Source organism: Martes martes, assembly GCF_963455335.1.
Source record: "Martes martes genome assembly, chromosome: 8".
In the NCBI taxonomy this organism is placed as follows: domain Eukaryota; kingdom Metazoa; phylum Chordata; class Mammalia; order Carnivora; family Mustelidae; genus Martes; species Martes martes.
The window spans coordinates 100,429,057-100,501,145 of NC_137895.1; the positions used below are offsets into that span (position 1 = coordinate 100,429,057).

Sequence of the window (72,089 nt, forward strand, 5' to 3'; positions counted from 1 at the left end):
TCCAATCCAACATAATATTGGAAGTCTTAGCTAGAGCAATCCAAGCAAGGAAAGGATATAAAAGATATCCAAATCTGAAAGGAAAAAAATTTAATTATCTTTTTGCAGATGACATGATTTTTATAAAGAAAATCCTAAAGACTTAATTGAAAAATGGTTCCATCTAATCAATGAGTTCAGCAAAGTTGTAATATCCAAAATTAACATGCAAAAACTCATAATCCCTATACACTAACAGTAAGTTTCTTAAAAAATAAAGAAAAATGGATTCTATTTATTTTCTGTTTCTGTTCTATTCTATTTTTCTCTTCTCTACTCTGAAAACTACAGGACATTGATAAAAGAAATGAAGAAAACACAAACAAGTGAAAAGATCTGTGATCATGGATTGGAAGAATTAATATTAAAATATTCATACTACTCAAAGCCATCTTTCCATTAAACACAATCCTTATCAAAATCCCAATGGCATATTCACAGAAATAGAAAAAACAATCCTAAGATTCATGTGAAACCACAAAAGACCCCAATAGACAAAACAATTATGAGAAAGAACAAAGCACATTACAGTTCCTTATTTCAAACTATGTTACAATGCTATAGTAATGCTATAGTAATTTAAACAGTAGGGTACTGTTATAAAAATAGACACAAGGGGCACCTAGGTGATTCAGTAAATTAAGCGTCTGCCTTCAGCTCAGGTCATGATTCCAGGGTCCTACTCAGCATGGAGTCTGCTTTTCCTTCTCCCTCTGCTGCCCCCCGCCCTTGTGCACACTCTCTTTCTCTCTCTCTATCTCTATCTCTCTGGCTCAAGTTCTCTCTCTCTCTCTCTCTCAAATAAATAAAGAAAATATTTGAAAAAAATAGACACACAGACCAATGGAACAGAATATAGATCCCAGAAATATATTTCTACATACATGGGCAACTAATATTTGACAAGAGAGCTAAGAACACTCAATGGGGAAAGGATCGCCTCTTCCACAGTGGTGCTGGGAATGCTGGATACATGCAGAAAAGTGAATTTGGACCTCTGTCTTATATCAATCAAAAATTAACTCAAAATAAATTAAAAATTTTGACACAAGGCTGATAGAGTGAAACTCCTGGGGAGGTGGGGGAATGGGAAAGAAGTTCCTTGACATTGATCTTGGCAATGAATGATTTTTTAAAAATATGACATCAAGGGACGCCTGGGTGGCTCAGTTGGTTGAGCAGCTGCCTTCGGCTCAGGTCATGATCCCAGCGTCCTGGGATCGAGTCCCACATCGGGCTCCTTGCTCGGCAGGGAGCCTGCTTCTCCCTCTGCCTCTGCCTGCCACTCTGTCTACTTGTGCTCACTCTCACTCCTCTCTCTCTCTGACAAATAAATAAAAATAAATAAATAAATAAAATTAAAAAAAAGTAAAAATAAAAATATGACATCAAAAGCAAAAATCAACAAGTGAAACTACATGGTAAGAAAGCATTATGCTAAATGAGATAAGTCAGAGAGAAAGACAAATATTGCATGATATCACTTTATGTGGAGTTTAAAAAAAAAAAGCAAATTCCTATAAGCAGAGAATACAGTGGTGCCTATCAGAGTCTGTGAGTTGGGAGAATTGGGAAGATGTAATTTAAAGGTATAAACTTGCAACCAGCAGGTAAACCCTGGAGAACTCGTGCACAGCATAGTGGTTATAGATAACAATACTGTGTTATAAACTTCAAAATTGCTAAGGATTAGATCTTAATTGTTTCCACCGTAAAAAAGAAATGAAAATTGGGGCGCCTGGGTGGCTCAGAGGGTTAAGCCTCTGCCTTCGGCTCGGGTCGTGATCTCAGGGTCCTGGGAACGAGCCCCGCATCAGACTCTCTGCTCAGCGGGGAGCTTGCTCCCCCTCCCCACCTGCCTCTCTGCCTACTTGTGATCTCTCTCTCTGTGTCAGATAAATAAATAAAATCTTTAAAAAAAAAAAAAGAAATGAAAATTATGTGATATGACAGAGATGTCACCTAATGTTAAGATAGTGATCCTATTGCAATATATAAATGTATCAGATCAACACATTGTGTGTTAAATGTACACAATATTATATTGCAATTATATCTCAAAAAATAACTTTAAAAAAAATGAAAGCATGGTGAGTTCTTGTTTTGTTGATAGCAAGGGTGTAATAAGCAAGTTGTATAAAACTGACTTCATTTCCAAACACCATAATGACAGCCCTCTGATTTATATGCTCAGAGACCTGGAAAGAATGTGAAAGTAGACTAACTGGTTTATATGAAAATGAACAGAAGAAGGGGAGAAGAGGCATAGGGACATAAATGTTGAAAAGAGGACCTACGAGTAGGAGGGCAAGTGCTTTCTAACCACTGAAGACTAGATTGTTAGAAACAGAGTGCCAGAGTGTAAAATAAAGATTCATTTTGTAACAGATTTTAACTGTAGGCCCACCATGTCCTGGGGAACACGACTAATTCCTAGGTGACATGTCTACATGGGTCATGGTAGTCCTGGGGGCAAAAAGTTCTCTGTGATTGATGGAAAGGAAAGACATACTTCATATTTGTTCTGCTCAGGTGCCCTGGATCTTTACAAGGCTTTCCCTTACCAAACAGAAATGAGAGGAAAGCCCACGCTCAGACCAAATAATCACGTTTCTTTGATGATTATGAATTTTTGTATCCTTCTAATCCCAATTTTTTACTCATCTGACTTTTCGTTCTGTTGGATACTTCTCATTTCTTTGGAGCTACAATATGTTGGTCACTTGGCATTGGAGACCTAGGCTTAATTAAACAACAACAACAAAAAAAAAACCATTTTTCTTGGGCTATATGTGGTAGGACTGACCCCAAAACAATGCATCTGACTGTCAAGTTCACCAGCTGAGCTGAAGCAGCCATTGAGCCAGACCCCTGGGATGGAGAAAAGAAAGAAATATATATTTTTTTGATAGAGATTCAGCGTGCAATTGGTGCTTGTATTTCAGAAAGCTTTCTTTTTATGTCGTCTCTTTGGAAGAGAAGATATTAAACAGGGTTTCTCTTGGTTTCCAGAAAATAGTGATACCAGGGTGGGACTATACAATTCCCTTCCTGCTGTAGAAGCCCCACTGAGGAACAGGAGGGCAGGAGAGTCCCTTGTATGGTTTGGAGAAGCTGAGGCTGTTACCTGAAGGCATGAAGCTCTGAACAACCATGAATGGAGTCTGCTTTCTCCAAGGACTTGCTTTTCTTCTCTTCGGTGTCCTCACTGAGCTCACAAAGCTCAAGGTAAGGAAAGCCTCACTTCTTAATATCAGAAAAGATATTGGATTAGCTCAAAGACTCTGGGGAGATGATCCCTGGGATTGTAAATTCAATGCCTTTTTATTGACCGTTTGGTTCTGACCAAATGTGATCTTTAGTGACGATGAATGTTGATTTTTCTTTTGTGAGGAGGGACTCTGTTTTTCAAGTTCAGCAGTGAGATGTTGCAGACATATAAAGTTTGTTTTCTAAATCAGCCTCAATCACCTAAAACCTCAGATCATTTCCAAGGGCTTCTCATACTGGATTATGGCTCAGAGACTACATCAGGCTGGACCTCTGATCTGTCCTTTCTATACTCTATGTTACCCTTTAGACTATGGGCATGTGCATGAGAGAGGGGGTTGGGGAGTAGAGTGGAGGAATCAGGTGAAATGGAGTCTTAAGAGTATGTGAAGGCTAAATGTGGTAAGCAGGAATATGTCTGCCTGGTGAAAGTCAATTTTTTTAGATACAAGGCCATAGAACTCACATTCTCTAAGCCAGATTGCTGGATTTGGTGATGGAGGTAGTAGTGGTGATGATGATACGTGTGTATGTGTATATGGTAAGACAGATATGGAAAACTTTCTGTCTATAAAGAAAGTCCTTCCAATAGGAACTATAACTGAACTCCTAGATAACCCTGCATTTATAATGTAAGCCTGATTTTTACTTTCTTTTCCTTCCCCACAAACCTACAGTTCAGATGTTTTTCTGATTTACTGTGATCTTTCCCCGGCACTGGATTCTTTCCAGAACTCTTCTCTTCCTGCCTGTGATGTTTTCCCTTCTTACCTCTTGGACTGATCATCCCCCAACCTCATTGTGCACCAGAGAAAAGTGATGCCGAATGCAGGCGTTCTTAGATGGACTGATATTAGCATAGAAGGCAGAAGAGGGATCTAGCCTTGGAGACTTCAGGATGTGCCTCTTTGGTCAATTTTCCCCTGCCCTAGTGAGGTATACAAGCTTATTTTGTGACATCCTAATGGATCTGCTATTTAGGAAGAACCCTGTGCTTATTAATGTACTTTGGCAAATTTTCTCCCTTGTAGCTTCCTCAGATCTTATAAGAAATCTTGTCTCTGTTGGGCCCCTGACTCAGGAGAATGCAAGGTATCAGGGCTTAAGCTCCTGAAAGGAGAGCAATCTAGTCACATGGCTGGCGAGCCAGGCCCAGCTGTGGACCTTGGTTCCTGATCTCTCTGACCTACAGTTCCTCCTGTTTCAAACCCCTCCAACCATGAGCCTCTGTCTCTCTTGAATGGGAAATTCTATCCCTCCAACAGGAGTAAGAGGTTCCGCTCTTCATTTCCTTGTTATATTTCTTGGAACTTCCAGTTGCTTGAGTTTGGGCCATATGCTTATGACAGTTGTCCTTTTTTAGACTTTGCAGGCCCTTAAGGGTAGAAGTAGAATCAAAATGAAATATAAAATTGATGCTCTGATTCCAGGTTGGTCTCTCCAGCTCTGACAACAATGAATAAATTTCTCATTAGGCTAAGAAGAAATCACATTTCATCAACCAAGTGTATTTTTTTCTCAGAGAGAACTTTTTTAGAATCATGTTTTTAAAGAGTAGGTTCACATATTAAAGCATTCAGTTCACTTGAGTTTTCCCCATCTACTTGTGGAATTTCAACCTCATTATCATGGTGTCAAAGAGTATCAACTATTTCCCAAGCCCTGCCATACATTACAGAGTCCCGATAGTACAAGTCAGGACCTGCCAGCTCCCTTTAGATTCTTTCCGAACATACATCTCTGCTTTAATACAGGGCACATCTCAGTCTCTACACACATGTATGTGTATGCATACACACACATACACACACACACACACACACACACACACCCTCATAATTGGATTGTAAAATTCCTGTATGACATTTTATGTGCACTTTCAAAATCAACAATATATTTTAAAATCCTTTCTGTCCTATTAGAACATCTATGTTATTTGTATGGTTGCCAGTACTTCCCTGTATTATTGAGTCATAACTTATTTATCTAATTCCATGTGTTGCATATATATGTTTTCAATTACAATGCTATGAAAAGGTTTTATGAACCTAATACATCTGTTCTACATTGGCTTAATAGAGAAGTCATTATTATTTTCTCAACATGACCATTCTGAAGGTCTCTGATATAAATTGCTTAATAGAGCATCAAAATACTTCAATCATGAAAAGTCCCTCCACCCACATCTATAAAACCCGATAGTTCCTGATTTATCTATATTCCTTCTGGGTCTCCCCTGCCTGGGTCTCTCCTTTGCTTTCTTGTTCCACTTGGATACAGGTCTTGTGGGTCAGTGCCAATTTGTCCTTTATCAACTTGCAGTAAAGAAAGATATCAGTTGATATAATTCACTTAGAAGGCTTTATAGTTGGACAGACAGGAAATGACAATGTCCTGAAGAAATAAGAAGTGGTGGAGAGGAAAGACAGAATTTAAAAGGAGATGATAACTCACTAAATATGAGAGAAGAGTGAGAAGGAATCTGTATGGGCTTGAGTAATAAGTAGGAAAAATAACCTAGGGAATAAGAGATGAAATAGAAAGAGATAGTTATGGAGAATTGGATTTAAAGAAGGGTTTTTTTTTGAGAGAGTGAGCAAGCACATGAGCATGGTGGGGGGGATGGGAGAGGGAGAGGAGAGAGAGAATCCTAAGCTCAGCGCTAAGCCCAAGACAGGGCTAGATCTCATAACTGTGGGATCATGACCCAAGCCAAAACCAAGAGTCAGACGCTTAACCAACTGAGCCATCCAGGTGCCCCGAATTGGGTTTTTAACTGATCCATGAAAATTTTAGCAGGGTAAAGAAAGCTGTATCCACTCTTTCCCCTAGCCAATCTCCCATCCTCAACTTTTAAATTCCTATGCACATCTGGTGCCTAGGAATTGCTTAAAAACAGATGATACCACATCTCAAGGAAGAGCATACATGTATGTTCAGGATTGACTTTTTTCCCATGAGTTCATCCTGGTAAGAATGAAGGTATGAATATGGACCAAGTTTAGAGTCCTTTGTCTAAGAAAGAGAGACTGGAACATTCATGAACCCAGGCAAACTAAGGCCTTGAGTAGCCCGTAGAGGGGAGGTAAGAAAACGGGTTAGTATACTCACCTTGTATTTCTTTGGAGGGAAACTGAACTGAGGTAAAACTTGCTAAGTAATCAACAAAGCAAAAAGTAATTTATTCAGAATATTTCATTTTAAGTAATTTCATATAATACAATTATAAGTCAGCACTATTCTACTGAAATACAGGCAATTAGAATATCTGAGGCCTTATCTCATTTTCAATTCAACATCATGAGAAAACCATAGTGGATGTTTGAGGGGCATTTAGTTCAACGTCATCATATCCAGGGTCCCCCTCTTCCCCCTGAAGCAGCCAGGGACTAGCTTCTTCTTTCCCAGGACCAGCTACCCCTCTGGAGAACTGTAGAGAAGAGCCTGAAACATTAAAGAGAAGCTTGATTAGAATTGGGACAAAGAGACAGGACAGTACCCCATGGTGGAAGCAAGTCAAGTCATGATGACAAAGCATCAGGTAATGTTCAAGAAAGCTCAGACAATTTAATATAGTTACAGCAAAGGTATATTAAGGTTATCCTGTCAGGATCCAGTCTATGTGGGTCTCCAGAAACACTATTATCACAGGAGATCTATGGCCAACACAGGTCCTCTATAAAGACATGTTTCTCAGCAAAGAATGACCCAAGAATGGTAAGAATCATAAAAAGGGACATGCAGGTGTGCCTGGGTGGCTCAGTGGGTTAAAGCCTCTGCCTTCGGCTCACCCAGGGTCCTGGGATCGAGCCCCACATCGGGCTCTCTGCTCAGCAGTGAACTTGCTTCCCTTCCTCTCTCTCTGCCTGCCTCTCTGCCTGCTTGTGATCTCTCTCTCTCTCTCTGTCAAATAAATAATAAATAAAATCTTAAAAAAAAAAAAAAGAAGGGACATGCAAATTTCTCTTTTCACAATTGACAGGTCCAAATTCAGAAACAGAAGGGTACAGGAGACCTGGAAAAATCTCAGGTCCTCACTGACAATCCCACTCTGCTCTTGATGGCCTTGACTTGTGTTCCTAAATGCCCCCCAAAACAATCACAGCATCCTTCCATAGTTGCCACGTCCCCAGGGTCACATTGGCCCTCAGAGGGAGAAATACTCTTCTCTGGAGAATGAGTGTCTTCATTTGACCACTGAACTGCCTACAAATTGAGACTCTATAATTCACCACCACGGCTTTAATTTTCAAGGCTATCATATATGATAGACTTTGTACAAATTAGTGCTAACACGATTGCAATGCCTCTCAAATGATCAAATGCCTCACAAATTCCAATATTGCAATATTTCTTAAGTCTCTGAATGCCTTTCAGAGATGGGACAGCACAAAAGTGTTATAAGAACAGTCACTCTATTTTTGGACTTGGTAAACTAACCTATGTCTTAAGGCAAGCACCTCAAAGATGAAGTTATGCAGATGCAGATACCGAGAATATAGAGTGATTCTCTCCCCCACCACACACACCGCCCCCAAGGAATGTGACAACACAAAAGAGAGGAAGATGGTCAAAGGATATGAGATCATCTGAATTTTGAATCTATAAGAAGGATCAGCAATGAGGAGCTCAAATTAACCCTTCCCAGGACAGAAACAAAAGATTACAAGAGATCAACTAACCCCACTCACCTGTTGGAGAGGCCCTCACCACATTTTCCTCCCCTGGGGGCACTTCCCCCTCGTTCATCCAGGAGGCAAAAGGAGCCTCAGGCACTGGGACCTCTTCAGCATTATCATAGTCCTCACTAGGGGCATCAGTCTTCTGAGCTGGGGGTTTAGATGGAACCACAGTAAATGGGTTGGCCTGGATAATATCTAAAACCCCTTCTGCCGCAGAGAATCTGAGAGCTACTAACCAGAGGCACTATTCACTCTGTGTTTTAAAAGGTCTTTTCCAAGGTCATGTATTTCATTTTGATGAGTCCATAAACCAGAAAAACAATCCAAACTTCTCAATATTTCCTGATTAAAACTACATATTTCAGAGAAACCCTTGCACCAGTGTGCCTTAGTAAAATATTTGGTCAGTTACACTTTCCAGATGCTATTTTTCAAAACAGTGTGTATGTTGCAACTGAATGAGGATCGTTCTGGACACAGACAGCCCAGCCTCACCATGAGGCACATCAGAACAAGCAGAGAAGAAGGAGAGAGGAGATCCCACTAATCCCAGTCAAAGGAAGACTGTCCCTCCTGAATCTCATCTCTATGAAAGGAAGTCCCCTGCCCCCAATACCCAGCCGAGGCAGTTCACCCCTACTACCTGGAGTAGGTTGAAAGTCACTATTGTCCTCACCATCCCCAGTGTAATATGGCAGTTTAGTCACAGAGTCATCTGACAGGGCCCCTAATGTGGAGAAAAACACAAAACGAAAAAAATCACAAAGCAGACAACACACACTCTCTCACACCCGTGGGACCTGTGGTAAGGCTAAGAAGAAATGCTGAAGCACATGTGGTTCCTGTGGTAAAAAGAGAAGGCTCAGAGCTCACAGGAGCTCAGCGGAAACCCATCCATTGCCTTTGGAGGGGCTGGTTCTGCGAGCATGAGGGGTCTGCAGAGAAGCCTTGGCTCACAGACAGTGGGGCTGGGGGAGGGGCTGACCCCTAGAGGGCCCAGGAGGGCAAGGAAGGGATACACACCAGTGCTGCCCAGCAGATCTTCCTTCTTTGCCACAAGATAGTCAATCTCCTCGTACACAGCCTCGTTGGGAACATCTTCGAAGCTGGGTAAGGCTGAGCAAACCACCAGCAAGTGAGAAATGTCCCTGAGTTCATCCCTGAACCAACAATCGAATCATTCTCCCCAGCGGTCAACATGGGAAAAGCCTCAGGGCTGCCAGGACTCTGGTAGTTTCTCCTCACACCCCGTGTGCCATGTCTGCACCTCTCTGCCTTGTCTGGCCCTGCATCCCTGCATCCACAGCTCAGCCCCTGTTCTTTCTTGTCTTACAGAGAAGCCATGACTGACGAGTGTTCAATCCTAAGACAGCCCTTAGAGTTTCATGTGGGGCAGATGGAGGTTTTCAAACACAGTTGCCGCCCACACACACACCTGGCCCTGTCTCCGGCCTCCACACACTTTCCATGTTACCCTGTACCCCTATAGCCCACCTCTGAGCTTTGCTCTCCATCTGTACATCTGAATCACCAGGATGACGAGGACCAGGAAGAGAAGGGCCCCCAGGATGAAGCAGAGCATCTCAGACAGGGAGAAGATGCCACGGATGGGATTTGGGCCTCGTCTGATCCCTAAGGAGAATAAAGCCAATAGCATTTGGAGAAGGGCAATGACCCAGGGAAACTCCTTTAGCATTTCCAGCCTGGGCAAGTCCCAGCCTCAGACATAACAGGATTGACAGTGACCCTGGTGGACACTCCCCCAGGCTTTATTCTGAGATAAACTGAATTCTACTCCACTGAGGTCCAACGGAGTGCTGGGCCAACTTACACAACTGTAGCCCCCTTTCTTCAGGTTTCTCCAGACCAGAGCATCAAGCAACTCCTGGGATAGGCATCTTGCTGCAGGGGAGTGACACTCATGGGCAAGTGGGGAAACCTTAGATTCTGAAGCACAGGAACCAGCCTCCCTTAGCCCAAGGGCAGTGGAAATTTGAAGGGAGTGAAGGGAAGTTCCCCAAGGAAAATGCCCTAAGACCTCCCCACCAGCAGATGGCTCTTCAGGGTCTTTCCTTTCCTGAGTTGGCTAATTCTGTCAGATTCCACAGAACATGTCCCCCAAATCTGAATATTCTCCCCTGCCTCCAGATTGTGGCACTGTACCTCCTGTAGGAGACTGCAAGCTTGTTCTTCCACCTAGAGAGAAAAACAGGAGTTTGCAGTCCAGGATTGGATCAGAGTGCAGGGCAGCCCATTTTCCCTACCTGAGCCCTGAAATCACTCCTCAATTACCACAACCTCAATGTTGAGACCTCCCCCTCTCCTAGATCCAGGGCTGACAGCATCTAGATGCAAATGCAAACTTCCCATTTTACCTGAGCCCACCCCACTGGCCCACCCTCGCTCCAGCTCAGCCAGAGCCACTCACCAGAGCACCGCACCCCAGCGTCCTCCTCGTGCTTGCAGTTGTTCTGGCCCCAGGGGTCCGCAGCACAAGCCCACAGGGAGGGCTCCCTGCCCCTGCATTTCACCTCATCCAGCCAGATGCTCCCATTTCCCGGCCCAAACGCTGCCTTCTGCAGTGCCTCAAGAGCAGAGCCACAGCCCAGCTGCTGACACACCACTTCGGCTTCTGCCAGGCTCCAGGAGTCATCACACACCGTGCCCCAGGAGCCCTCGTGCCAAACCTCCACTCGCCCTGAACACTCTGTGTCTCCTCCCCTCAGTCGGAGCTTCTCTTTGTCTGAAAAGGCAGCAGCATCTTCTGTTACTGCCCCTGGTGGGAAGGAAGGAGCCCTTGGGAGCCAACAGGGGAGAGGGGAGGGGCTTTATGTACCTGTGCAGGGGGCAGCAGTTGGACAGCTCCTGGGTCTCACTCCTGCAGAAGCAGACAAGGGGGCAGTGCTAGATCCGGGACAGCTGGGGGTGCTCTTCCCCAAACAAGATTATCTGAAGTGCTTGGATTCAGCCCAAAGGACAAGTGAAAATAACAGCCTTCCTAATTAGTATAATGGGCTGAATTACTAAGACATTCGCTAAAAATCATAGCCATTATCTGTTTATTTTATGTTTACTTGTTTCTCACTTTCCACATTCCACAATAAATAAAACACAGACATGTGTGTGCATACACACACATACACACACACATACACACACACACATAAACTCCATGAGAGGAAACACCTCTCATGTCTTATTCATCTCTATTTTTCTGCTATATATACCAGGTATATTGTATGCATTCATTCAACAAGTGTGCATTGAGAACCTTTTATAAATATTATGTATAGGGGCTTGATAAATATTTATTGAATGAATGGGTGAATAAAATCCAGTAAAACATAATTCCTTTAAATTCTTGCTAATAAGTAAGTTAATAAAGGGAATACAAATTGATATTAATGGTTTGTGGTAATAATAGTGGATATATTTTTTAAATCCTGAATCACAGACATAATTTGCATTCACTATCCCATTTATATTTTTAATGGAACATTATATAACAGATTATAAACTTTTCTTTTCTATTTTTCAGTATGACATGTGCACAAGCAAAGATTACTATGATAAGAGGATACTTTTTGTAAAGAACTGGAATAAAGAGGATTCAGAGAAAAACAGTTAGGTAGACAAATGGCTAAGGAGTGAAACAGAAATGTTTACATGATACTCAAATATACTGACAAAAAACTACATGGAGAGAGGACACAGATAACAAACATGAGATGAAAAAAAGACAAAAATGGAAACCAAAGGAAGAACAGAAATTTGAAAAATTACAAGAAAACAGAAGTATACATGGTACTTGTCATAAAATACCAGAATTGGCATATTCTTTCCATGTGATCCTATCCAACTTCCTACCCTGTGCACATCTCAGAAAATGATGGCAGGACCTCTTTGGGTGGTCGCTCACTTTCAGAACTGGAGTCTTCACTATCACTCAACTCATCATGTTTGATTGTAGAAAATTATCACCAATATAAGGTCTTAGAGTTTAATATCCCTTCAGCTTTTAGGGACACAGAAACAAGAAAAGCAGGTAAGGAAAGAGAAGCAAGGAAGGGAGTGAGCTCTGCCTTTGAAATATCTATCACCGTGCTGTCCCCTGGCTGTGGACTTCAGGCAACTCCTAGCCTATCCCCCAAGATATACCTGAGCTGGCAGGGAAGGGGGAGGGGGAAAGAAGGAACTGGAAAAGAATGTTAAGGGAAAGGAAAACACTATGAAAATGCAAAAAAAGTAAGGAAGAGAGGGAGGGAGGGAGGAAGAGGAAGAGGCCATCCCATCGTGACTCCAGTGTTCTTTTACCTCACGGTATTGTTCATTCCCTGAGGGACCATCACAAGGTGAGATACCTTTATGCTACTTGTACTTAGAATGAACTCAGATCTGCCTCCTTGTAAGCCCCATCCATCAGCCTGGTGTCCTGTCCCCTGCATCAGCTAGTTCATGGTGATTCTTCTCCTTCCATGGTAAAGTCCTTCAAAAGTCAACAGTCAAGTTGCATCTATTCTGGCATTTCTGCTAATTAGCCTAGTTACAGACTTCCTATGACATGGTTTCCAGTTGTTTTCGCACTAGAGACACATAACCCAGACAATGAAATGTGCCAGTGTCACTTCTAAAAGTAGATCACCCTATTACACAACAACAAATCAATCCACTTGGTAATTAAAATAAATCTATTTCCCGCACTGAATACTATATTTCAGCACCTTACTTCTCACTCTTTGCCCTTCACAGTTTCTCAAAAGTGTTGTACACTTTTCTAACCATCACCTTATTGATACTTTTACTTCTGGTTTCTACCCTGCCTCAAAAATGTTCTCATTAAACAGTCAATAACACACAATGCCCTAAATCTGTTGGGTATTTTTCAGCTCAAGTGTTCTTGAAACCTCAGTAGAATTTAATGTATATAACCATCCCCCTTTCCTTGAAAGGAACCTGAGTTCCAAACACAGTATTGTTTGGGTTCTTGTTTCTCTGTCTGCTCTGCATCAGACTCCATGTCTGTTCATAGACTGTACTATATTTAAAAAGTTAGTGTTCCCTGGAGTCTGTTTAAGGAACATTTATATTCCCAGTGATCTCAACTATTCCTATCTAACAATCGGGGAGATGGAGTGACTGCCAAGAGAAAAAAAAAAATGAGAAGGAATGAGAAGCGAACCTGCTGAACACTGCTGAAAATTCATGAATCCCGGAGAGAGAAAAGTCTGCTACATTTCATTACCAATTCAGAGGAATGGTGGACCCCAACGCTTAACTGGATGAGTTTAGAATAGTAGAAGAGGGGAAATCGTGAGGACCCTGAGTGGTTACTGACCATACTTCCAGAAACTTGGCTGTGGACGAGGGAGAAGAGAGAAGGACAGTAGCAAGGAAGTCAAGGAAAACTGTTTAGGTCTTTTTCAAAATGTGAGTCACACAAACCCATATATATACATTGATGAGATTAAACCAGGAGATGGGGGAAGTCAATGGCACTAGAAGAGGGAATCAAAGTGAAGACTTTGACAAGTGCAGTTAGGATCCACAGCCTGAGCAGAAGGGCTGGCCTAACATGAGGCCTGAGGCCACTGATTCAGGAGGCCAAGCAAGTACAGAGTGGGTGCAGAAACCACAAGTAAGTAGATTTGGTGAAAGGCAGAGGAGGAGTTTGCAGCCAACTGTTCTAATTTCTCAGTGAGGTAAGAGGCAAGATCATGATTTGAGACTAGATGGTGGGGATCAGGTGTTGACAATGTGAGGAAAGCAGAAAATATGTAAAATACAATTTTAAATTTAGGGCAAGCACACATATTAAAGAAGTACAGTGTCCTCAGAGACACTATGGAACCCCCAGTAGAGACTGGGTCCATGAGTTCAAAAGTAGAGTAGCCACTTGACCATGTGTTCTTTCCCTACCTTTGCCTTAGTCCAGTGCAGACAAGGAATACTCAGGTAGTTGACTTTAGCCAGGTCTGGAGTTTGTCAGGTGAGGCTGACAAAGAGGAGGCAAGGGAATTGCATAAATTAAAGGAGAAGGATTATAATGTTGGATCATATTATCTAATCTGACTAAGGAAAAAATGTGTGGATAGATGGAGAGTAGAAAAGTAAGAAAAACTGATAGGGGAAAAGTTTGGGCATCTCCATGAGCACAAGAAATTATTTGAAATGGAGCATTCTGGGTTAGGAGCCATAAGGATAGGAAACACTGGTCAGAGAATGGAAAAAAGAAATCAAGATTTCAAGCCGTACTGTTGCTAGATATCAGTGGTGTATGCATAGGCAGAGATAGGAGGAAGTCAATGAGCTGAGAGGTCAGGCTGCTGTCTCAGTTGTGTTTAAGGATATTGGAGGAAGTACCAATGGTTCCAGGAGTTAAGACAGAGACGAGGAAACTGGTGAGTCTGGTGTTGCAGTCTTCAGTGGACAAGGGGAAGTGACCAGAAAGTTAGGATGATGACAGCAACAAGCAGAAGTACTAGGTGGTATTTATTGCCTCATGGCATGAATTTCAAGTAGGTGGATGTTAAGAAGAGACACAGAGGAAGAATCATTGAAAATGGCAACTGAGAGCAAGAAGTATATCTGTTCCAAGTCTTAGAGAAAAGAGTGTTGAGAGGGGAAAAAAAAAAAAAAGAGCCAGGTGAGGGAGAAATCAGTGTTTTCAGGGAAAAAGCAGGTTTTGATCCAAACACCAAATGAAGGGAACTTGGAGGACATAAGAGAGTTTGAAAATGATGGGCTCCAACTTCCAGCAGGCTCTGTAGAACATTTAGGGAGAGTGAGATGAGGGTGACAGATTAAGCACTTGGTAGTTAATGAATGGCTCAACGGATACAGGATCAGCCCTGAAAACTGAGATCCTGAGGGCCTCTTAGAAGACAGAAATTCAAGCAGAAAGTCATGGGGTCATGAGGCTACTGACTTCTCAGCAGTTCTCTATGATGAGGCAACCAAGAAGATAAACAAATTCCTCTTTAACAGGAATGTCTTCCTGGGCTCTGCCTCAGAGAGGTCTCTGGCTCTGCTCATCATTGCAGGGGAACCCTGCTCCCCTCTCCCTCACCATTTTCTGCTCTGGCCATGATGGGATTTTTCTCGTGCCTCAAAGATGCCATGTTTCCTCCTACCTCAGTATGTACACTGACCCAAGCGATCTCTCCACTTTCTTCCTCTGAGAAATTCTTACTCACCCTTCAGCTTTCACTCTAAGTATGATTTCCTCTTTTACACCAATTCCACACTTCCACAGCACTTTCTAACTCTTCCTGAAATTTCTGCCTAATGAGAATTTTCAACACTGGACGGTAAGCTCCATGATGGCAGAGACTACATTTTCTTCTCTTCTCCATCCTCTCACCTGCAGCATAAACTTGTGCGTACAAGGCACTCAGTTACTATCTACCAAAAGGCTGACTGGAGGGCTAGTCCGATTGGTGTAGATACATTCCAGGGTAAAGTTACCATTAGCTTAAGAGACAAAACAATCAGGGTTGATTCCTTACTTGGCCCCTTATTTACTTTAACGTGTTAGGATAGCACTTAACTATTCCTAACTAATTGGCAATTACTTAGAAAGTTTATCAAGGTATTGCTTGTGTTCAATGCAATCCTTCTGGTATTTTTCATGTCAACTGCTATTGACGCCGGTTTCTTTATTTTTTCCTGTGAAACGAGATTGGAACATGTAAGTTAAATAATCATCCAAACTTCATGTTATATTCTTACCTTAAACTCACCCTTTGATTTGAAGATAAAATCTCACTAACAACATCCTACAGGACTGGGACAGACACATGGAAACAGTAAATTACCTTCACAGGAGATATAAGCTTCCTCTTGTGAAGAACATGAGTTGCGTCTCCAGGGGTCAGAAGGACATTGCCAGAGAGAGGAATCGGTTTTCCGACACTGGATTTGATCCACCCACCGAAGTCTAGAACCTTCCCTGGGAACTATGGAAGGGTTGAACGTCCCACTGTCTCCACAGCCAAGATGTCTACAGATGATGGACAAGGTGATGTCTGCCATGGGGCTGCGGCAGACACTGCCCCAGGTCCCATTGTAGAAAACTTCCAGCCACCCAGCACACTCCTGGTCCTTGCTCACCATCCTGAGCTTCAGGAAGTCTAAATTGGAAGGCGAGAGAGGGGGAAAGAGTCCATAGTAAGCATTCCACTCAGTGCCCTTGATTTTTTTTCTCCATGCCAGAGACTATTAACACTCATCCCTGACTCTGCTGAGGAAGGACCCACTAGGTGGCAAGACTGAAACTGACCTCCCTTTTACGTGATTTTGTATGTTTGTGTCTGGGTTTCTATTTCCCCCACAGCGATGTAGTAGAATATGAACAGAGAAGAACAGCCACCTGGGCACTCTACCCAGAGGGAAAGCTGAATCCTGCTTCCTGACAAAACTTCTGACAAAGTATATGAAAGGGAGTGTGGAAAGTGGGGTGATAAGCTGAATAATGACCCCCCAAAGGTGTTGTGTAAATATGTTACTTTTCATGGCAAAGGAGACTTTTCAACATGATTAAGGTAAGGACCTTAGGATGGTGAGATTAACCTGGAGTAGTGTGGGTTGACCAGGTAAGCCCAAATCCAATCACCTCTTTGACCTACTATCCTTAAAAATGGGAAATCTTTCCCAACTTCAGTCAGAGGGAAACGTGACTGAGGAAGAACGGTCAGAGGAAGGCAACGTTTTCAGCCTGAAGAGAAAGAAAGGGATCTATCTCCCACCCAGTGAATGGGCACAGCCTTAGGAAACTAGAGAAAACAGGGAGAAGGAATCTCCCCCAGAGCCTCCAGAAAGAATGCAGCCCTGTTGACACCTTGATTTTACCCAGTGAGACCCTTGTTGGACTTCTAACGTACAAAACTATACATTGATAAATTGTGTTGTTTCTACCACTCATCATATGGTAATGCATTTCGACAACAATAGGATCTCAAGACTTTACCACCAAAGAGAGCTGAAGATCGAGCCCTGCTTTCCAAATGGAAACTGTAGGAAATGGCTCTGTCAGGAGCTCTTGCTGTGAAGGAAGGACCTGAATCTCAAATGCCACAGGAGGAAAAGAAAGCACCTAATCTTTATATCTAAAAAGACAGGCAGTGTGGAAGGAAGTCTTCTCCTCTGGCCCTTTCAGCAACACCCTTCAGGGCTCAGACTCCCATCCTCCAGAGCCCACACCTCCTCTCCCAGCCTATAGACAGCAGCACGCAGGCAGACCTGAGCAGATGACCCCTGCATCCTCCTTGTGTCTGCAGTTGTGCTGTCCCCAGCCCCGGGAAGGACACTTCCAAATATGGGACTCCTTTCCTGTGCACTCCAAGTCATCCAGCCAGATAGGGTCCGATCCCTCCCCGAAGTGAGCAGAGACCGTGGCATTGAGGGCTTCTCCACAGCCCAGCTGTCTGCACACCACGTGGGCATCACTCAGGTCCCAGCTGTCATCACAGATGGTGCCCCAGGAGCCCTGGTGAAGGATCTCCACTCTGCCGGCACAGGGACCGCCTCCGTCCACCAGGCGGAGCTGTCTGCGATCTGAGGAGAGAACCAAGCCACTGGAGCATTTCACAGGAAAGGAGAAGGGCTTTCTTGCCCCCTGGGGACCCCTCACCTGAGCAGGTGGCTGCACTCTCCTGTGAGGCTGCAGAGCCCGAGGGTTCAGACACAGAGTCGTTGCAATGGGGCAACACCTGGGTCTGGTTTCCTGCAGAAACAGCATGGTCAGAGGGTTAGGCGGGTTGAGGAACAGGAGACTGAATTAAACTCAAGAGTAACCTAGTGCTGGGGCCTGAGATGAAAGCTGAAACATAACAGCAAGTTTACTAGAATTGTAGACTTCACCTCTTTATGGAAAGTTCTGCTTCTGACAATGCCAAATTTTTGTTATGCAGCGTTAGGAAACAGAAAACTTATACTTGCCATAATACTGAGCATTTACTGAAGACAAATGAAATGTTTGTCTTCTAAAGGACTTGAATAGGCATGTTCATAGTATCTTTATCCATAATAGCCCCAAACTGTGATGCCACCTAAAACATGTGACATTCTTGAAACAAAGTAACAGGCAGAAGCTGGATGGGCTGGGTCAATGCTGTCAATGAGGACTTAAAGGAGGTAAGGAAAATGTGACTGGAAGCTGGAGGGGAAATGAACAGTGATCTGTGTTATGTAAATTAATATATAGTTGCTCTAAGTGACTAGATTGGGAAGAAGTTTATTATGCAATAGTAACCAGAAAATACCTTCCATCAGTTTCAGTAACTGAGAGCAACCAGCAAAATCAGTCAGTAAATATTTATTTACCTCAAGCCCACAGAATACACATTATTCCCAGGGCATACAGCTCATTTAGCAAGGCTGATCACATTTTATACTCCCCCCCACACACACACACACAAAATGACATTTTAAAAATCATTAAATTTGTTTTTTGAAAACAATTTTGAAAAATCATTAAAATGTGTTTTTTGAAAAAATATATATATATATTTTGACCAAAATAGGATTAAGCTGGAAACACAGGATTTATACTGTGCAACAAAGTAAGGAAGATTGGTGTTCAGTGATTGACTTTGCTAATACTTTCAATTTCTACTTTGAAAACAGCCAAATCCCAATTTGCATTCAGGCAGGATGGTATGTAACACCAATTTACCATGCTTCCACTATATTTAATTCTCCTGATTATGGCCACAACTCAAATTGAAAGGAGAGTCTACATAATAATTGGCCTGTATTCTTTAAAAAGTTGATGTCGTGAAATACAAAGCAAGATTCAGGAAGTGTCCCCGATTAGAGAACACTAAAAGGAAGACAACTGAATGCTGCATATTTCCTCAACTCTTTTTTTGTTGTTAAGTACATATTAGGGACACTTGGGAAATTCTGAATCAGACTTATGAACTAGAAAATAGAATTACAACAATGGTAATTGGTCAGAAGATAAATGGATAAAGAAGATGTGCCATATATATTGTAATATTATTCAGCCATGAGAAAGAAGGAAACCCCGCCACTTGGGACAACAGGGATAGATAGTGCAGGCATTACACTAAATAAGATAAGCCAGAAAGAGAAAGACAGGTACTACGTGATATCATTTTTATGTAGAATCCAAAAAAAAAAAAAAATCAAAATCAGTATGATGCTAATAAGCAAAATAAGTCAGTCAGAGAAAGACAAATACCATATGATTTCACTCATATGTAGAATTTAAGAAACAAAACAGATGAACAAAAGGGAAGGAGGGGAAAAAAGAGAGAGAGAAGCAAATCATAAGACTCAACTACAGAGAATAAAAAGGGTTGACGGAGGGAGGTGGGCAGGGAGAAGGGCTAAATACATGATGGGCATTAAGGAGGGCACCTGTGATGAGCACTGGGTGTTGTAAGTGATGAATCACTAAATTCTATGAACTAGAATTTAAATAAAAATTTGAAAGAGAAACAAAATCAAAATCATAGAAGTGTGGAGTAGCATAAATGTTGAGGCTGGGGGATGAGGAAGTAGGGAGAGTTGTGTAAAAATGTACAGACTTCCAATTATAAAATAAATCAGTTCTGAGGGTCTCATGCATAATGTAGTGACTATAGTTGATAACACCATATTGTATAATTGAAATTTGTTGTAAGAGTCTAACTTAAATGTTCGGAGCGCCTGGGTGGCTCAGTGGGTTAAAGCCTCTGCCTTCAGCTCAGGTCATGATCTCAGGGTCCTGGGATCGAGCCCCGCATCGGGCTCTCTGCTTAGCGGGGAGCCTGCTTCCTCCTCTCGCTCTCTCTGCCTGCCTCTCTGCCTACTTGTGGTCTCTGTCTGTCAAATAAATAAATAAAATGATTTTTTTTAAAAAAAGTCTAACTTAAATGTTCTCACACACACAGAGAAAGGTATATTTGTGAGGCATGGCTGTGTTAATTAACTAGAATGGGGAGAATCCTGTCACAAAGTATATGTATATCCAGTCACCTCATGGTACACTTGGACGGTCTTACAATTTTGTCAGTTATACCTCAATCAAGCTGAAATTTTAAAAAATTTTTGCTAAGAAATTGTCCATTTTGATTGAGATTGGAGTTAATTTACAGATGAACTTTGAGGTAGCTGACTATATTTAATATTTTCAATTCATTTATATGGTGTCTCTCTTCATTTTTAAACATCTTTAATCTCTCTTGGAGATCTTTTGTGTTTTTAACCAGATTTTCTCCCTGGTGGTTTATGTTTTTTATCTTACCATAACTAGTACATCTTTTCATTTTACCATATTTTTATTGATACTATTTGCTAATATTAATTTTAAAAATTTTGTATATATTTTGTACATGATTTTGTATCCAGCAATGTTATAATTAGACTGTAACTTCTAGTAATCTAACTACAGATTCCTTTGAGTTTTATGCATTTGTGCATTTTTTGCAATCATGTAAATTTTATTTCTTCCATTTTAGTTCTTTTACTTTTAAATATTTTTGCCCCCCAGTAAATTGTTGGATAAAAATGGTAATAGATATTAACATCATCTCCCTCATCCCAGGGAAAAATATTTCAATATTTCACCATTAGTGTGATATTTGCTCTGGATTTTTGTTATATGGTCTTTAACAGACTGAAGAAAACTCCCTCCATTTTCAGTATGCTAAGAGATGTTATCATGTATCATTCTTGAATCTTTCCAAATGCCTTTCCATATCTGATGAAAAGATTATGTGATTCTTTTCTTGTTTAGTTTTGTTAATTGGTACATCTTATAATAACTGCATTTCTGGGACAAACTCTGTCTGGTTGTAGTGTATTAATTTTTTTACATCTCCAGATTTAATTTGCTTACATTGACTTCATGAATTGTGAATCCATAAAGAAAAAGTGGTCTGTAATTCACCTTTCTTCTAATATCCCAGTCAGATTTTTATATTTATGGGTCCTTTCTGATATTTACATGATTTTTGCAACTTTTCTGTAAGTTTGTGTTTGTTTAAAAATAAAAAGTTTAATGCAAAGGAAAAAAAGAATTAACACCCAGTCTTCCAAAAAATTAAAAAAGAGAGAGAGAATAATTCCTACCTCACTTATAAGAGTTGGAAAAGTGTGTTTGTAAAAGGTGGTAAGCTCAGGAGTCGCTTATGTCACCATCTTGGACAAGACCATCAAGCTCTTTTTGGTGAAAAATAACGAGCTAATTATAAAATTTATATGGAAAAAGCCAAGAATGATCAACACTGATCAACAACGATCTTGAGAAGAAAAACAATGAAGTTAAAGGTATAATACACATATACATATACACATTTTACCACATATCAAGACATACTACATGGACATTGGGGAGGGTATGTGCTATGGTGGGTGTTGTGAAGTGTGTAAGCCTGACGATTCACAGACCTGTATCCCTGGGGCTAATAATACATTATATGTTAATAAAAAAAATTTTTTAAAGACATACTACAAAGTTATAATAATTACTGAACTGGGGCATTCATGCCAGAATAGACAATGATACAATAGAAGAAACTGGAGTCCAGAAGATGACCCAGATATACTGTAGATTCAATATGACCAAGGTGGCACTATAGTGGGGAAAGTGTCTTTTTAAGGAAGGATTCTGAATGGTAAAATTAACAAGTCAGGGAATGACAGATGCTGGCAAGGATGTGGAGAAAGTGGAACCCTCCTACACTCTTGGTGGGAATGCAAGCTGGTGCAACCACTCTGGAAAACAGCATGGAGTTTCCTCAAAAAGTTGAAAATAGAGCTACCCTATGACCCAGCAATTGTACTACTGGGTATTTACCCTAAAGATACAAATGTAGTGATCGGAAGGGGCATGTGCACCCGAATGTTTATAGCAGCAATGTCCACAATAGCCAAACTATGGAAAGAACCTAGTTGTCCATCAACAGATGAATAGATAAAGAAGACGAGGTATATATATACATATATATATACAATGGAATACCATGCAGCCATCAAGAGAAGTTAAATCTTGCCATTTGCGATGACATGGATGGAACTAGAGGGTATTATGCTGAATGAAATAAGTCAATCAGAGAAAGACAATTATCATATGATCTCCCTGATATGAGGAGTTTGAGAGGCAAAGTGGGGGGTTTGGGGGGTAGGAAAGGAATAAATGAAACAAGATGGGATCGGGAGGGAGACAAACCATAAGAGACTCTTAATCTCACAAAACATACTGAGGGTTGCCGGGGGTAGGGGGGTAGGGAAAGGGTGGTTGGGTTATGGACACTGGGGAAGGTATGTGCTATGGTGAGTGGGTGAGTGCTGTGAAATGTGTAAACCTGGCAATTCACAGACCTGTACCCGTGGGGCTAATAATACATTATATGTTAATTAAAAAATAAAAAGTTATAAATTTAAAAAAAGGAAGGATTCTGAGTCTATTGGATATTCATGTAAAAATATGAAATTTGATCCCTATCACATATGAAAACCAATTCCAGGACTATATAACAAAATGTGAAATAAAGATAACTAAACCATAGAGGAATATCTTCAGGATCTTAGGGCAGACAAAGTTCTCTTCAAAGGACATAAGAAGCAGTATGTGGTGGGGGGAGGGGGGGAGTTGATAAATGGAACCTTGTTAAATTCAAGAACTTGGCTTATCAACGAACATCATTAAGAGAGTAAAAATGAAAGGGCAAGAGTTAAACACCCAAAATAAATACATACATATTTATACCACAAGTCATTGTCACAGTTATCTGCAACATCACTATTTGTAATCACTGAGAAGTGGAAATAAATAAAAACTCCACCGTTGGTTGATGGATCAATACTGGTCACATGGTCATTCAATGGGATATGTCACAATAATAAAAATGAGTGAAATAGCTATAAACAACGACATGCATGAATCGCACACACAGTATGGAATCAAAGAAGTTAGATGCAAAATGAAACATACTATATGATTTTATATAAAATTCAAAATATAAAAAAACTATTCTATAGCATAGAAATGAGGAGACTGGTTTTCTTCAGACAGAAGGGTGGGCATAGGGACCGGTAGGGTATGAACGTGGCTTCCGGGGTGCGGCTAATGATCTCTTAGTTGATCTGGGTTGGGGTTACACAGTATTCATGTTGTTATGATTCATTGAACTACATGCTTCTACTTACAGACTTTCTCTGCAAATAATACTCAGATATATTTAAATAATAGTGTTAATTTTAAAAGAGATCCCTCTTAACATTCCTTAACTTGAGCTGAAAGGCAAATGACCAACGAAAAGAACCATGTTTTATCATGGATTATCTCATTTTTAAAATAATTCTTCCACAATCTCTGCTCTTAAGGACATTTCATTCAAGAAGCATCCTGATTACCAGTTAACCCTTTCCTCTCTCTTACCTGAGCAGATCACTGAGGCTGTGTTTCCATGGGTACAACTAGGAATGCCCAGGGCAGTCACAGGGCAATTCCACAAAAAAGACTCAGCCCCTGAGCAGTGAAATCGAGCTTCCCAAATTTTATCACCTCCTTCCACAGAGTATGCTCCTTTTGGAGTAGAGACGGCAACCCCACAGCCAAGCTGTTGACAAACAACATTGGCATTGGCCATATTCCAATGTGAGGCACAGAGCGTTTTCCACTGTCCAGAAATATACATCTCCACTTGTCCCTCACACTGAGAGATGCCATTTTTCATGAGCCGGACTTCTGTGTACACTAATGGGAGAAGACAATATTTCAGACAAATCTCATGTCTTTTTTACCCCAGGAGAGTATGCGGCAAGGTTGAAGTCCCGCTCTGCATCTCACCTGAACAGAAAACTTGAACAGCCCCACGGTGGCATGCATCTCCTGGACAGGACTCGCTGTGGCAAAACCGGAGTCTAGGTTCATGCCCCTTACACTGGAATTCTTTAGGCCAGACTCTATCTGACTCTCTGATAGACATATCCCCCAGGAAAGACACAGCTTTGCCACACCCCAGCTCTGCACAGATGACCTGGGCAGTGAGTAGCGTAAAGTTCCCACCAGACAGTGGAACCCAGTCTTTTCCAGAAAGAACTTCTACCCGCCCTAAGCAGGGTCCATCCCCTCCAGCGAGACGCACAAAGCCTAAAAGAAAAAAGAAAACCAAACCAAGTAAGTGTTCATGATTCTGGTTTGGCAGTTAGAAGTGGCATGTCATGTGTAATAGTATATGACCATTAGATGTCACAGTTAAAAGTTTTCCTTTTCCCAGGCAGTGGGAAGAAGAAGAGGACTTAACAGTTGGTATCAGAATGGGACCTCCCCGAGTCAGTTTCTGAAGACAGATTATTTGGAGTAGCTGAATACTAGGAAAATATATTTTGGGGTTGATTAGAGAAGCAAATTCCTCATCTGAGCCCAGGGAAACTGCATAATATAGGCATTCAAACCTGACTACAGAGGTATAAAGATCAGAACCAACAAAGGGACATGGACTATGAGGGGGTAGAAATCTATCAGCCAGACAAGGTTAGAAAGTCATCCTGAGACTTGTGAGGCTCAAATTCTGGTCAACTTTCTTTCCTAGGAGCCAATCCTCAAATGACTGAGGATAAGAAAAACCAGGAGATCTGTATCCATGAATGCATGACAGCCTGCAGACAGACTGATGCCTTGATATTAGAAATATAGACATTATAACTAATCCATAGTTGTGATTCCAAATCTTATCTATCTTATAATTTTTTATGCCAATATATTCCATGAACAACTTAGGTGACCTAAGTGGGAAAGAACATGAGTCTAGATGTTAAGAAAGCTCAGAGAGTCAGGAGAGGAAGGGCATGGTTCCAGCCATCTCTCTTGAAACCCTAGAATATAAGAATAGCCACCTTCCATCCATGAACACAAGATAACTTTTCCATTTATTTGCATATTCTTTCATTTTCTTCATAAATTTTTTAATTTTTAAAAGAGTGAGCATTTAGGGGTGCCTGGGTGGCTCAGTCATCAAGCATCTGCCTTCTCCGCAGGTCGTGATCCAGGGTCCTGGGATCAAGCCCCGCATCGGGCTCTCTGCTTCTCCCTCTCCCACTGTTCCTGCTTGTGTTCCCTCTCTCGCTATGTCTCTCTCTGTCAAATAAATAAATAAAATCTTTAAAGAAAATTAAAGAGTAAGTATTAAAAATATGCAGAAATTAGACAGATGACTGAATTAGCTGACAAAGTCTTTAAACCATTTATTAAATGTACTTAATGAAACATAAAGCAGCTTTTTAAAAACTAGAAAAAAACAAATGGAACTTCTAAAACTAAAAAATATAAAAGCTGGAATGAAAAAAATTATCTAATTAACTTAAAAGATTAGACATGGTAGAATAAAAGAATTATGAAATTAAACACAGAACAGTAGAAGCTTTCTCTCTGAAGCCCAGAGAGAGAAAAGAGAGAAAAATCACCTATGAAAATGCATCTCAAAACTGAATGAAAATAAAAACATTTTCATACAAATAAAAAATGATAGAATTTGAGGCCACCAGAACTGCACTACACAAAAATGTTAAAGTTCAAGCTAAAGGAAAACAGTAACAGATGAAAATATGAATCTATGTTTTCAAAGCTATAAAGATCACTGTAAATGATTAATCTGTGGGTAAATATAAAAAAACTTTGTCTCATTTTTAAAATAATAGAATATTTAAGGCAAATATAACAGCAATGTGTTATAAGATTTATGATATATTTACAAGTAAAATATATGACAACAATAGAAATGATAAGAGAGAATGGAAGCATACTGTGTAAGGTCTTATATTATGTTGTGATATAATATCATTTGAAGGCAAAATGTGATTACAGAGTAATAATTTCAACATTATGGTAAACTCTAAGCAAAGCAATATATCTAATAAACCAATAGAGTTAATAAAATATAATACTAAAAATATTCAAAGATTAAAATAGGAAAAAAGAATATATAAGACAACTGCAAGTCAGTAGACTTAAATCCAAGCATATCGACAATTACATCAAATTGAAATAATTTAAATACTTCAAATAAAAACAAGATAACCATACTGGATGAAATAAGTCTACCACTTCAATTATATCTCAGTAAAACTGGGGAAAAAGAGTAAGACACACCATATGTTGTCCACAAAAACATATATACATTAAATATAAACACAGAAATGGGAGTGTCTGGGTGGCTCAGTCAGTGAAGCATCTGACTCTTGATTTCAGCTCAGGTCATAATCTCAGGGTCGTGAGATCAAGCCCCGTATCTAGCTCCATGATGAGGGTGGAGCCTGCTTGAGATTCTCCCTCTCCTTCTCCCTCTGTCCCTCCCCCTCCCTCTCTCTCTAAAATAAAATTGAAATTTTAAAAAACTAACACAGAAACCTATTAAAAGGGTCAGAAAAGATAAACCATGCAAGCACTAATCTAAGAAAGCTGTCATTATCTATGTTAATATCAGACAAACTAAGACTATAAGACAAGGAATATGTTCAAAAATAAAGACGTATTTCATGATGATAAAATACAAAAGAAAACATGTAATATCAAAATTAGAGGGACACCGCTAAAGCAGTGCTTAGAAGAAACTCTAGAGCCTTGACACTTCCTTGATACATACATTAGAATACAAAAGAAAAATTAAATATAAATGGTCTAAAATTCCAACTCAAGAATCTACAAAAATAACAGCAAATCATAACCAAAAGAGAAGAATGTAAACTAAGAAACAAATCAGCGAGGTAGAAAACAAATACAATAAAGAAAATCAACAGAGTACATTGGCGATTCTTTTTGAAAGAATAGTAAAATTGATCATCTTCTAGTAGACCTGATCAAGAAAAAAATGAGGAAATAAACAAATTAACAGTATCAGGGATGAAAAGGGGGTTATCATTATGGATCCTATCAATATGTAAAAGATAATAAGATATGAACAAATTTTGCCCTAATTTGAAAATTTTATTTATAATAGGATGAGTCCTTGAAAACTAATTACTTGAAAAACACAATTTATCAAAAAATAAAAAATGGAGGTGCCTGGGTGGCTCAGTGGGTTAAAGCCTCTGCCTTTGGCTCAGGTCATGATCCCAGGGTCCTGGGATCAAGCCCCGCTTCCGCTCTCTGTTCAGCCGGGAGCCTGCTTCATCCTCTCTCTTTGCCTGAATCTCTGCCTATTTGTGATCTCTGTCTGTCAAATAAATAAATAAAATCTTTAAAAAATAATAATAAATAAATAAATAAAAATGGAAATAAAAATAAATAATAAAAATAAAAAATAATAAATGGAAAATCCAAGTATTCCTATATTTGTTAAAGAAGTAGAACTCATATTATATTGAGGCACGTGGGTGGCTCAGTTGGTTAAACACCTTCAGCTCAGGGGTCAGGTCGTAGTCCACGGGTCCTAGAATCAAGCACCTTGTTGGGTTCCCTGATGAGCAGGGAGCCGGCTTCTTCCTCTCCCTCTGCCCTCCCTCGCCCCCCCACCCCGCTCCTGCTCGCTCTCGCTCTCTCTCATTCTCTCTCCCTCAAATAAATAAATAAAATCTTAAAAAAAAGAAAAGAAAGAAATAGAGCTCATATGGTAAAAACTTCCCACAAAGAGAATTGGAAGCTTCAAATACCTGCGGAGCTCAAAAACAACTCCTGCACTCCCACAGAGGAAGAGAGGGAAAGAAGAAATGAGAACAAGAAGTCTAAAACAGTAGCTGTAGTGAATGTATGAATTAAAATGGATCTCCGGTCCCCAGCCTCCCCTCTTGAAGTTAATTGCGCGACTTCATCCTCTTGCCATTTTGAACCTCAGTGCTGTAGCCCTTCCCAAGTTGTGAAGCCCCTCCCCAATCTTTTTCCCAGAACCCTCTGAAATCCCCTCTTTATTTCAAACAAGCTCCTCTGTACTCTTCACAGATCATTTTTTCTACCTCTGTATTTCGGCTAAATACAATATTTCTAACAATCTATCAGAGGCTGAAATTTCTCTTTCATACCCCTTTCCTAAAATTGAGAGAAAGGAATTCCAAGAATTCAATTTCAAATTTTGCAGAAAGTGTGGTTTCCTATTCTTATCAATGCTACATCACCACCACTTTGACTTCCCTTTATATCATTAAAACATGTTCTGGAAAATATAGAAACAGACTGGAGAGTAGAAACTGATGACAAGAGATTAGTCAAAGAAAACTGAAACAGTTCATTAAAATATGAGAATTTAAGTCAAAGCAATGGTAATGGTAATCAGGGAGTAAAAATCAAAACCAAAGTTTAGATGCCATACCACTCTCAAACTCATTTTATCTTTACATGTACTTTAACTGGAATTAATATCACAAGCATCAATTTTCTTAAGATAGTAATAGAAGTAATAATAATAATAATAATAAAAGATAATAATAGAAGTGCCAACATCACATTACTCAGATACTGATTTATCAAAATAAGGCAGGTCCCCTGTAGTGTTTCCACAATTTATCTGCAATTGATACCCATGACTAGGACATCATAACAACAAGGAATGTTACCTGAAATGTCAGAAAACAAGTTTTCTTTAAAAAAAAAATCTTAACTGAAAGTAGTAAACTCAAATGCCCCTTGAAAATAATTATTTTTTAAATAATAATAAAGAGGATAGGAGGAAACTTTTGAGATGATAGATAGCTCTATGGCATAAATCACGTTGTTTTCACAGATGTATACTTACCTCCAAACTCATTGAGTTGAATATATTAAATACATACAGTTTTTACATGTCAATCATACCTCAATAGAGTAGCTCTCAAAAAAGAATATTGTGTTTAATTTACCTGAGTTAGTATCATCAAAGATCCACTGAAGCTACAATTTGAAAAAAATCAGTTTTCCAGTGATCTTCCTCATGCAGATCACAAAAATGCTGATTGGCTATAGGGTCATATTGTTAGGTTGCTATAGACCTAGTCGAGTGTACTCACGTCTCCACCTGTCCCACCACTTCATCAGAGGAACCCAACTATCCAACTACCTACCTTAGGGGATTCACTGTAATATCTAATAATATCTTCCTCAAGTCAAGCTGCTCTGATGACATCATTGACGGATCTTTTCATCAATCATTGTGATAACTACTGACAACATCTCTGGCAAATACTGATACCATCCATTCACACTCTAGTTTCATTGTTCTCTTTACTGCCTCCACTTTGGCATACGCCAAATACACTTACACAGTATTGAGCACTTCTTAGGTGCCACCTCAGGTCCTCTTGGCATCAGTGCCCTTAGTATTTCCTTTGCTCCAGCTACTGTACTGTAAATTTTAAAATTTCTTATTTTCTGGGGCACCTGGGTGGCTCAGTCAGTTAAGCGTTTACCTTCAGCTCAGGTCATGATCCCGGGGTCCTGGAAACAAGCCCCTCATGGGGCTTCCTGCTCACCAGGGAGTCAACTTCTCCCTCTCCTCTGTCCCTCCACCCTGCTCATGCCCTCTCTCTCTGATAAGTAAAATCTTTTTTAAATAAATAAATTTAAATTTTTCTCATATCTTCCTGCTGCTTCAATGTCTTCATGAACAGGCTGTGAGTACACCACCCAGGTGACCAGGTGTACCAATGAGATAAGGCTGACATCTGCCACCAGTCCCCCTTCTTTCCCTCTCCTGACTATGACCTAGTAACATTCAAATGTATCAGTGAAATCTCCTTATGCCTTTTGCTTGTGTACTCCCCCTGGAACCCCAATATTGTCATTTACCCAGTAGGTCTTGATTCTCTTTCTTGGCTCTCTAACTGCTTGGTTGAGCCTCTCATGTGGCCCCCTTGCAACATTAAGTGACTCCAACTCTCTAAGATTTGTAAGTATAATAAACTTTTTTTCCCTGCACCTCTCCCATGTCCCCTCTTGTGGCCGTACCTGAAGGGCCCAGTGATCCAAAGGTTTAGATCCTTCACTGTCCAGGACCAAGCAAGTCCCTAGGCTGCTTTGAGCACCTAAAACTCTAGGAGTCATTGTGTGACGGGGGTCTTCACCCAAGTATGTGATCCTGTTAGTTATTCTGGGAATGAAACCAGAGCTATTCCTACTGGATATCTCCTTGACAGATCAGACAGGCTTTACCTGAGCACACTACTCCAGCAACCCAACTATGGGAGAAGTCTCGTTCATAGAGTTTGGTAGAATAATGAGAACAGGCATTGAGAGTTGATTCTGTCCCTTTACAAAAAACATATGCAAGACAAATAGGCCCATTCCCTGGTCCAAAATAAGCCTCTTTGGGAGCATCAACAGCATGTCCACATCCCAGCTGTCTGCACACGACATTTGCAGCCTGCAAGTACCAATAATAACCATACACTGTGCCCCATTCTCCTGTGTATTTCACTTCCACTCTCCCCTCACAGCGGTGGCTCCCATTCACCAGCCTCAGCTCCGTAACTGTAAGAGAGACACAGACACAGAACACAGGACACAGGAGAGATTTTAGGATTTTAGTGGTATGTTGGTAAGTATTTAAAAATGAGCTCTCTGGGGGAGAAAAAAAAAATCTTTCATATATAGCATTTGTTGATTTCTGTGGTATAAATATTCTGTGGTATAAATATTCCCACTGTGGTCAATTTTAAGCTACTGCTGTGACATCACTGAACACGGAGCTAGGAAGAGATGCACGCTGTTACTTCTCACAAGCAGGTAAGACTCAGCTCCATGCGTACCATTAAGGACAGGCCTTCAGATGACTCTAGATGCTGCCTTCCCAAATAGGTATGCATAAGGCTGGTAGGGGTCCAACCTCCCCCACCTCAGTTACAGTTCATGGCCCATGAAGCCAGTGGAGGAATATTCACATTCCTTCTCTGTCCCATAAGGAACCCTCTTATCCAGGTTTAGAAGAGAGGACTGTGGTAAGCAGTCTCAAAAATATCCTGATTATTCCTACTTCCTGATATTCACACTCTTACATAATTTTCCTCGTACTTGAACATGGTCTAAGCCTAATAACATTTATCTAGCAATGGGATATGGTAAATTTATTTTCTCACAGATAAATACGGAATATGGAAAATTTGTTTTCTCACAGTTCTGGAGTCTGGAAAGTCCAAGATTGAGGTGCTAGGAAGTGAGTTTTCATTCTAAAACCTCTTCTCCTGGCTTATAAGCCACTGCTGTCTCACTGTGTGCCCACGTGGCTTTTTCTCTGTATGAGTACACAGGGAAAGATGGAGAGAGATCACCCTCTTTCTCCTCTTATAAGGCCACCAATCCTATTGGATTAGGGCTCCACCCTTATGACCTCATTTAACCTTAATTACCTCCTAAATATCCTATCTCTGAAGATAGGCACAGTGGGAGCTAGGGCTTCCCACTGACTGAATTTTGAATTCAATCCATAGTACCTGGGTAGGTCCATTCTAGGAAGGAAATGAAGATAAATGGGAAGGAGGTAAAGGAGATAGTAGAAGAAGGGAGATATCTTATTCAGTTTTTTTTTTTAAGTCTAACATTGAGGTAAAAGTAAAAGATTGAAATGGGATATCTTATTCAGTTTTTTTTTTAAGTCTAACATTGAGGTAAAAGTAAAAGATTGAAATGGGATCCTAAAAGTGTATAAGAAACTACTATTATTAATAGCAAAATCATCAAAATAATAACAACATAAAATCATCAAGGGACACCTGGGTAGCTCAATCAGTGGAGAGTCTGGTCAGCTCATGTCATGATCTCAGTGTCATGAGATCAAGCCCCACACAGGCTCTGTGCTGGGTATGGAGCCTGCTAAAGAGTCTCTCTCTCCCTCTGTCTTTTCCCCCTCCCCTACTCAAATAAATAAATAAATAAATAAATCTTTTAAAATAACAGTAATAAAATAATGGATTCAGAGGCAGGTCCTGTGCTAAATGCTATAAACACAGAAAATAATTAGACAATGTTCTTGCCTTCAGGTAGCATGTATCTAGTTGGTGACACAAGTAAGCAGGTGATTTTATTACTCTGAAAAGTTCCAGGAGACTTTCTTAGTAATAGTAAGCTAGGTTATTTGAATTTATCTCTTGTGCTAAAAAGAAATAAAAAGTGGAATAAAACATATTAAAATGATAAAATGATCTTAAAGGATTAAAGATCTGATAAGATAAGAAGGAAAATCAGGTTAACTCTGAAGGGAAAATGGGAATTCATTGAGACACAGGAAAGTGAAATGTGCTTTTGCCCGAGAATATTAGCCTATTCAAGAAAATATGTTTTTTAATGGCCTTTGATGGCAAGGAGGCACAAATCAAATCCCAAACCCATACTCAGACGAGACATCTGACAGAAGACAATCTCCACAATAAGCTGGAATGCCAGTTGAAATAACCATGCCTTGTATAAAATTACATTTAAAGCTTGAATCTCTAGATTATCTAGGTAATATCAATGTTGCACTTGTATTAAGGTAGCCCACTATTAAAAGTGCCATATCATCATGGAAAAACTAAAATAAGATCCTCACAGAAAAAATTGCCTTCATGCTAGGCCTCAAATTACTTCTATAAAGAAATTTCATAAATAAAATGGCCAGTACATTGTCCAAAATAGACACACGAAGAAATGGAGGTCCATTAATAATAACCAAGAAAAACTACAGAAACAGATAGTCACTTTTGATATTACATATATTAAATGTTGGCTATATAAAAACCACATAAACTATAGTCAAAGAAATAAAAATACAGTCTTAAGGATTCTTCAAGGAACCAAAAAAAAGCATAGAAAAAAACCTGTAAAACCCAAAAGAACTTCTATGAATGAAAAATATATTTGTAGAAATTAAAAATTTTTCATCAGATTGAATTCAAGTAAAGAGAATTATTGAAGTGAGCAGTAAGTTAGAAATTATCAAGAATGCTGCACAGAGAAACAAAAGAATAAATAATACAGAAAAGAGGATCAGAGACATAAAGTTGAGCAAGAAGGTTTACAGTAAGTTAAACTGAAATATGGGAAGGAAGAAAGGGAGACAGAGAGAGACACACACAGAGAAAGAAAGAGAATTGAGCAGAAGCAATATTTGAAAAATATTAATAAAGAATTTTCCAGAACTCATGAGAGACACTAATCCTTAAAGTGATTAAGCCCAACAAAACTCAAGAAAGTCATATAAAAAGAAATTTATATGTAGACACATCATGAATGTGGTAGATATGACTAGTGTTCAGCAATATTTCAAGTTTTCTCTGGGCACATAGAAATATCAATTCTTCCTTGCCTGTTTGAAGTTAAGTATGAGTTTGTGATCTGCTTTATTGAATGAAGTATGAGAATAAATGATGTGTGGCACTTCCAGATAGAAATATATAAAAGCCACTATATGAATCTAACCACAGTTAGCCCTACAGCCTCATGTTAAAGTAGTGCATAAGAGAGGGAGGCATCCAACAACTTAACAAGTTGAATAATCATAAGCAGAGGCCCTGCCTAACTGAAGAGAATGTGTAGTGTAAGAATAAATAAATTTTGTTTATTTAATCTTCTGAAATTTGGGTTATTTGTTACTATAATATGACCTAATTATTCTTATTAAAATTATGAAAACAGCAGAAAACTGACAAAAAAATTAAAGATAGAATAGTCTGTTTTTGTTGTACTTTTCTGGATGTCTGATTATTTTAGTAATAAAAATGATTTAAATTTTAAAAAGGAAAATACATTGTCCTCCATAACTTTTTCTAAAAATGCTTTAATTCTGTACATTCCTTTTTAAAAATCTATCTTCTTTATTACTGAAAAAAAGTGTTGTGATGAGCACTGGGTGTTATATACAACTAATGAATCTTTGGATACTACATCAAAAACTAATGTTGGCCAACTGAACATAATAAAAAATTAATTTAAAAAAGACAGAACTGGTACACATTACCTCCAATTGAGCAACATCTATATTAACATATGAGTCCCCAAAACAAGAAATGCCAGTACAGAGTAGTCTTAGATGATCAAAAGAGAAATAAATTACCAATCTAAATTTCTATACTCAAGAACACTCTATTTAAGTGACATCACCAAAATGGCAAAGTAGGAGACACCAGACTCCATCCCCCCACAACAAAATAATAAATAATTGGATAACTTTCCATGAACTAAGACACTCTGGGAAAATTTAGGAGTCCACTTGAGAAATTTTAGCAACATGAAGACTATGCATTTTTCCAGCATCATCCCACCCCCAAGCCAATACTGCTCAATACAAAGAAGGAACTTCCTAGCTAGAAAGAATTCCCTTCCAGTCCTACTTCTGCCTACCCTGGTCCCCAGCCATAAGCCCTAGAGTCACTACTGAGGACCCCAACAGCCTTTGCAGCCACCACAGACCCCCTACAGTGCTTGTCAAGGTCCCTCCAGTTGTCAACACTCTGGACCTCAGCAATTTGAGCTGAAGAGATACCGTGCTTCCCAGATCCAGTGCAACCAAACACCACAGCACTTGGCACCCTGCCTCACTAGGCTCAGGTCACAGCATGCTACACTGTGCCCTCACTCACAGGTGAAGATCTTCCACTACCAAAGTCAGTCTATAAAATCTGAAGAGGTTACTGCTCCTATAAATGCACAGACATCTGTGCAGAGCTATAGGAATCAAGAAGAATCAAGGTAAAATGATTCCACCAAAGGAATATACTAAACCTCCACCACATGGTCCCAAAGAAATGGAGACACAGAAATTACCCAACAAAAGATTCAAAATAAATGTTCTAAAGATGCTCAGAGAACTACAAGAAAATATAAATAAACAATATAGTAATATTAGGAAAACAATATACAAACAAAATAAGAATATCAACAAATAGAAAACATAGAACCAAATGGAAATTTTGGAGCTGAAGAATACAATGACTGAAATGAAGAATTCAATAAAGACCTTCAACAGCAGTCATAACAAAACAGTAGAAAGAATCAATGAGTTAAAAGACAAATCAATTGAAATTATCCAATCAGATGAGCAAAAGAAAGAGAGTAAAAAGGAATGAAGAAAGCCTATCAGTTTATAGGACACCATCAAAAGAATCAACAGAGCCACGAAAGAAGAAGGAAGAGAGAATTGGGTAGAAAGCTTATTTAAAAAATAATCCCTAAGAAGTTCCTAAAGTGGGGAAGAAAGAGACTTAGACATCCAAGTTCATAAAGCTAACAGGTCATCGCAAAATTTCAATCCAAAACCATCTCATCCAAGCCAAACTATAATAAAACTGCCTACAATTAAACATAAAGAGAGAATTTTAAAAGCATCAAGAGAAAAAAATTTCAATACAAGGAAATGCACAAAAGACAATCAGTAGATTTCTTAGCAGAGATCTTGCAAGCCAGGAGAGAATGATATGTTCAAAGTGCTAAAAATAAAAAACTTCCAGCCAAGAATGCTTTACCCAGCATATTGTCCTTCAAAAATGATGGAAAGATAAAGACTTTTGTTAACAAATAGAAGCTAAGAAAATTCATCACCCCGGGAACCTGGGTGGCTCAGTGGGTTAAAGCCTCTGCTTTCAGCTCGGGTCATGATCCCGGGGTCCTGGGATCGGGTCCCGCATCGGGCTCTCTGCTCAGCGGGGAGCCTGCTTCCTCCTCTCTCTCTGCCTGCCTGCCTACTTGTGATCTGTCAAATAAATAAATAAATAAATAATATTTATTTGTCAAATAAATAAATAAAATCTGCCTGTCAAATAAATAAATAAAATCTTTAAAAAAAAAGAAAGAAAGAAAATTCATCACCCCTAGAACTGTATTACAAAAAATACTGAAACGAATTCTTCGAGTTGAAATGAAAAACCTTTAGTTAGTAACATGAGAACATATGAAAATATGTAACACACTGGTAAAGTATATAGTCAGATTCAGAATACTCAAGCACTATAATATGCTGATGTATTGGCTACTTAACACCAGAATAAAGGTTAAAGGTTACAAGTATTAAAAGTAACTATAGCTAAAGGATGCTTGGGTGGCTCAGCCAGTTAAATGTCTGACTCCTGATTTTGGTTCAGGTCATAATCTCAGGGTTGTGACTTCAAGCCCAACGTCAGGCTCTGGGCTTGGTGTGGAGCCTGCTTGAGATTCTCTCTCTCCCTCTCCCACAGCCCCTTCCCGACTCATGATCACCCTCTCTCTCTCTCTCTTAAAAACCAAAAACTAAAAACTTTTGCTAAAACAATTTGTTAATGGATATACAATATAAAATGATATAAGTTGTAACATCAAAAACATAAAAGAGGAAGTGTAAAAGGGTGGAGTTTCTATATGAGATTAAAGTTAAATTATTACCTGTGTAAAGTAGCCTGGTTTTGTTTTTTGTAATATTTTATTTATTTATTTGACAGAGATCACAAGTAGGCATAGAGGTAGGCAGAGGGGTGGGAGAGGTGGGGAAGAAGTCTCCCTGCCAAGCAGACAGCCGGATTCGGGGCTCGATCCCAGGACCCCAGGATCCTGACCTGAGCTGAAGGCAGAGGCTTAACCCACTGAGCCACCCAGGCACCCCTAAAGTAAACTATTTTATAGTAAGGTGTTTTATGTAAGCTCATGGTAACCACAGAGAGAGAACCTATAGTAGATTCACAAAAGATAAAGATAAGAGTCAAATCATACCACTATGAAAAATCATCAGTTTACAAAGGAAGGCAGCAAGAGGAAGAAAGGAATAAGAGAACTATACAACAGCCAGAAAACAGTAAGCTGGCATTAGTTAAATCCTACAGATTAATAATTTCTCTAAATGTAAATGGACTGCACTCTCCAATCAAAAGACTTAGAGTAGCTGAAAGGATAAAAACAAAAAGACCAGATATATGCTGCCTACAAGATACTCACCTCAGCTTTAAGTCCCAACACAGAATGAAAGTGAAAGGATTAAAAAAGATACTCCATGGAAATGGAAACCAAAAGAAAGTAGGGATAGCCATACTTGTAAAAGACAAAATAAACTTCAGTCAAAAGCTGTAAAAGAGGGATGCCTGGGTGGCTCAGTGGGTTAAGCCTCTGCCTTCAGCTCAGGTCATGATCTCAGGGTCCTGGGATCGAGTCCCGCATCGGGCTCTCTGCTCAGCAGGGAGCCTGCTTCCCCCCCTCCCTTCGCTCTCTCTGCCTGCTTCTCTGCCTACTTGTGATCTCTCTCTGTCCATGAATAAATAAAAATCTTTTTTAAAAAAAGCTGTAAAAGAGACAAATAAGGCCATTATAGAATGATAAAGTGGTCGATTCGTCCAGAGGATGTAACAATTGTAAATATATGCTTCCAACATTGGAGCACTAAATATATTAAGCAAACATGAAGAGATCCAGAGGAAGAACTAGAAAACAATAAAATAATAAGCAGAGTTCTTCAGTATACCGTTCCAACAGCAGGTGGACCATCCTTGCAGAAAATCAACGAGAAAACATTGGACTTGAACCATACTTTAAAACAAATGAACCTAAGAGACATAAACAGAAAATTCCATTCAACGGAAGCAGAACATATTCTTACCAAGCACACAAGGAAAATTCTCCAGAATAAATCATATGATAGGCAACAAAACAGCTCAACAAATTTAAGAAGACTAAAACCATAACAACTATCTCTTCCAATCACAATGGTATGAAACTAAAAATCAATAAAAGGAAGAAAGCTGGAAATTTTGAAATAAAGTGGACATTAAACAACATACTTAAACAACCAGTGAAAAACAAACCAAAGAAAAACAACCAGTGAAAAACAACCAAAGAAAAACTCAAAAGGAAATTCAAAAAAATATCTTGAAACAAATAAAAACAGAAAGACAACATATTAAAACATATGGAATACTAGAACAGTTCTAAGAGAGAAGTTTATAGCAAGAAATGCTTACATTACAAAAAAAAATAAAGATCTGAAATTGAAAACCTAACCTTATACCTCAAATAACTAAGAAACCAAGCCACAGTTAGCATCAGAAGGAAGGAAATAACAAAGATCAGAGCAGAAAAAAATGAAATACAGACCAGACAACCAATAGAAAAGATTAACAAAAGTAAGAGCTGGTATTTTGAAAAGATAAACAAAACTGACAAAACTTTTAAAGAAAAATTAACATTAATCCTTCTTGAACTCTTCCATAAAATTGAAGAGGAAAGGGTGGCTCAGTCAGTTGAGCATCTGACTTTCAGTTTCAGATCAGGTCATGATCTCACATTTGGGGGATTAAGCCCTGAATCAGGCTCCATGCTCAATGTGGAGTCTGCTTCAGATTCTTTCTCCTTCTTCCTTCCCCTCTGCCCTTCTCCACTCTCCTCTCTATCTCTCAAAAAAAAAAAAAAAAACAAATAAATTTTTTTTTAAAAATTGAAGACAAAGAACACTCCCAAAATCATTTTACATCATCAACATAAACATGACACTGAAGCTACATAAGGACACTACAAAAAAAGAAATCTATAGCCCAATGTCCCCAGTGAACGTAGATATAAAAATTCTCAACAAAACATTAACAAACTGGGGGTGCCTAGGTGGCTCAGTGGGTAAAGCCTCTGCCTTCAGCTCAGGTCATGATCTCAGGGTCCTGGGATTGAGCCCCACATCGGGCTCTCTGCTCAGTGGGGAGCCTGTGTCCTCCTCTCTCTCTCTGCCTGCTTCTCTGCCTACTTGTGATCTCTGTCTGTCAAATAAATAAATAAAATATTTTTAAAAAATATTAACAAACTGAACTGAACAGTACATTAAAAAGATTATATACCATGACAAAGAAGCATTTATCACTGAGATGCAAGAATGGTTCATTGCATTAAATCAACAAATATAACACTTCACATATGTAGATGAAAACTAAAAATCGTATGATCATCTCAATAGATTAGAAGAGGTGGCAAAATTCAACATGCTTAAATGATCAAATCTCTCCAAAAATTGGATATAAACATACCTCAGCATAATATAAGCCATATGTAAGAAGCCCACTTAGTACCAGTTTCAATGGTGAAAAGTTGAAAGTTTTTCCTCTAAGATCAGTAACAAGTAAGGATGTCTACTCTCACCACTTTAATTCCACGTAGTACAGTAAGTCCCAACCAGAGCAAATAGACAAGAAAAAGAAGTAAAAGTCGGTAAAAGACTTGATCCAAAGCACAAAGAAAGAAGTAATATTGTCTCCATTTGCAGATGTCTTTACATAAAGAAAATCCTAAAGACTCAACCAAAAAGCCTATTTAATCAGTGAGTTCAGTAAAGTTGCCAGATATAAAACCAACATACAGAAATCAGTTGTGTGTCTATACACAAAAAATGAAATATCTGAAAAATAAATTTAAAAAACCCACCTCATTTACAATAGCATCAAAAGAATAAAATTCTTAGGAATAAACTTAACCAAGGAGGGAAAGTTCTGGACACTAAAAACTATAAGACTTTGATTTTAAAAAATTGAAGACCCAAATAAATGGAAAGATATAACTTGTTCATGTTTGGAAGAATTAATATTTTTCAAATATCCATGCTACCCGCAGTTATCTCTAGATTCAATGCAATTTCTATCAATTCCAATCACATTTTTCACAGAAAGAGAAAAAAATCTTAAAATTTGTATGGAACCACAAAAGACACTAAGCAGCCAAAGCAATCTTGAGAAAAATAAACAAAGCTGAAGGTATCACTTTCAAACTATACTACAAAGCTATAGTATGATACTGGCATGAAAATAGACACATGGACCTTGGAAAATAATCAAAACCCTAGGGAAAACAATGCAATATGGTCAACTAATATTTGACAAGAAAAGTCAAGAATACTCCAAGGGGAAAGGACAGTCTTTTCAATAAACAGTGTTAGGAAAACCGAATGTTTACATGCATAGAATGAAATTGGGCCACTACCTTACACCACTCACAAGAATTAACTCAAAAGGGATTAAAGACTTAAATGTAATAACTGAAACTACAAAACTCCAGGAAGAAAATATAGGGGAAATCTTGACATTTACTTGACAATGATTGTATAGATATGACACCAAAAGCACAAGCGGAAAACATAAAAAGAAATAAGTAAGAATATGCTCAACTAAAAATCTTCTGTAGAGCAAAAGTAATGACCACCAAAATGGAAAAAGAATATATGAAATGGGAGGAACTATTTGCAAGCCATCTATCTGATAAGGGGATCAAAAATATAGGGGTGCCTGGGTGGCTCAGTCGTTAAGCATCTGCCTTTGGCTCGGGTCATGGTCCCAGGGTCCTAGAATCAAGTCCCACATCGGGCTCCCTACTCAGTGGGAAGCCTGCTTCTCCCTCTCCCAGTCCCCCTGCTCGTGTTCCCTCTCTCGCTGTCTCTCTTTCTGTCAAATAAATAAATAAAATCTTGAAAAAAAAAATCCAAGGGCGCCTGGGTGGCTCAGTGGGGTAAGCCTCTGCCTTCAGCCCAGGTCATGATCTCAGGGTTCTGGGATCGAGTCCTGCAACGGGATCTCTGCTTGGCAGGGAGGCTGCTTCCTCCTCCTCCTCCTCCTCCTCCTCTCTCTCTCTCTCTCTCTCTCTCTGCCTACTTATGATCTCTCTCTGTCCAATAAAGAAATAAAATCTTTTTTTAAAAAAATCCAAAATATATAAAGAACTCACACAAATCAATAGCAAAAAAAGAGAGAGAGAGAGATGAAAGAAAGAAAATAATCTAATGTAATTAAACCATAAGAGATTCTTAACTATAGAGAATGAACTGAAGGTTGCTGGAGGGAGGTGAGTGGGGATGAGCTAAAGGGACATTAAGGAGGACACTTGTGATGAGTGCTGGCTGTTGTACGTAAGTGATGAATCACTAAGTTCTACTCCTGAAACCAGTATTACACTATATGATAGCTAACTAGAATTTAACTTGGAAAAAAATTTTTTTAATTTTATTTATTTATTTGACAGAGAGTAAGAGAGCACAAGCAGGGAGAATAGCAGAGGCAGAGGGAGAGGGAGAAGCAGGCTCCCCACTGTGCAGGGACCCCCCATCCAGGACCCCCAGATCACAGCCCAAGCCAAAGGCAGATGCTTAACTATCTGAGCCACCCAGGCATCCCGAAAAAAAAAATTTTTTTTAAGATTTTATTTATTTATTTGACAGACAGAGATCACAAGTAGGCAGAGAGGCAGGCAGAGAGAGAGAGAGGAGGAAGCTGGTTCCCCATGGAGCAGAGAACCCAATGTGGGGCTCGATCCCAGGACCCTGGGGTCATGACCTGAGCCGAAGGCAGAGGCTTTAACCCACTGAGCCACCCAGGCGCCCCCCCAAAAATTTTTTAATTAAAAAATGGGCAAAGAACTTGAATAGACTTTTTTCCAAAGAAGACATACAAATGGCCAACAAGTACAATAAAAAATGATCAACATCACTAAACATCAGGGAAATGCAAATAAAACCACAATGAGAAAAACCACAGAATGGTTATTATCAAAAAGGCAGGAGATAATAAATGTTGGCAAGAATGTAGAGAAAAGCGAACCCTTGTGCATTGTTGGCGGGAATGTAAATGGAAAACAGAGTTTATTATAAATCATAAATTCTTGTTTTGGTACCCAGCCTGGACTCTTAGCTTCCGGGGCCAGGGAATGCCTCCTTCATCCCCACTAGGGCCTCTGCACCTAATGAATTGTGAAGGGTATATATCGACTTCATATCCCTCCAGCCCACCTTAAACTCAATAAACAATTGTGGAATTAAAGTCTAAATAGATCCAAAAAGGATATAATGGAAGGGCCATGGTGTGATTTAGAATATTGTTGGGGTTTTTTTAAGATTTTATTTATTTATTTGTCAGACAGCACGCACAAGCACGCAGAGTGGCAGGCAGAGGCAGAGAGAGAAGCAGCCTCCTTGCTGGACAAGGAGCCCGATGCGGGACTCGATCCCAGGATCATGTCCTGGGAACATGACCTGACCCAAAGGCAGAGGCTTAACCGACTGAGCCACCCAGGCATCCCTAGCATGTTTTTCAAGTGGCATTCAAATCAGTCACAAAAGACAAAAACAGAATTCAGGAAATACTATTGGAAAAAATAAAATAATGTTAGATATCACTTCATATCCTTCAGTAAACTAATTTATGCAGTTAACTAGTAGTGACTTTTTTTTTCAGATTTTTTGAAGATTGTTTATTGAGAGAGAGCAGGCAAGCAGGGAGAGCGGAAGAGAGAGAATCTCAAGTAGATGTTACGCTGAGCGCAGAGCTTGCTTCGGGGCTCAGTCCCAGGACTCCAAGATCATGATCTGAGCCAAAATGAAGAGTCAGATGCTCGACTGACTGAGCTACCCAAACACTTGCTAGCATTGACATATATTTAAATATATTCACAAAATTATTAAAATAAAGATGAAATAATTTAAAGTTGAAACAGAGAAGAGCTTTTGTAACAAGATTCTGAAAGTGGGTGGAGGAATTTTTATAGATTTGACTATTAACATTAGACCTTTACTTGCATCTCAAAACATAGGAACAATAAAATGAAAACTAACTGGGGAAAATATTTGCAGCCTGTAAAGGGAAAAATTCAATAGGGACAATGATTGTGGACCCTGGTTGTCTGGGTTCAAGTCCTGCCTCTAACTACTTACACCTGTCTCACCTTAGACAAGTGATTGAACTTTGTTTTCTTTCAGTTTTCTGATCTAATTTTTGAGATAAAAACATTGCTTGCCTTGTAGGGTTGTTGGGCATTCACAGGAGTTCACAGAAGTGAATGCAGTGTCCGATTATCTGCCGATAATCGTAGTCACAATCATCGTGGTAGAAATAGTATAAAAAAAAAAGAAATAGTATAAAAAGCTCCAATATAAATCGTGACAAAATGACAAACATGCCAAGTTTAAAAGCACAGACGTCATTAGCAAGTAATTCACAAATGAAGGATTAAATTAGCTAATATATACCACTTTTTGCTTAGGAAACTGGCCCAGTTTTTAAAACTTGATAAAAAGCCAATGTTGGTGAGGAGCTATGGAAACTAACACTCTCATACAACGTTGGTGGGCATAAAAATTTAGTGCAAACATTTCTGGCAGACAAGGGCTCTTCATGTATCAAAAGCTCTGAAGGTATTTACAGCCTATAAAACAGCAATTCCACTTTTAGAATGTCATTAAGAAAAACAATCATGAGGTGATTTACACTTAAATACAAAGAAATTCAGAACAACATGTTTCATAAAGGCCGAAACACTGAAAACAACTAAATGACCAAAGCAGCTGATTAGGTGTGTATATTGCATTTTGGTCATATAATGAAAAAATTGGAAGCAAATAAAATTTTCCATAATACTCCTGAAATGTCCATATTTTTGTCATACTACCATAAAACATTTTTAGTGTGTAAAACAAGAATAAAAAGATGTCCAAAATATATTGTTAATTTTTTAAAAAACAGTTTACAGACTAAATACTGAGTTATTCAGTCTTTGAGAGTCTATGTTTCTGCGTATAACAGCATAAACTGTGTTTCAAAGGATAATCTTTTGCCAACGCCCATCATGGATTTCACAGTGGAGACTCCTGTAGTGTGTGCCCAACCCAGAAATCATCAAATGCGGCCGCCTGGGTGGCTCAGTTGGTTGGGCGACTGCCTTCGGCTCAGGTCATGATCCTGGAGTCCTGGGATCGAGTCCCACATCGGGCTCCCTGCTCAGCAGGGAGCCTGCTCCTCCTGCTGACCTCTCTCCTCTCATGCTCTCTCTCATTCTCTCTCAAATAAATAAATAAAATCTTAAAAAAAAAAAAAGAAATCATCAATTCTCCGAAAGGCCAGGACTATTGTTTTACAAAGAGCAAGGCCAATGTTGTATGAAAGAGAATAAATTTTTAGTAGGCTACACTGAGTGGTGTTGGTTCTGGGAAAATAAAAAGAATGCTTGCTTTGGTGAAATGTTCTTGCAACTTAAGTTACTACTGAAGAAATTTCCTATAGTTTTCCTAGTCAGAAGAGGGGGCCTTATATGAGAACACTCGTTGTCTCTCGTCCTCATGGACCCAAACCCCCACCTGCACCTCAGAGTCATCAAGAGAGGAATCTTCACTAGCATCTGGCCAACACTCATGCAGCAGAAACCTGGAGGGATGGGGTTTCCCAAGGAGAGTCAGGGAGGGACAGAGACTGAGCTCTAGAAGGAAGACAATCAGCACTGAGAGCAGTCAAAGCTGTAAGCAGTCTCAGCCTGGACCCGCACCCAAATCTGAAAGAGCTGCCTCCTCCGGACTGAAGTCTAGGCTTTTTGCAGCCCTATCTCTGATGCCCACAGTCCTCGGAGTCCAAGGCTCAGTAGAAACCAGCTTTCAGAGAGGGATAGAAGAACGCAGGAGAGAGAAAATGTACCCTCCAGAATTCAGAAAGGACCAGTCCAGGATCCCAGTAAGTCAGGAAATGATTCACAAGGACAGGGGCAGGGACTCAGAAGGCTTAATATAACTAAGTTGTGCATCAGTTAATCTCTGTTAACAAGAGGCCTCCTGATATGGCTGCAGGTTCCTCTGCTCTACAACAGACACTTGGTAGGAACAAGCGAGGCCAGGAGGCAAAGCCTCTCCCAGAATCCAGTGCAGGGCAAACACCAGACAAGCAGAGAGAAGACAGGGGGACTGAAGGAGAGGTGCTAAAGAGGAGAGCAGGTGTGAGATTATCTATGATCTGGTTACATATGGGACATGGCACTGCCAACGGTGTGGGCTTCACAGAGCAACCGACTCAGCCACTTCTCAGCAGCCCTGTTCATCCAGCACAGACAGCCCTCATACCCCCTCATACCCACACACAAGCACATAGCCTACAGTCACATAAACATATCAAACATGGAAATCCTGATGAGGTAGTCCTCTGCAAAGTGGACAAATACAGTGTGCAAGGACCCCAGGGACACAGCTGTGGTCGATCGCTGGTCCTTCCCACACACAGGGACCAACCAAACACTCCCCGAAAACAAGGGAGACATTGACTCGGACTGTCACTGACTCATCTCAGTCTGGGTTCAATATCATTTCTTACCAAAGCTCCACCATGATCAGTTGACACCCCCTAGGAGAAGAACCAGTATTCACAGTCAGTGTGGTTCCTTTTTGGTCAAAAACACATGGTTTCCACTGAGGCTTCAGCTCCCTGACTCCAGAAAACTTTCCCTTCACCCCTTACTGTTGATCCCGGGAAACTCACTTTGAGCAGCCACCATGGTGCTGAGGAGGACACAGAGTCCCTGAAGAGAGAGGTTCAAAGCCATCCTGACTCCCATGTCCTCAAAGTCACAGTTCCAGCTGCAAAATAACCCTGTGAGGAGGTACCAGGACACCAACAGAAGTCTACAGTAATGGGAGGGGGTAATATAAACACATCCTCTGACATCCTCCCTACTGAGAGCCAATAGAGACACACTTTGCCATTTAAGATGTGATCGGAGACCTCATCTGCCACTTTCTGAAGCTCAAACACCAATTAGATTCTGAATCTCCAAAATCTCCTTATATGAACAACATGGCCTTTTAACATCATGTTTCCTTAGGTCTCTGAGAACCAGGCCCGCGTCATGGGGGCTGAAGTAGAAAAGTTACATCAAAAAGCATGAGTGGCTTTCTCTCCCCTAAGGGTCCTGGCTGCTGGTGGTAGACTGAAATCTTGGAGGGTCAAGGTGCCGCGATCAGTTACCATTTGACCCAGGAGAGGAAGTTTTTGGTGCAATCGAACATTGTTCTTCCCTGTGTCTTAGCTTATGGCTGAAACAGGGAACCACAAGGAGGTTTGAAATACAAGAATAATTATCAGATAAGCCAGCAGAAAATGAGGATCGGCAGCACAGGAATTCACAGGTGAATGTGGAGGGCTGAGGTGGGAGTTACGTGGAGGTGTGATTATTGGTCTTTCTTCGTTCTGCTCAGAACGATCCAGACAAGGAGGACCTAGAGCAAGAGGGGCTCATGACAAAAAGGGGCTTTGACAGAATCTAACTTTTCCTCTTTAGGGATCTTTCTGAGCCTTTAAAACCACTCTGTCCTGCCTACACCTGTCACCCAGGGCTAAATTCTCCTTTATGAGATGAGGAGGAGCTCTAACCCACAGGGTATTTACAGACCCCATCTACTAGAGAGCCAGGCTGGTGCTCAGGGCTCACAGCCCATGGCCTCTCTGTCCCCCACAACCCTTTCTTCATTCCGAACCAATCCCTGGGCCTCCCTCATGTCCCCATCCACTCCAGCCAAACGACTGACCCACTTGCACCATTTTTCTTCCTGCATTCCCCACCCTCCACCACCACCCTTTTGGAATCTCTCTAAATTCCTACTTTGGTGTAATGTGAAGTTGAACCCTGCATCCATCTTAGCCTTGCTATCCGTAATACACATGTTCACTCTCTTCATTTTTAATGGTTTTACTCTTAGTCATACCAGAAAAAGAAACAAGGGGAGACAGAACTAAGAAGCACTCAGAAGGTATGAGTGCTCACTGAAGTAAAATTAGTGAGTTACTGGGCACCACGCAGAACACACCATCAGCTAACATTTACTAACATCCTCTCTACACCATTACATAAAAACACTGTGCCACAGGCTCAGAATAAAACAATGAACAGGACAGACACTATCCCTGAGCTCACGGGGTTCACAGTCTAGCTGGTGGTCAAATATGTTAAACAGACTAAGTGTATATGAAATTGTTTCACAAAGATGTGAAAAATCTATAATGAAAAAATTCTGTGAGTAATAAGAGGTTACAACATGGAGGCTGTGGGGATGTCAGCTCTCACCAGGGGAAGTTTCTCTCTGGAAGGGATATTTCAGCTGATACAAATGAAGGAGGTGGAGCATGCCAGAAAACTCAAGTCCCTCAACTCAAGCCTCATGGCCTCTCTCTCGACTCTGCCATTGCTGGTAACCCCATCCCAGAATGTTTATATACTGAAATTCTCTTCTTCTAGTTCTTGGTCTTATTTCTACCACCTGTCCTTCACCTCGACCTCTCTCTCCCTTATATCTCTTGTTCTACTTGAGATAGAATGCACTAAGTGTTGGAGAAAGAACTAAAGATTAGATCACCAAGAGGCGTATGTGAGTTGACTGGGGCTTAAAAATGTAGAGCCAGGCCCCAGAAGGCTCAGAATTTGCAAGAAATAAGCTGATATTATTGAATTTGTGGGGAATGGTGAACCAGAACAAGGAGGACAGATACACTACCATTTTCCTCAAATGTGTAAAATGCCACATAGAGCAATGCTACTTAATGGGCCCTACTATGTTCATGTTTTATTGTGAAACATGACTTCCCATAGAGCAATGCTTTGGTGCAGTCACGGGAATGGAGATTTAACCTCTAACCAGTAGGAGCCTAAAGTTTGGGGAAAACACATGAAACTCTCAGGCTGAGTCAGAAAGTACTACAGAGGACAAAGATAGTTGTAAAATCTGTACAGTAAGCCTAGAATAAAAAAAAATAGATAACCAGTGGGAATTAGTGTGATGGAAGAAGAATGGCAAACTTCTCTCTACAACTTGCAGAGTCACAGCAGAATGAACTCAGTCAAGCTGACCCACTGATATTACTTATTGTCAACAGGTACCACTATTAAGAGAAGTTACGTTTCATCTACCTGGTAGGCATCAAAACAAAAGAAAAGGAAGCTTCCTATCAACAAGGGTTCAAATTCACTGCTTCTCTTTCCTTCGGCATTATTTGATACTATTTCAAAATCACACAGAATCTTTGTACCCTAGCCAACAGGTTGACAACTCCACTCTCTTGCTCCAGCTCACACTCCATTGATTATTTTATCCTCCCTGTCACCCACAGAGTATGAGTGGCATCCCAATATGGGACCCAGTCTGTGGAAAGGGTCCTCTGAACACCAGACCCAAGGTTCATCAGCTCGGTACCCCCCTACATAAGTAGGTCCATTGCTGGTTCTCTCATGTGGCAGTATCTGGTGGTGAACTCAGGGGTCAGCCTACATCCTCTGAGATTAAACAATTACTTCCTGTAACACCAGTTCTAGCTGGATCCCTCCTCAACACTCCACTGCTCCCCACAGCTGCCTCTCAATCTTTACTCACCAGTGTTAACCACTATTAATCCAGAAGCTTCTGAGGTCACTGAGCCAGGTCTGCAGGGGCTCATGGTCAAGCCTGGATCAAAGGCAGAAAGACCCAAGGGTAGTCAGACGTAGGCCTAGCCTTCCTCTCCTGCTGGCCCACAGAGTTAGGGCGGGCCCTAACACCTTCACTTCCATCGAGCATAGAAAGTCCCAATTACTCACTTCCATGGTCAACCATTTTTCCTCGGCAGCCATTTTCTCTACATTCAGTCAGGAGAGGAATATAGTAAGCCACAACATCAGGTTTAGTGGTAAATGTGAAAATTCTCAGGACTTTGTAAATATTCCTGTTCAGGGTCAGTTCACATCTAGATGGGATAGAGATGGTCCACACGGCCCTCAGAACATTCTGCTCCTTACCTACCTCTGTGGTGTAGATGGCACTGGGTTAGGCCCATTTCTTCATTTGGTTCTTGTTCTTGAGATCTAGAACAGGAGCAGAGAGACAGGCTTTAAGCTGAGAGGACATGACTCTGGTCTTGGGGGAAAAAGGGATTAATAAGCATTGGTGATGCTAACACTTGTAATGAAGAGAGAAGATAATGTATTAAATCATTGTCTGATTATTTCTCTCAGTAAAATAGAATACAAAAATACTGGAAGGAAGGAAGTGGTTTGTAAAAGGTTTAGAGAGAGAAGCAAGTTTGCAATTACACCTGATGAGAACTGCATTATTATTCAAGTTACATTATTTCATTTATCTGTTAGAACACTGAGCTTCCAGAATTAGAAACCTAGAAATCCTGTTGACAAATACAAAATTTATTGAAAAGGCATGAAGCAGTTCATTGAACCATTGAACCAAAGGAAGAGCCTCTGGGAATGGAAGCTGGGATCAGCCACTGCCAGGAGTCTCTGCACTGACCTCTCAGCTGTCCTGTTCTTGCCTGGTTCCATTCTTTGCTACTGTAGACCAACTCTAACCCATTCTCACCCCAAGAACCAAAGCTGTCTCTCCTTCTAGCTGTGGTTTGACAAACCCAGAAGAGGACACTGGATGGCCTGGCTTAAGTCCTAAGCCCATCCCTGGACCAGGAGTTGTACTCAGAAGGATGAGCTACTCTCTTCTGGCTCAGCTTGCATCAAGTGCTCAGGGATTGGAGGGCATTTCCAATAGTTAAGAAGAGTAAGAAAAGACAAGGGAATGGACAGGGGCATGCTGTGCCCAGTAAATGCCAAAGTTCCTCTTTTGGGTTCTTGGCCTCAATTCTAACAGATGGTTGTGGAGGGGAGGGCTTCTCACATAATACCAAAAAATTATCCAACACTAGCAGGGTGTCTAAGAATTCAACTCAATTCTGACACAATCTACCCAGAGAGCATATCAGATTCCAAAGCTTAATGGTTCAATCCTACAAGACCGCCCCCACTACCCCTCTTCCCCACACACACACATGGTCCCAAGTCCAGGTTGTTACCTGTGCTCCTGACAGAACAGCTACAGATGAAGGTTTACTGGACCTCCTCCCTGGGTCCCTTTAATTTGCTAGAGCAGCTCACAGAACTCAGAGAAACATTTTGCTTTCTAGATCACCAGTTTATTACAAAAAGATACAACTCAGGAACAGCCAGGTGGAAGAGATGCATGGGGCAAGGGACTGGAGAAGGGATGCAGAGCCTCCATGGTCTTCTCCAGATGGGCCCCTCTCCCTGCATCTCCATGTGTTCACCAGCCCAGAAGCTCTTTGAACCCAGTTCCTTTGGGTTTGTAAAGCTAATATAGGGAAAACTCACTAAAATGGAGTTGGAAGGTTCAGCAGGGGGTGCTTTCATGCCTAAACACTGGTAGTCAACCGCAGACCCAACAGGAAGAACAGACCTTGCACTTGGATATTACTTTACTATCCCAACAGGAAGAAAGAAGGCTTCTTCCTCCCCTAGCAACAGCCCAGCCAATAAGAGACAGTCACCGTGCAGCCAATGAAAAGCCACCATACTTAGAACTCCCAGTTTACTCCAATGGACTTTCTGTTAATAACTGCCTCCTAACTTCCCACTCTCCTCTGTAAAAGAGCATTCCTCTCCTTTGGCGGACTTGCTTATTGTTTTGCCATAAGTTCCTTGCCCCAGATTATGATTCCCTGTTACTCCTGAATAAACCATCTTTTGCTAGTAAAATAACTGGCAGTTTTGTTTCTTTAAGGTTAACAGGTTTTATGTAGACTTTATTACATAGTCATGATTGATTAGATCATTGGCCATTGGTGACTGATTCAACCTCCAGCTCCTCTCCTCCCCCCAGATGTCAGGGGATGGAACAAAAAGTTCCAACCCTCTAAACACAATGGTTATCTCCATTGGAAACCAGTTTCCATCCTTAGATGCTTTCCCAAAGCCACCTCATTCACATGACAAAAGATGCCTTTATCACTTTGTATCACTTATCCCAAGGTTTTGGGAGCTGTGAACCCAAAAATGCAGATTAAAAACAGATATATATATGAAAAAATGTGTATTTGGTCATCTGAACGACCAAATACTATTTATTATAAATCAGAATGTCATGGTTTCCTAAGGGAAAAGTAGAATGAATCCTGGTAAAGACAATGTCATTAAGAAAGATTAGTCAGCCATGGAACATAAACGGAATATGGAGCAAACACAACTGATGAAGAAATGAAAGCTTTTTTACTTGACTCATTTCTTAAAATTAATTCAGAGGGAAAGTTTTCTCTGCCCCCATGGCAGATCCCAGGACTTCTCACTACTAAATAATGCACAGTCCAAGGTCACTTTAAGTCACAAAACCCAAGCTCAGTGCAATAATTAGACCATATCCAGGCAGAACTCCCTTAGACTCAGTCCAGAGGATCCTGCACTTTGTAGGACAGTGCTATGGCTGTCCCCTAGCCAGTCCCTTTCTGCAGGTAGGAGAGTCCATGGGGTAGGTGAATACCCCACCAAGACAGAGTCCATGCTGTCCCCTACTAGACCACCTCTGGGTTCTCAGAACCAGGAATTCCCTGCCCAAAAGGAGCCCAGCCTGCTCCTAGACCTGCATCGACCTCTTCCCAACACATCCTCCTAAGAGTGGACAAAGAGTAAGCAACTCTGGCCCTGAGAAGGCCTGGTGTTTGCTGTGGAAGTAGGGATGCAATTTAGACCATGGCTCCTCAAAGTAGGTCCATCCACACACAGGCTGTATCAGCATCACCTGGGAGGTGGTTAGACTGAAAATTCTCAGACCACACTGGTACCTACTAAATTAGAATCTGGCTGTCACAAACTTTCCAGGTTATTCTTATGCACATCAAGATCTTAGAAGCCCCAGGTTAATTGGAGCAAGGACACATAGGCTGGACTGAACATACTGCCCTGGACTGAGGAAAAATATTTGGCTTCAGCACTGAGGCACCAAAAGTGTCCAAATCCTCCTTCAAAAACTCCTCCTTTCTTGACACTATGATCTCTTTCCTATCCACAATCTCCTTAACAGGGCCAAGTGCCATGGAACCATATCTAATATATTACCTTTGTAATTCTGCATTTAGCTGTCTGGCTTCAGAATTTCCTATCTATTTTGATGTCTCGGTGGCAATTTCAGCTTTAACATCCTACTCCAGAAACATAAGAGAGCTGTCAAAAACAAACAGTGGCTATGCCTTTGCAGGGCTTATTGAAGCCAGAGGATCCCCTTACTCGCCAATATTATGGTCTGGTCTCCTGAAAGCCATCCCACATTGTCTTGTTGGAATGGAAGTGCCATCCATCTTTGTTGGAAAGGTGGGTTTGTCAGTTTGTAGAGCTTGAGGCCATTAAAACTCCCTACTAAATATCTAGCTTCCTCTGTTCGTTAACTAGATTTTCAACCATCTCATGCCAACCCCTCCCCCATCCAGAGGTTACAGGCAGAGATGTTTGGTCATATTCAGATAACACCCAGCTAATCTGACAGTTACATTTCCCAGTGTAAATGAATAAAAATGGTACTCTGACTTAAATTTTTCTTAATATTTTATTTATTCGACAGACAGAGATCACAAGTTGGCAGAGAGGCAGGCAGAGAGAGGGGGGGAAGCAGGCTCCCTACGGAGCAGAGAGCCCGATGCAGGGCTCGATCCCAGGGCCCTGGGATCATGACCTGAGCCAAAGGCAGAGGCTTTAACCCACTGAGCCACCCAGGCGCCCCTCTGACTTAAATTTTAAATTGTTTTCTGAGAAGTCACAGTCAGTAGACAAGTCTTCTTGAAAATAAAAACACATTAACAGCTCTCTTAATGATAATAATTTATCACTAATCATCAGCGAGGAAAAGAAAGAAAAGAGTGAGGACAAGGAGGAGGGTGGAAAAGAAAGTTCCACATAGGGGCGCTTGGGTGGCTCAGTGGGTTAAAGCCTCTGCCTTTGGCCCAGGTCATGGACTCAAGGGTCCTGGGATCGAGCCCCACATCGAGCCCCACATCGGGCTCTCTGCTCAACAGGGAGCCTGCTTCCCCTTCCCTCTGCCTGCCTCTCCGCCTGCCTGTGATCTCTGTCTGTCGAATAAATAAATAAAATCTAAAATAAAGAAAGAAAGAAATGATTTTTTTAAAAAGTTCCACATATCCATTTTCATCTAATTAACATTATCATAAAAATATTTTCACATAAATTTGTCCACATTTCAGATTACTTACATTTAATAATGCCAAGAAAGGGTATTATTTTATATTTGCAGAAGAGCAATTTATTATTAGTTAAATGACAAAAATATTGTTTCTTATCCTATTGTCATTGAAGTACCTGGAAATCCTTCCATTCTCCTCTAAATCACCCAAACTTTCTTGAAGGAGGAGAAAGAAAAAAATTAATTTATCTCCTTCATCCCACTCCACATCTAAGTCACTATGTCTTCTAAGAGTGGCTGGAATGGGGAGTATTTCAGGCACAGGAGGTGTGTTGACGACTTCCCTCCAATCCCCAAGGTTCACTGCCCACCATCCCTTCACCTAGACATGGAATCTTTACATAGCCTTCATTGGGTTCTGGACTTCTGAGTTGCAAATACTTAAATGATTAATTTTTACAAAGAAATGTTCAAGTCAAACTGTAATCCACTCCATGTATCAGTGTATTTGTCCAATGTGTGAGAACATCAGCTTCTGCGCTGGTGCCCAGGTTCCTGGTTGCAAGTGTGCCAGTTACAGATCGCCACAAGATGGCAGAGCTGGGAATGACAGGTACTGCAAGCAGACTGAGCCAAGTCAAATGTCATCACTTGTTTCTCAAAAAGATCACAATATCTATTTCATGTTCAAGCGTCATAGAATGGTCTATCGACTAAGATCTCAAAGCTCCATTGTTTGAACTCTGAAAGATATTAATGAAGATAGAAACATAGACACTAAACGGATGGACTAGATATATGGTATGATTGATGATGGTGGTGATGGTGATAGATAGATGATACCTATATAGATAGATACATACATACATACATAGACAGATGATAGACAGCCAGATGGATACAGTATCTAGACATAAGAGGCTTTTTAATTATGCTACCCTTGGGACGCCTGGGTGGCTCAGTTGGTTAAGCAGCTGCCTTCGGCTCAGGTCATGATTCCAGCGTCCTGGGATCGAGTCCCACATCGGGCTCCTTGCTCGGCAGGGAGCCTGCTTCTCACTCTGTCTGCCTGTGCTCACTCTCGCTCTCTCGCTCTCTCTGACAAATAAATAAATAAATAAGTCTAAAAAAAAAAAAAAAAAAAAAAAAGAATTATGCTACCCTTTTCTTTTATTGCATTTCATTTTATGTGAACTATCCTTTTCAGCTAGTCACCAAATGATCTTCAGGTGAGAAAGAGGCTGTTATAACAATAGATAGAGAATGAAGGAATCAATGTTCAACTCTAGCCCACTGAAATAAGATGTTTAGGTCCCAAAAAGAAAATAGTTTTGAAAGACTATGGTTCTCTAAACTTCAGATGTTTCCCCTTTGTATATTAAGAGTTTGGTTTGGTTCCTATCAGAACACAGTTGTATTAGAAACCACAGCTAAGGAAGACATAAAATAAAATTTAAGGGAACCACCCCAGACAGAAAGGGAAGAGAGAAAGTCTTTTGCTAGAGGGTGGCTGCAAAAGGTAAGGGTCAAGGGAGAAGCATGTGAAACAGAAAAGAGAAGGGGGCAAATGCTGCCTGAAAGCACCAGTGAGCCCCCACTTCACCTCCTTAGACCTAAGGCCAAGAGGAAAGGTGGGGGCAAAAATGAATGCCCAGATGAGTTGAGGGGAAAGCCAAAAGCAGATGGGGCTTGCACCCCATTTAGCCATTGCTGCCTTACTCTGGTTCCCATGGATCAGAGATGTTCCCACATGTTCCCCCAGGGTAGGTAGAGTGAGACGGGCAGTAAGGAAATGCAAGATATAGCCTCCTATTTCAAAACTCAACCTTGGTAACACCACTACCACCCCCATTCTTCATGCCCCCTCGAGCTCGGAGTTCCCATAATGCGCCCCTGCAGTACACACAAACCCACCCTGTGACCCCCTTACCCTGGCCCTCAGCATTTAAGCACACAGATATGGAAGGAAGCGTTTTGTGACCTCCTCATCCCCAGAGTACCCCCCCCACAACCTCAGAGACAGCCTCATGCCCCACCCCATCCTACACAGGAAGTTCTCAGTGGGACAAACCTGTGAGTCAGTTCACAGCCTTGTCACATTCTCCACTAGAAGGACCCATCTCAACCAGGTCAGTAAATATAGGTTCTCTGTCCCTACCAAGCCCATTCTTTGTCCTTGAGACTTAGGTAAATTAAAGGGAGAAAAAACAATTGAACACATGTACATCTCCCCTAAGTATTCTAGTAGCTACTTCTTAATTTCCTAAGCATCACGCACTTGTCATCTGTTTCTCCCATTCCTAAGTCTCATGGCTATACGTAAGCCCTGTCTTCTCCTATGTCTGTCATCTTATCATTGTAATGAAAATAGCTGATTATAAATCTGAGAAAGGGGACTTGATCTCAGGTGCCACAGTTAAGATGAGGATCTGGTCACTCAGAGTCGATGCTATCCTCCATCTGGAGCCCAGATTCACCATTCCCTCCCCAGTTTGAGTCTCTATATCCTCACCAGAAACCCTTCACCTGGACTCAGAACACAGGGTTTGCTGGAGTCCAACCATCCCTTCCCACAAGATGACAAAGGCATGCATTTAGTGTAACCAGTTTCATAGGGTCTCACTTTCCTCAGCACTGAAATCTCAGAGGGAAGGCACTGTTCTGGGCTCCAGACCCTGTTCAAAGGAATGATGGGCTGGAAAGGAGGAGCTCAACTCAGGGCTGGCGTGCGGTCTCCACATACTGCCCTGTACTACAGAGCTAGGGTACAGGGTCAACATAAGCCTACTTGCCCTCCAATAAAAATAAGATCTTCTTTGACGCATGAGGAAATATCAGTGTACAATCTCTTCAAAGATAAAAGGGAGGAAAATTTGAGAGGCTATTCTATTAATATATTTCATACAATACCATTAAATGGTATGAGCAAGGGATCAAACAACACAATGAATACAGTCAATTCCAAATTCCAGAAACCAATGCAGCCCCATTGCCACAGCAGTGTTGAGACAGCCAGTTTCAAAAATACACAGATGCTGCAGGTTTCTCTGTGTACCTCAAGATACAGAAGACAAACCTCAACATCGACAGGTGAAGACCATGAAACCTCTTACTCTAGCCTTAATCAGATAGGGCTAAGTTGACAGGATGTTACATATTTACCGTTTGACACATTTCCAATTAAAACCACATACAACTGTAACAGCAAGAAAATTTTGTTATAAAAATATTAATTCAGCATCTTTTATATTGAATACAAAATACAGAAGTAAAGAGCAGAAAGAATTTTGGGTTTTGACTTAGGATACCTGTTTGATTGGCCTTATGGATTGTAAAACAATGTGGTATGTTACAACAGTACTGCAACATCGTGTTATGATTTCCAATTGGTCTGTGAGAAAGGGGCGTAAGAGGTTAAGTAATCTCTTTCCTGGAAATTTAATAATTAAACATTCTTGCATGAAGGATAGTTGTCAGGAGCTACCAGAAACAGAGTGACCAAGATACAAAATATTCCCACTATGATATAAAATATTCCTTACCAAAAAAAATAAAATAAGTCCTTCTGAATTAAAAAAGATCTATACAACATTAAGAAGAAATTATTAATTGAGTTGTTTGACCCAAGCATTGGAGATCCAACTCACTCATCTGTATTCCTTATGTGGATGGTTTCAGGGTTAGGTAAGGCTCCTTTAGCAAAGCCCATTTCAAGGGACCAGAGGCGTAAGTGGGCTCTGATGCAGCCCAGGCTTATGCAGCCTGTTGCAGCATGGTTAGCAACATCTAGCAAAGAGCTCAGCTCTCAATAGGTCTCATTCATTTCTCCACAAATCCAGTGAATGATGCCCAGAAACCAGACCAGATCAAACCTATTAAATTGAAGACAAGCAGACACTAAGTGGAGAACAAGGACTCTTTCTCCACTGCCATTAAAATAAGTCCCCCTGGCTTTGGAAGGAAAAACAGAGGAAATTCTTCCTGAAAAAAAGAAAACCAACTCCAACTAAGAGTCTCCATCTGGAATTGACCAAGTGTTTATTGCACTGAATCTGAGCAAACTTAAAGAACACATTTTCAGTGGGAGAGCATGAGTTAACTTTTAATTGGAAATTGGAAGTTGGAAATTTTTAATCCATACAAAAACCCTTGCCAGTGAGCAAGATGAAATCAGTTACAAAAATAGAAAACACTACATTTGTGCATATTTGAGCTCTAGAGGACATTCTCAGGTCCACTAAAGATAGATAATTCCCAAATCTTCCCAAGTTTTTTTTTTCATTTTATGTTTTTTCATCATGATAACTGTACTCCTTAATCCCCATCCCCTATTTCCCCCATTTCCCTACACACACCTCCTCTCTGGTAACCAGCCTGTGTTCTCAATAGTTAAGAGTCTGTTTCTTGGTTTGTCTCTCTTTCCCTCTTTCTCTCTCTCTCTCTCTTTCTTTTCCCTTTGTGCACTTGTTTTGTTCCTGAAATTCCACATATGAGTGAGATCCTATGGTATTCACCTGGTGTTCTCTGACTGACATATTTCATGTAGCAATATACTCTCTAGTTCTATCCATATTTTGCAAATGGCAAGGTTACATTATTTTTATGACTAAGTAATATTCCATTATGTAGATATACCACACCTTCTTTATCCATTCATCAATCCATGGACACTTGAGCTCCATAATTTGGCTATCCTAAATAATGCTGTTATCAACATAAGGGTGCACTTATCCCTTTGCAGTAGTATTTTTGTATTTGGGGGATAAATACCCAGTATTGTCATTCCTGGATTATAGGCTAGTTCTAGTTTCAAATTTTTGAGGAAACTCCATACTGTTTTCCAGAGTGGCTGTACCAGCTTGCATTCCCACAATAGCATAGGAGGGTTCCCCTTTCTCCACATCCTTGCCAACACCTGTCATTTCATGACTGTTTAATTTTAGCCATTCTGACTGGTGTGAGGTGGTATCTCACTGTGGTTTTGATATGTATTTCCCTGATGCCAAGTGATGTTCAGCACTTCTTCACATATCTGTTGGCCATTTGGATGTCTTCTTTGCACAAATATCTGTTCATGTCTTCTGCCCACTTCTTGATTGTATTATTTATTCTTTCGGTGTTGAGTTTGGTAAGTTCTTTATAGATTTTGGATACAAGCCCTTTATCTGCTTTGTCATTTTCAAATATCTTCTCCCATTCTGTGGGTTGTCTTTTGGTTTTATTGACTGTTTCCTTTGCTCTGCAAAAAGCTTTTTATCTTGATGAAGTCCCAGTAGTTCATTTTTGCTCTTGCTTCCCTTGCCTTTGGTGATGTTTCCAGGAGGAAGTTGCTATGGCTGAGGTCGAAGAGGTTGCTGCTTGGGTTCCCCTCAAGGATTTTGATGGGTTCCTTTCTCACATTGAGGTCTTTCATCCATTTTCAGTCTATTTTTGTGTGTGATGTAAGGAAATGGTCCATTTTCATTCTTCTGCATGTGGTTGTCCAATTTTCCCAACACCATTTGTTGGGGAGACTGTCTTTTTTCCATGAAACATTCTTTCCTGTTTTGTCAAAGATCAGTTGACCATAGAGTTAAGGGTCCACTTCTCAGTTCTCTGTTCTATTCCATTGATCAGTCTGTTTTTGTGCCAGTACCATACTGTCTTGATGATTATAGCTTTGTAATAGAGCTTGAAGTCTGGAATTTTGAGGCTGCCAACTTTGGTTTTCTTTTTCAACATTCCTCTGGCTATTTGGGGTCTTTTCTGGTACCATATAAATTTTAGGGTTATTTATTCCATTTCTTTGAAAAAAAGTTGATGGTATTTTGATAGGGATTGCATTAAATGTGTAGATTGCTCTAGGTAGCATAGACATTTTCACAACATTTGTTCTTCCAATCCATAAGTATGGAACATTCTTCCATTTTGTTGTGTCTCCCTCAATTTCTTTCATGAGAACTTTATAGTTTTCTGAGTACAGATTCTTTGCCTCTTTAGTTAGATTTATTCCTGGGTATCTTATGGTTTTGGGTGCAATTGTAAATGGGATTGACTCCTTAATTTCTATTTCTTCTGTCTTGCTGTTGGTGTATAGAAATGCAACTCATTTCTGTGCATTGATTTTAAATCCTGACCCTTTGCTGAATTCCTGTATAAGTTCTAGCAGTTTTGGAGTGGAGTCTTTTGGGTTTTCCACATAAAGTATCATATCATCTGCAAAGAGTGAGACTTTGACTTCTTCTTTGCTGATTCAGATGCCTTTTCTTTTCATTGTCTGACTGCTGAGGCTGGGACTTCTAGTACTATGTTGAATAACAGCGGTGATAGTGGACAGCCCTGTCGTGGTCCTGACCTTAGAGGAAAAGCTCTCAGTTTTTCCCCATTGAGAATGATATTCATTGCGGGTTTTTCATAGATGGTTTTTATGATATTGGAGTACATACTCTTTATCCCTACCCTGTGAAGAGTTGTGATCAAGAAAGGATGCTGTACTTTGTCAAATATTTTTCAGTGTCTATTGAGAGTATCATATGGTTCTTGTTCTTTCTTTTATTAATGTACTATATCACATCAATTTGCAGACTTTGAACCAATCTTGCGGCCCAGGAATAAATCCCACTTGGTGTGGTGAATAATCCTTTTAATGTACAGTTGGATCCTATTGGCTAGTATTTTGGTGAGAATTTTTGCATCCATATTCATCTGGAATATTGGTCTGTAATTTTCCTTTTTGATGGGGTCTTTGTCTGGTTTGGGTATCAAGGTAATGCTGGCCTCATAAAATGAGTTTGGAAGTTTCCTTCCATTTTGTTTTTTGGAACAGTTTCAGGAGAATAGGTATTAATTCTTCTTTAAGTGTTTGGTACAATTTCCCTGGGAAGCTGTCTGGCCCTGGGCTCTTGTTTGTTGGGAGATTTTTGATTACTGCTTCAATCTCCTTACTGGTTATGGGTCTGTTCAGGTTTTCTGTTTCTTACTGGTTCAGTTGATAGTTTATACGTCTCAAGGAATGCATCCATTTCTTCCAAATTTGTTGGCATATAGTTGCTCATAATATGTTTCTAAAACTGTTTGTATTTCTTTGGTGTTGGCTATGATCTCTCCTCTTTCATTCATGATTTTATTCATTTGGGTCCTTTCTCTTTACTTTTTGATAAGTATGGATAGGGATTTATCAATCTTATTAATCCTTTCCAAGAACCAGCTCCTAGTTTCATTGATCTGTTCTACTGCCCTTTTGGTAGTACTTCATTGATTTTTGCTCTGATTTTTATTGTTTCTCTTCTTCTTCTGCATTAGGCTTCTTTGCTGTTCTTTCTCCAGCTCCTTTGGGTGTAGGGTTAGGATGTATACTTGAGACCTTTCTTGTTTCTTGAGAAAGGCTTGTATTGCTATATACTTTCCTCTCAGGACTGCCTTTGCTGCATCCCAAAGATTTTGGACAGTTGTGTTTTCATTTTCATTTGTTTCCAAAAATTTTTTAAATTCTTCTTTAATTTTCTGGTTGGCTGATTCATTCTTTAGTAGGATGCTCTTTAGCATCCACATATTTGAGTTCTTTCCAACTTTCCTCTAGTGGTTGAGTTCTAGTTTCAAAGCATTGTGGTCTGAAAATATGCAGGGAATGATCCTAATATTTTGGTACTGGTTGAGACCTCATTTGTGACCCAGGATGTGATCTATTCTGGAGAATGTTCCATGTGCATTAGAGAAGAATGTGTATTCTTGTTGCTTTGGGGAAGAATGTTCTGAATATATCTGTGATGTCCATCTAGTCCAGTGTGTCATTTAAAGCCTTTATTTCCTTGTTGATATTTTACTTAGATGATTGGTCTATTTCAGTGAGGGAATGTAAAAGTCCTCTACTATTATTGTATGACTATCAATGTATTTCTTTGATTTTGTTATTAAGTGGTTTATATAAATGGCTCCTCCCGTGTTAGGGGCATAGATATTAAAAATTGCTAGATCTTCTTGTCAGACAGACCCTTTAAGTATGATATAGTGCCCTTCCTCATCTCTTATTACAGTCTTTGGCTTAAAATCTAATTTGCATAATATAAGGATTGCCACACCAGCTTTCTTTTGATGTCCATTAGCATGGTAAATTGCTTTCTACCCCTTCAGTTTAAATCTGGAGGGGTCTTTGGGTCTAAACATGAGTTTCTTGCAGACAGCATGTCGATGGGTCTTGTTTTTTTAATCCATTCTGATACCCGTGTCTCTTGACTAGGGCACTTAGCCCATTTACATTCAGGATAACTATTGAAAGATATGAATTTAGTGCCATTGTATTGCCTGTAAGGTAACTGTTACTGTATATTGTCTCTGTTCCTTTCTGGTCTGTTACTTTTAGGGTCTCTCTTTGCTTAGAGGACCCCTTTCAATATTTCCTATAGGGCTGATTTGGTGTTTACAGATTCTTTTAGTTTTTGTTTGTCCTGGAAGCTTTTTTCTCTCCTTCTATTTTCAATGATAGCCTAGCTGGATATAGTATTCTTGGCTGCATGCTTTTCTCATTTAGTGCTCTGAATATATCGTGCCAGTCCTTTCTGGCCTGCCAGGTCTCTGTGGATAGATCTGGGGCCAATCTAATATTTCTACCATTGTATATTACAGATCTCTTATCCTGAGCTGCTTTCAGGATTTTCTCTTTGTCACTAAGACCTGTAAGTTTTACTCCTAGATGACAGGGTGTGGACGTATTTTTATTGATTTTGAGGGGGGTTCTCTGTGCCTCCTAGATTTTGATGCTTGTTCCCTTTGCCATATTAGGGAAATTCTCTACTATAATTTGCTCCAATATACCTTCTGCCCCTCTCTCTCTCTTCTTCTTCTGGGATCCCAATTATTCTAATATTGTTTCATCTTATGGTATCACTTATCTTTCAAATTCTCCCCTCATGGTCCAGTAGTTGCTTGTTTCTCTTTTGCTCAGCTTCTTTATTTTCTGTCATTTGGTCTTCTACATCACTAATTCTCTCTTCTGTCTTACTTATCCTTGCAGTAAGAGACTCCATTTTTTATTGCATCTCGTTAATAGCTTTTTAAATTTCAACTTGGTTAGATTTTGGTTCTTTTATTTCTCCAGAAAGGGATTTTATTTCTCCGGAAAGGAATTTTATTTCTCCAGAAAGGGATTCTATGCTTTCTTCAAGCCCAGCTACCATCTTTGTACTCATCATTCTGAACTCCAGTTTCTGATATCTTATTAATGTCTGTATTGATTACATCCCTAGCAGTTGATACTACCTCTTGTTCTTTTTTGAGGTGAGTTTTTCTGCCTTGTCATATTGTTCAGAGAAGAATAGATGAATGAGAGAACAGAACGCTAAAAGGGTGACAATGACCCCATAAAAATATACACTAACCAAATCAGAGGAGACCTGAAACCAGGGTGGCGGGGGAGGAGGAGAAGAAAGAAAAAAAAAAAAAAGTATGATTAGGCTGGTTACTAAAACAGAGCCACATATTTTATTTGAGTGTATTTTGGTCTGTTAGGAGAAACTGCCTCCCAAAATTTTAAAGAAAGAAAAAAAAAAAATACACACACACACACACAAATAAGGGTAAACATGATGAAGGGATGAAATATGACTGTAAAAATGAAAATTTAAAAAGATTTTTAAAAAGGAATTGATAAGGGCACCTGGGTGGCTCTGTGGGTTAAGCCTCTACCTTCGGCTCAGGTCATATCTCAGAGTCCTGGGATCGAGCTCCGCATCAGGCTCTCTGCTTGGCAGGGAGCCTGCTTCCTCCTCTCTCTCTGCCTGCCTCTCTGCCTGCTTGTGATCTCTTTCTGTCAAATAAATAAATAAAATCTTTTTTAAAAAAGATAAAAAGGAGGGGCGCCTGGGTGGCTCAGTGGGTTAAAGCCTCTGCCTTCGGCTCAGGTCATGATCCCAGGGTCCTGGATCAAGCCCCACATTGGGCTCTCTGCTCAGCAGGGAGCCTGCTTCCTCCTCTCTCTCTGCCTGCCTCTCTGCCTACTTGTAATCTCTGTCTGTCAAATAAATAAATAAATAAATCTTTAAAAAAAAAAGATAAAAAGGAATTGATAAGAAGTTGGTTGAAAAAAGAAAAAAAAAGGGAGAGAATGTGATCAGGCTGGAGACTAAAATAAAGCCATATGCTAGACTTAACGTACATTTCAGTCTATTAGAAGACACTGTATCCCAAAATTTTAAAGAAAAAAAAACTTATATGTATACAAAAAATAAAGTAAAATGCAATAAAGGGTTAGAATATGACTATAAAAATGAAAATTTAAAAAGATTTTTAAAAAGGTATTGATAAGATAAAATAGTTAAAATAGGTTAAAATAGGAAAGAGGAAAAATTCAAAAAATAGAAAAAGAAAAAATAATGAAAATTTTAAAAATTTAACTTTGAAAAACTAAAGAATCATGGGGGAAAAGCCACGGATTCCATGTGCTGCATTCCCCTAGTGCTGGAGTTTCACGATTCTTATTGATCAGGGAACTTGGTCTTGGCTGGATGTTCTTGCTGATCTTCTGGGGGAGAGACCTATTGCAGTGATTATTAAGTGTCTTTGCCTAAGGCAGAACTGCACTGCCATTGCCAGGGGCTGGGCTAAGTAATCTGCTCAGGTTCGCTCTCAGGAGCTTTTGTTCCCTGAACACTTTCCATACCACTTTGGAGGATGGGAATGAAGATGGCAGCCTCCCAATATCCTCTCTGGAGGAGCTGAGAGCTCAGAGGCCCACTCCTCAGTGCACCCTCAGAGAAAAGCAGTCAACCCCTCCTGTCTTCCTGGTCTCTGGCTGCACTCTGAGCTCACCCGGCCTGTGACTGAGCCTTTCTGTCTCTGGCTCACAGCCCCATTTGGAGTCTCCAAACCCAGCAGATTCCTGCCATGCTCTCCCATGTGGCTTTTCCTGGAGGATGAAGGTGAGTCTCCCCAGATCTTCCATTTGTGGGGTCCCTGCTTGAAGAGCAGTGGCCTGACTGTGCCTTGTATTCCAGTGCTATCAAAAGTTTGAAGGGTATGGCATAGACAGGAAATAACCATCAAATATTCCCTGTTCTAGGCACTAATGACTAATTCTGGCCAATGAAATGCAGGTAGGTATCACGTGTGTCCCTTCCCAGCAGAGGCAGTGAGAAGCCCAGGTATGCCTCTCTAGTCTCTCAGTTTCTTGCCCTGGAAGCTGCATGTTCCAGATGGGACATTAACAAGATGGCAGAGCCATCAGTCAGCCTGGGTCCCTGAGTTCCTAAGGAGCACAGAGCCCTCCACTGACCACAGCAGATTTTAGCATGGTGATAAATAAGTCTGTGTGTGTGTGTGTGTGTGTGTGTGTGTGTGTGTGTGAACTACTGAGACTTTTGTGTTAATTTGTTCCAGCGGCATAATGTAGTCTATTCTGATTGATGTCAAGGAGAAATAAGACTTGGAAAGAAGATGGAGTCTGCCATGTGAAGAAGGTGCTTCTTCATAGTTTCCTGCATCCAGGTTTCTTCTTCTGTATTCATTCCAAGCTGCTCTCTCAGATCTCAGTGTGCTTCCTCTGTTGGACTCTGTTGGTTCCCAGTTACTGTTTCTGACTTACTGACTAGATGGCAAACCCCCTTTTAAGAGCAACTGGACTTGGCTGCACCTCCCTTCTCCTTTTACCCCATTGTGTGCTAATAGCCACACCCCCATTTCTCTGCTTTCATCTCTCAACATCCTGATCTTTATCCTTAACCATCTCTCTTTTCTGCCAGGTTACTCAATTTATTACCTTTGACTTTGTTCTTATCCTTCCACATTCCCATATTAATGAAAAGACATTGTGTGCTTTAAACCTCTTCCATTGCTTCTTGGTTTCCTGAGCAAACCTGATTCCTGGGTTTAGGGCTCCATGCTCAGGCTTTAATTACTTTCATGGCCTTTGGGTAAGAAATAACTTCCCCCAATTGATTTTTTTTTTCCTCATTCCTAAAAATGGCACACTCAAACCATATGCCCTTGTGAACACAGGGTTGGGGCCCCTCCCAGGGCCTTGGAAGGGCCCGGACAGTACAAGGCCAGGAAGTTAGGCCTTATTAGCTTTATGATTAATCCTCCTCTGCTCAGAGCTTAGGTAATTAGCCAGCCCAGAGCAATTTGAGTTCTCATGGGTAGTGATTCTTAAGCCACTTAAACCCAAGGGTACTGCTAGGATAGTTTGCTCTCTAACCAGAAGGCATTTCAAAATCAAATAAAAGAAGAGCATAATCTGGGCATCTGAACCATCTATGGCTGGCACTCAGACCTCAAAGCTGGGTGCTCCCACAGGGGTGCTGCGTTTGCACATGGAGTTTTGATGCAGCTTAAAGTCCTGCCTGCGGACCTGCTTGAAAACAGTGAAAATACAGCAAAATTTCTTCCTCCTTTCAACGTCTAAAAAGTCTGTAAACAGTCTCTCTTTTCTTTATCTTTGAATCCTCCCTGACCTAGGGATGTTAACTAAGGCCCCTGCAGGCTGCAGACATCTGCTGAGGTCCCGTGGGGCCAAAGGTTGGAGTAAAGCCTATATTCCCTATTTTACCTCCCATGTACTGCTACCAGAGTGCCTGAAATTTTTAACTCATTTATTTATGTGCCACTTAATCTCCTAAACTAGATGTGGAGGGGAGGGGCTCTGTATTTCCAATGTCTATAACTTACTAGATGCTCGACTAATGTTTATTGAATGAGTAACACTGTATTGGACACTTAAGAGAAATGATCTTGTGTAAAAAGAGCTCTTCTTGAGAATATTACTTAGGTAATTGATATTTTAGCTTTAAGGGCATATGATTTCAGCAATTAATAAATGCCAAATTTGAGAACAGAAGCAGCTTATCATCCACGAATGTATCATTAGCAGAAAATGCTGCCAATCTCTCTGCCTGCAAAGATACCCAGGACAAACCACAACATCCTAACAGGTGGAAACTTATTACATCTTAATCAGATACAACGGAAGAGACAGGGTATTTACATATGTATTTATCATTTGGCTGCTTTTCAAGTAAAACCACACAGGAATACAACAGGAAGAAAAGAATATTACTAAAAAAGTTCTGCAATACTGTTTATATGATATAGAGATGAGGTAGAGAGAGAATCCTTTTGCTTATGCAAATAGCTTAATTAGTCTTTCACATCTTCAAAGGAGAGTCCTCTTGAGCTGATCTTGACGTATTCTGTAAAGAACAAGACAACTAAATTGTTCTGCACGATAAAGTAACAACAGACAGAGAAGAGGAGCCAGAAGGTCAGACTGCAGGAATAAGAGATGTGTGAGCCTCACAGATTTCTATGAGGATTTTCCCAGGAGACTCAGTGGCTCAACAAGTCTGATCCTCCCTGACCTGAAACTTACAGCTGCTCTCCTGAAGTAGAAAGAAACTAGTCATTCAAAAATGAAATGGAATTGTCATCCGCAAACCTGTTACTACATAATACCCCATCAGCTTCAGTAATGTGGCAGGAAGTCACTTGAACAGTAAGAAGGGGGAAAAAGGAATCAAAAGAAAATATGGAAGAAAACCAAGAAATAGGGACTTATCTATACCCATGTGAGTAAGACTCTATAGAGAAAGGGGCAACAGTATAGAAAAGTTAATAGATGATCTCTTCCATCCTCTGGATGTCACAGATGCTCATGAAGTTTGGGTTCTTTTTTTTTTTTTAAGATTTTATTTATTTATTTGACAGAGGTAACAAGTAGGCAGAGAGGCAGGCAGAGAGAGAGGAGGAAGCAGGCCCCCTGCTGAGCAGAGAGCCTGATGCAGCTTGATCCCAGGACCCTGGGATCATGACCTGAGCTGAAGGCAGAGGCCTTAACCCACTGAACCACCCAGGTGCCCCAAAGGGTTTGGGTTCTTTTTGAAAATGAAGGGTTGCACAGCTTTCCAATTGTTAGCAGGCATGGTGGCTTGTAAGGGCCTATTTAACCAGAGGGACTCCATCTTGGTTAAATAGCCATTTTGTTGTTTGTGCAGTAAACTTAAATTAACCCCCCCCCCCAAGAGAAACTTACTTAGAAGCAAGTCCAGGAAACCAGTAAAATGTAGTCGGCTAGTTCCTGATAACAGAGCCCAGAATACAAGGACAAGTCAGGCCAGATGGAGACATCTAGTCAGTACGAAGCACTGATTCAATGAGAAGTCTCATCTCACAGTGAGAAGGTCTTGCCCAAACCAAAATGGCTCCATCTTGGGAAGGACAACCATCTTATTATTCACACTAAATATGTTAACTGACTAAGCCTTCCCGGAAAGTACTATTTGTAACAGTTCCTGGTATGGGGTAATCTTGAATAGCAAGTCACCAGACCAGATGGAACTAGCCAATCAGCAAAAGACACACGAACCCAGTGGATTAAAATAACAAGATACGGGTTGCAGTTTTACCCAATAAAAGGTAGCCTGTGAGATTGGGCGTGGTCGCTCTCTTTAGAGGCGGCCCTGACCGGTCAGTCAATTCTTGAGCCTGTAAGCTGGGAGTGGTCGCTCTCTTCGGAGGCGGCCCTGGCCAGTCAGTCTGACTTCTAATGCTTGGCATAGAATAAAGCTTTGCATAACTTTCACTTTGTCTCAGTCTCATTCCTTTGATATCGGACCCCAACAGGCTTTTCCACGTTGGCTTTTCCAAGATGGGTAAACACTGTTATAGCAACAGGAAACTCGCTTACCCGGTCAAAGCTCTCAAAAGAAAATACCAAAGGGTACACCTTTGTGCCACCCAAACTGTTAGCAAAATGGTACTTGGTGGGGAGGGAGGAGTGTCAACGAGATTCTGTACAAACAATCATGGTGCTACAAATAAATTCTCAGAGAAAAAGGAATTGCTTGGGTGAAGAAAGGATCAAGATATTGGAACACAGAAAAGAGTAGTTTCTAGAATCCAGCTAGAAAACCAGAACCATTTATTATACGAATTTACTGGAATGATTACTGCAGAATTTTCCCCACTCGAAATAGTAGAAGAGAAGCCCATAAAAATGCTCACAACAAACAACATATATTTTTTAAAGAAAGTTGTATTCCTCAAAGGAGAAAGATCCCTGAATGATATGGTTAAGATCCTTTGGCGCCCCCTGCTGTTAGTCCAGGGTTGGCAATACCAAATGGTTTCGATTCCTTATTATCAGCTGTTTTTCCTTCTTACTGGAACATCTGCATATGACGTTTTCTTCTTCTGTTGGGTCATTTATTCAAACAAAGAGATTGAGAGTATTTTGTTCTTTTTTATACAAACAAACAAAAGTGCCTTGAACTAGCTGTTTAAAGTGAGAAGAAGCAAAGGGCCGAGGATGAGGACTCCAGGGTGAGTTCACCTCCCTTTGAATCTTGGGTATGACTTGTGCTTTCTGCTAACATGATCCAGACAACTTAGGGTTACTTGAGCTGAGAACCAACAGAATGCAAGAGAATTTCCAATACGTAAGAGCGGTAGTAGGAGGTTTTGCTGCATAGCAGTGGTTGCCAGATGCTGTTAGTGGAGTCAGGACGGGAACTTTTTTAACTGGTAAAGCCTATGTAGTCCAACTCAAAGGAAAAGTGATTTAAACTCTGACCTCTTGGGAGCACCCGGGTGGCTCAGCTGGTTAAGCATCTGAGTCTTGGTTTCCTTCAGGTCATGGTTTCAGGGTCATGAGATCAAGTTCTGCAACAGGCTCCATGCTCAGTGGGGAGTCGGCTGGAGAGTCTTTCTCCCTTTCTATCTCTGCCTGCTCCTCCCCCTTCTCTAATAAATAAATAAACCTTTAAACTCTGTCCTCTTGGAAATGTTAGCAATTATTTGAAAATTTTATCAATTTAGATAGATATTAACCTACCTGGAGACAAATGGGTTCTTTCTTTGTGACATTTGAGATTAAGCCACTCAGCAGGAATCAGGGGATAAGAATTCCCAGGCTACCAGAAAACTTTTGCTAGAGTAAAGATTAGAGGGGAACAGAAATATAGGGCCCCAGTGGCAGCCCTTCATCAAGACAAGGGACCAACTGCCGTAGAGGATAGAATAAATGTATGGTTTGCTGGAAATCCTAGAACAAGCTGTTTTATGTGTTGGGTTTTTTTAAAGATTTATTTATTTGACAGACAGAGATCACAAGTAGGCAGAGACGCAGGCAGAGAGAGACGGAGAAGCAGGTTCCCTGCTGAGCAGAGAGCCTGATGCGGGGCTTGATCCCAGGACCCTGGGATCATGACCTGAGCGGAAGGCAGAGAACTTAACCCACTGAGCCACCCAGGCACCCCTGTTTTATGTGTTTTATTCTGAGATTGGGGATGGCATTTTCCCCCTGATTCAATTATTTCTTTTCTTTTCCTTTCTTTGAAATATAAGGCTATGGTGAATATCTAGAGTGACCAGACAACAAGTAAAGGTTTGCTTTCCCATATGAGTGCCCAAGAAAACTAAAAGATGGTGAGTAAAGAACTCAAGATGACTTCAGGATCCCAAGGAAACCCCAGCCTTTTGATTCAGAAGTAGCATCTGCTATATATTTTTACAGAAAAGAAATATGTAAATTGAATAAAACCAGCAAGAAGAAACTTTGGAGATTCCAGGTCTAAACTCCTTTCAAATGTATTATTAAAAACTGAAAGATATTTTATTGAAAACCTTCTTGTTGGGATCCTAAGATCTTAAAACCCAAAAATAGAAGTTATGAGGGCAAAATAAATTTAAGAATTAAATTTTAATACACGTTCCCTTGGATTAAAGAAACTAGTGTGTGAATTTCAGATATGCAAGATTTCTATATATATATTTCTCCAGGTTTTCTCACAGTATAAAATAAAACAGCAAATGTAGCATTATAGCTTAGGTAAGACTTTGGATTTTTCTTTCTAAAAGGCTAGACTAAATGAAACCTACTAAATTACATACACTTGCTTTAGAGACATAGTTGCTACCTTTGCCATTATTTAACAGCATGTAAATGTATATATATGCGCAAATGGGTGTTTAAATAATTTTATGTAATTAATATTTAAATTTAATAATTGAGGTAATTAGTATCTTTATAAAAGGGTTTTCTTAATCTTAGTCATTGGCGCAAATTATGTAAACTGCAAAGTTACCTTACATCCACAATCTGAGTAAAATTTTAGGCCGCCACGTTTCTCTGATAAATTCAGATTATTGACAGTAATTATATTGTTCATGGAAGCTAGCTTCTCTATAATTCCTAAAATCCCAAAATGACTTTAGAACTTTGGAATAATACAATATGGTAATAATTCATTGAGTCTATAGTTATGTAAAGATTTCTCAAGTCATTGAATTCAATACCTATTCATGTCTTTAAAATGTAACATTCACAATTTTTAAAAAATCTCTTAGCAAATGAGGAAGCTTCTGTAAACTGATACATTTTTTACCAAAAAAATTACAGCCAATCATGCTTACTTGTGAAAAATAGGAAACATTGAATGTACAAGCAAGAACAAACACTTTTTTTTCAATGACACTTTTCCTCGCTTCAATATTTTTTGTCTTTTTCTGTTTTTGAAATGAGCTCTCCATGACAAAATATCAAACCACACTTAAAAAATGCCAGCCACTGGCACGCTATGGAGAAGCTCACAAGTAAGGACAGATCACAGCAGCAGGTAGCAGGAGGTGGGAGGTGATCCAAGCAGTGGTTACAAATATTGACACGAAGCTGAAACTATCCAACAAGTTGTGCCCTAATGTTAGCACAGGTTAGACTCATCACTACCTTGGTGGGAGGCCTCAGCGCTTTTGTGTTCAGATTCTACACAGCAATATAATTTCTTCCAGATAAGAATTCTTGGCTTGCGCCAATCACAGGGTGGGCGGAGGGCCCTAGACCAGTCTATTAATTTTTCAAAATGCTGTCCTAGACCTGGTAGATGTACTGAGGGACGCCAGCAGCTCGACTTCCGCGACAGCGTATAATTTGGGTGTCCTGGCTGGATACGTAAGTAGCTCAGCCAAAAACCAAACACCATTAGAGAGCTTCAGGGATTGGTCCAGCATATCCTGCCCTTCCACATTCCTCTTGGCAATAGTATAAGCACTGTTGTTTTGCAATTTGCTGGAAACAGTGCCATTATTTAAATGACATTTCTTAATCTGAAACTGAAGTTCATTTTCATCGGGAATATCCTTCCATGTGGCAAGGAAGACCCGGCGATCCATTTTGCCATCTTCTACGAAAAGCACGTTGAATGGGACGAGGCAGCCTAAGTAGAAGACCTCGATATTGTTTTCACAGCCAGCCGCAGGTTATTCAGAGGTTCCATCTTCATGACTGGGCTCAAGGTGTTGAGAGGCAGGGAGACATCAGTGCTGTGGCTTGGCATCAGCCGTGGACGGATGGTCGGAGGAGTGCTGAGCGTGACACTAAAGCTATTCTTGTTAAACCGGACTACAGAGCCTGTCCTGTGCTGCAGAGCTTTGTGGGTGAAGTTTGTTTTGTTTTGTGAAGTCCATTTAGTTTGTTTTGTTTAGTTCATTTCCATAAACATGTGCCCTTGGCAGTGAGTAAATGTTCCAGAAATCTCCAAGCCTTTAGCTTTTACTGCAGGCAGCCAGACAGCCTTAGGAGCCGCATATCCACCAGGTGCCATGCCTATTCCTGGGGAGAGTTCAAACAGGTCGTTCGGACCCCTGCTGATTACAGCAGGAACAGGTGATCCTTCACCTGATGCGGGGATGAAGGATTGTCCCACCAGACTGTCTGGTTCTCCTCCCAAGACTTTTTTTAAGATTTTATTTTTTAAAGATTTTATATGTTGATTTGAGCGAGGGTGCATAAGCAGTGGAGGAGGGGCGGTGGAGCGGGGCAGAGGGAGAAGGAGAAGCAGACTCCCTGATGAGCAGCAAGCCAGGTAGACTCAGGTCTCAGTCCCAGGACCCTGGGATCATGACCTGAGCTGAAGGCAGACACTTAACTAACCGAATCACCCAGGCACCTCTTTAAGATTTTATTTCTAAGTAATTGCTAACCCAATGTGGGGCTTGAACTTACAACCCCAAAATTGAGAGTCACATGGTCTACTGACTGAGCCAGCCAGGTGCCCCAGGAACAAACTCTTATTTAAAATTCTACTGGAGGGGCTCCTGGGTGGCTCAGTGAGTTAATAAGCCTCTGCCTTCGGCTCAGGTCATGATCTCAGGGTCCTGGGATCCAGCCCCACATGGGGCTCTCTGCTCAGCAGAGAGCCTGCTTCCCCCTCTCTCTCCGCCTGCCTCCCTGCCTGTGATCTCTCTCTGTCAAATAAATAAATAAATAATCTTTAAAAATAAAATAAATAAAAAATAAAGTTCTACTGGGGGTTCTAGGTAGTACAGTATGATAAGAAAATAATTAAAAAGATCGAAGAGGAAGAAATAAAAAGGTCATTGATTTTATATGATTGTCTATGATCTAAAAGAATATAATGTCAGATTAATTAAACCTACTGAATTCACAAGAGAATTTGGCAACTAGATATAAGTTAATTATACAAAAAAAAAATTGGGGTGCCTAGGTGGCTCAGTGATTGAGCGTCTGCCTTTGGCTTCAGTTGTGATTCCGGGGTCCTGGGATCGAGCCCCA

The 72,089-nt window shown here is 40.4% G+C and overlaps 1 protein-coding gene and 1 long non-coding RNA gene across 2 annotated transcripts; both read right to left on the reverse strand.

Moving 5' to 3' along the window:
- Positions 1-6,462: 6,462 nt before the first annotated feature.
- LOC308348406 (antigen WC1.1-like) lies at positions 6,463-45,150 on the reverse strand (the record flags this gene model as incomplete). Its single annotated transcript, XM_080812445.1, has 15 exons — positions 6,463-6,753; positions 8,001-8,138; positions 8,635-8,718; positions 9,015-9,107; positions 9,486-9,623; positions 10,155-10,187; positions 10,420-10,734; positions 10,828-10,869; positions 15,806-16,120; positions 17,229-17,543; positions 17,620-17,712; positions 23,380-23,697; positions 23,791-24,093; positions 30,058-30,375; positions 45,087-45,150. 15 exons carry the CDS (start codon positions 45,148-45,150, stop codon positions 6,608-6,610), a joined length of 2,715 nt encoding a protein of 904 aa, XP_080668571.1. The 3' UTR covers positions 6,463-6,607.
- A 20,437-nt stretch (positions 45,151-65,587) lies between these two features.
- Positions 65,588-66,769, reverse strand: LOC308348432. The gene is made up of 2 exons (XR_013967331.1): positions 66,552-66,769; positions 65,588-65,712 (listed from the first exon to the last, which is right to left on the reverse strand). It is a non-coding gene; the product is annotated as an uncharacterized lncRNA (long non-coding RNA).
- Positions 66,770-72,089: the final 5,320 nt, after the last annotated feature.